This window comes from Zingiber officinale, chromosome 7A, assembly GCF_018446385.1.
Source record: "Zingiber officinale cultivar Zhangliang chromosome 7A, Zo_v1.1, whole genome shotgun sequence".
In the NCBI taxonomy this organism is placed as follows: domain Eukaryota; kingdom Viridiplantae; phylum Streptophyta; class Magnoliopsida; order Zingiberales; family Zingiberaceae; genus Zingiber; species Zingiber officinale.
In genome coordinates this window covers 127684899-127755138 of record NC_055998.1, presented here as the reverse complement: position 1 = coordinate 127755138, position 70240 = coordinate 127684899, and the positions used below count along the sequence as shown (strand labels likewise).

General features: G+C 43.7%; 5 protein-coding genes and 1 pseudogene across 8 annotated transcripts; 1 reads left to right on the top strand and 5 right to left on the bottom strand.

Annotated features, from left to right (window-relative positions):
- The first annotated feature begins 27965 nt into the window (after positions 1 to 27965).
- Positions 27966 to 29669, top strand: LOC122002473 (probable BOI-related E3 ubiquitin-protein ligase 3). 4 transcript variants are annotated; one of them, XM_042557654.1, is made up of 3 exons: positions 27966 to 28622; positions 28690 to 28966; positions 29050 to 29669. In XM_042557654.1, the coding sequence occupies exons 1-3, from the start codon at positions 28480 to 28482 to the stop codon at positions 29542 to 29544; spliced, it is 915 nt and encodes a 304-aa protein (XP_042413588.1). In that variant the 5' UTR covers positions 27966 to 28479; the 3' UTR covers positions 29545 to 29669. The 4 variants fall into 4 exon arrangements, with proteins under 4 accessions (XP_042413588.1, XP_042413587.1, XP_042413585.1 ...); XM_042557653.1 differs by having other exon boundaries at positions 29047 to 29669; XM_042557651.1 differs by having other exon boundaries at positions 27966 to 28625; positions 29047 to 29669.
- Positions 29670 to 30889: 1220 nt separating this feature from the next.
- LOC122000482 (deoxyuridine 5'-triphosphate nucleotidohydrolase-like) lies at positions 30890 to 31866 on the bottom strand. Its single transcript, XM_042554872.1, has 3 exons — positions 31575 to 31866; positions 31397 to 31488; positions 30890 to 31311 (listed from the first exon to the last, which is right to left on the bottom strand). Exons 1-3 carry the CDS (start codon positions 31817 to 31819, stop codon positions 31067 to 31069), a joined length of 582 nt encoding a protein of 193 aa, XP_042410806.1. The 5' UTR covers positions 31820 to 31866; the 3' UTR covers positions 30890 to 31066.
- Positions 31867 to 33745: 1879 nt separating this feature from the next.
- LOC122002472 (guanine nucleotide-binding protein subunit beta-like) lies at positions 33746 to 37350 on the bottom strand. The gene is made up of 6 exons (XM_042557650.1): positions 36954 to 37350; positions 36785 to 36879; positions 36069 to 36490; positions 34870 to 35233; positions 34662 to 34775; positions 33746 to 34143 (listed from the first exon to the last, which is right to left on the bottom strand). The coding sequence occupies exons 1-6, from the start codon at positions 37057 to 37059 to the stop codon at positions 34108 to 34110; spliced, it is 1137 nt and encodes a 378-aa protein (XP_042413584.1). The 5' UTR covers positions 37060 to 37350; the 3' UTR covers positions 33746 to 34107.
- Positions 37351 to 38687: 1337 nt separating this feature from the next.
- On the bottom strand, positions 38688 to 41210 carry LOC122002471 (glucan endo-1,3-beta-glucosidase 7-like). The gene is made up of 4 exons (XM_042557649.1): positions 40840 to 41210; positions 39635 to 40650; positions 39273 to 39549; positions 38688 to 38962 (listed from the first exon to the last, which is right to left on the bottom strand). Exons 1-4 carry the CDS (start codon positions 40904 to 40906, stop codon positions 38928 to 38930), a joined length of 1395 nt encoding a protein of 464 aa, XP_042413583.1. The 5' UTR covers positions 40907 to 41210; the 3' UTR covers positions 38688 to 38927.
- A 16709-nt stretch (positions 41211 to 57919) lies between these two features.
- On the bottom strand, positions 57920 to 60810 carry LOC122002470 (uncharacterized protein At1g01500-like). The gene is made up of 3 exons (XM_042557648.1): positions 60532 to 60810; positions 59257 to 60074; positions 57920 to 58589 (listed from the first exon to the last, which is right to left on the bottom strand). The coding sequence occupies exons 2-3, from the start codon at positions 59956 to 59958 to the stop codon at positions 58356 to 58358; spliced, it is 936 nt and encodes a 311-aa protein (XP_042413582.1). The 5' UTR covers positions 59959 to 60074; positions 60532 to 60810; the 3' UTR covers positions 57920 to 58355.
- A 5559-nt stretch (positions 60811 to 66369) lies between these two features.
- On the bottom strand, positions 66370 to 68956 carry LOC121999714 (annotated as a pseudogene).
- Positions 68957 to 70240: the final 1284 nt, after the last annotated feature.

Sequence of the window (70240 nt, the reverse complement as noted above, 5' to 3'; positions counted from 1 at the left end):
TGGCAAACCAAAGTTTCATCTGCTTAGCATTTTACCACTTTAAGAAGTCAACTGTATCGGAGCCTACAAATCAGCCAAGTAGGTCTAGGAGAAATTCCTGGAACTACACGAAGGGACCTCAGAGGCAAAACTAGTAAGATGGGACTTGCTCCGGAACTAGATCAACAACCTTCGGTTAGAAGAAGGCGAAGCTGTCGCACACCTCCACTCAAGAATCAATGAACTCATCACCGGACTCACGAATCTCAGAGAAAAGGTAAGCAACCAAGATTCATTAAGGTATGTGATTAATGCATTTCATAGAACTACTGAATGGGTGTCGTTAGTAGATGGTTATTATATATCTAAGGATCTAGAATCAAGTACTTTAGAAGAAATATTTTTAACTTTTGAAGTCCATGAAATGAGATGTGCAGATCTGAAGAAAGAGTCAAAACACAATATTGCCTTAAAGGCAAAGATGGACGAACGAGATTCAGAATATTCTCTCAAGGATGATGAAATGGCATTCATGGTAAGTAAATTTAAAAAATTATTTAAATTTAATCAAGTACAGGGTACAAAAAGGAAAAGAAAGGTAAAGTGCTACCACTGCAATGAAGAATAGCACGTGAAAGATAACTGCTCAAAATTGAAGAACAATGATAAGGACAAGGAAAAGAATAAGAAGGCAGCCCAGAACAAGTATAAAACTCTAAAGGCGGCATGGGATGAAACTTCATTCGAATCAGATACCGAAGCAATCGCCAGACTTGCACTAGCGGCAAGTCACCAAGAAGACGAATATGAAGCAAGCTTGTCCGAAATGAGCATCGATGAAGGGGAAGCGACATCGGAAGAAAGCAGCACTTCAGGGGGAGCTTCAGATTACGAGATCGACAAGGTAAGTCAGGTACGGTCTTGTCCTTCTGACAAGTCATTTCAATTTATAAAACTATTATCGAATAATTACTATAAGTTAGATAAAGAAAATAAAGAGTTAAAATCAACCTTAGCTATATTTTGTCGATTAGAAGATCTCGACAAGATTAAAACTAAAAATGAAAAATTTTAAATAGAAATAGAGGATCTTGAAAAATTAAAAATTGAGAATGTAAATTTAAAGGATCAAATAGAAAATTTAAAAAATTCTATATGTTTAAATTTGTCTGCTTCAAATTTCAAGAACTATAAAGGGTTAAATTGGTAATTTAAATATTACAAGGGGAAAATTAGAAAATTATCTAGAAAATATATTCTTAAAAAAAATTTAATTAACCTAGTAGGAAAGAACCTATATTGGGTTCCAAAAACATGCTTAAATTAATTATTTTTTTGGGGGCTTTCAGAGAGATAGTTAAATATTTAATTTTTTTAAAAGACTTTATCTAGAAAGTGATTGTTGTTCCAATATCCAAGAAGACCTAGTACCTTGCCAAAGCTTGAAAGTCAATTACTGAAATAAAATGTTTAATTGACTAATTATGAAGTATTTAATCAATTTAACTTATGCTTTAAATAGTTTGTCAAAATTTCTGTTAGAAAAATTCTGATCGTTAAAATTTATTTAACAAAAATTATATTTGTTAGAATTATTTTAGCAAATTTATTTTTTTTATGAGACTTTATCTAAACAATCTGTTAAAAAATTTTCTATAAATTAGTTATCCAAACATAAACTTTTAAAAATCTATTTAAATTTTAACTTTTTGTGAAAATTTTTCTGATTTTTCCTTAGACTTTAATTTTAGTTTTTCTAAAGTCATTTTAAAAGTACCCTATTTAATGTGATCAAAGGGGGATAAGGAAAGATTAAGTCTAGGGGGAGGGTAAATTTAATTTGTAAATTTATTACCTTGTTATTATTTCTTTATGTTTGTTTACCTTAACTTAACTTGGGTTGTTCACATCAAAAAGCGGGAGATTGTTAGTACCCCCAAGGTAGTTTTGATATGATCAACCAAATCATGTTAGGTTCTCTTGGTTTATTGTAACACCGCAAAAAAAAAAAAAAGTGGTCAAGGCTTGAACCTTGAACCTCTTAACAAATAGCAAGCTTTAAGTGGTATGGAATAACAATAGCCCAGGAGGAAGTGTTGTTAGAAAGGAAATGGAATTGGTGGTTAAAGGTAGGGAAGGTAACGAGACACCTTTTTTCTTTCACCAAGAATAAATGAGAGTGATGAAGAGGGAAAGCAAGAGAATGACAAGTTGTGTTCTCTCCCCCTCCCCTCTTCCTTTTATTTAGAATAAATAGGAATAAAAAGGTAAGGGAAAGAAAAGTTCATTCTTCCTTCTTCCTTTCATTTAGAATAAATAGGAATAAGAGGGTAAGGGAAATTGGTTTTCTCCTTCCTCCTTCTTCTCCCTCCACCGAAACCCTAAGCTCCTTCTCTCCCATTTCCGAATTCAAGCTAAAGGCTCCTTCCTAGGAAAACTTCACAAAGAGAAGTCCTTAAGACATACTTCTTCTTACAAGTAAAAATAAGCAAAAGGGAGTTCTAGAAGCGAAAGTCTTCTTCTTCTTCTCCAACAAGGGTACTTTTTTAAGTAAACCAAGCAAGAGGAGGTAAGTATCTCCCTCACCTGCAGTACAAGTAGTTTACGAGTGTTTTATCCATGTTTTAATGTTGCTTAAAATCTAAGATTTGGTTTTTTTGTAAGTTTCGGCCAAGACATGAAATAAGGTTTGAAGAGAGTTAAAAAAAAATTAACTATGCTTATTTATGATTTCTCATGATGTGTAAGCTATGTGATAAAGATTCATGCTTAAAGTTGCTTAAGAGAAACCTAAAATCATGCTTTATAAGTTTCGGCCAAGACTTGAAATTAGGGTTAGAAACTCATCTATGCTTGCTAAAAGTCTCACTTGCTATGCCATGTATTGTGTGATATTAGTCTAAAGTTTCATGCTTAAAGTTGCTTAAGAGAAACCTAAAATCATGTTTTATAAGTTTCAGCCAAGACTTGAAATTAGGGTTAGAAACTCATCTATGCTTGCTAAAAGTCTCACTTGTTATACCATGTATTGTGTGATATTAGTCTAAAGTTTCATGCTTAAAGTTGCTTAAGAGAAACCTAGAATCATGCTTTATAAGTTTCGGCCAAGACTTAAAATTAGGGTTAGAAACTCATATATGCTTGCTAAAAGTCTCACTTGCTATGTCATGTATTGTGTGATATTAGTTTAAAGTTTCATGCTTAAAGTTGCTTAAAAGAAACCTAGAATCATGCTTTATATGTTCGGCCAAGACTTGAATTTAGGGTTAGAAACTCATCTATGTTTACTAAAAGTCTCACATGTTATGCTATGTATTGTGTGATATTGGTTTAAAGTCTTCATGTTTAATGATGCTCAAAAACCTAGGATTTATCCCTTGGTATATTTCGGCCAAGACAAGAAGTTAGGGTTACGAAGCTCATCTATGGTTGCTAAGTGTCTCACATGTTATACTAAGAATTACGAGATTTTAGTTTAATATTTTCCATGCTTAAAATAGCTTAAAACCTAAGACTATGCCTTGTGTATGTTTCGGCCAAACCAAGAAACTAGGGTTAGAAGTCCTTTTATGTTTGCGAAAGGTCTCCCATGTTATGATAAGTACCATGTGATGCTTTCCTTGTTTTAAAGTGGCTTAAGACCTACGACCATGCCCCTTGGAAGTTTCGGCCAAGACATGAATTAGGGTTTGTAGAAAGTTCAAAACCCCAACTATGCATGATAATGACTCTCTATGATATGCTATGTGATATGTGAACTTTATGCCACCATGTTATGCTTATGCAAGGCTTATGTATGATGAAATGCCTAAAAGTTGCTTCCCTATAAGTTGGGATTAAGAGCACTCTTTATGATATGACAAATAACATGATATACTATTTTGCTTTTGTATGGCTTGTACCAGACCCTAAGCAAGGTCCAGGGGATGGGCTCCTACGTCGCCCCTAGGTTGAAGCACGGGCATAGTTCCCTAGTAGGTTCGAGATTAGCTACCTCGGATTTATTTAGGGATACGCGTAAATCATGTATGTGGTACAATGTCGGGCCCTCATATTGAGATTTATGTTTAAATATCTATATGATATATGTTTTCAAAAGAACATCTTGCATGTACTTATTTCATGCTATATGATTATTTTGCTTCAGGAAGATGCTTTCTTGTGATATGTCTATGATGCCTAGATGAACATGCTACTATCTTATGCTTATGCTCTCATATGCTAGCCTATATGATTTATGTTTTCAAAAGAACATCTTGTATATACTTATTTCATGCTATATGATTATTATGCTTCAGGAAAATGCTCTCTTGTGATATGTCTATGATGCCTAGATGAACATGCTACTACCTTATGCTTATGCTCTCGTATGCTAGGTTTATGATTTGCCCAAATGAGTATGACACTACTTTATGCTAGTATGCAAGGTTAAATCTATATGTTGGTTAGATGAACATGTCACTACTCTATATTAATTCATGATGTACGTTTTCTTTTGTGAGTAGGAAAGGATCTTACTAAGTTTATGTGCTTATAGTTTTACTTTTCCTTGTACTGCAGAAAAGGGTAAAGAATGGCTAAACTAAAGGGAGCAGCAGGAGGGGCAAAAGATATGTGTGGCAGTGACATGGTGGAAGAGATCTGTTTTATATTTTGAACTTATGCATGTCCCCAGTCTTGCATGATTACTTGCTTTTCTACTTGATGGTTTTGATGGTTTACACTGAATGTGAAACTATACTCTCTCTTTTTATTATTTCCATGAAATCTTGAACTAATAGGCACTTGGTTTAGTTAAAGAATTGCTAAGAACCTTCTTATCATACTTGAATATTAAGAAAAAGGTAACTAAACTATGCTTGAATTCTATGTTATGTTCCAGGGACTAAATATTAAATCAAGTTACACACATGAATGTTAAGCATGCTCACATGTTTAATATGTTTACATGATTATATTGTTTTCTATGTATGTTTTAAGTTTAAATTCTTCCGCTGCAACGATCGCACATGTATGTATGTTCGCGTAGCGCCGCCCTTGATATCAGTAGGGGAAGGGCGGGCGTTGCAGTTTGGTATCAGAGCAGGTTCTGCCTTTCCACTACACACACATCAAGCCTCCATCCTGCCGCTCCAAGTAAGAAATTCTATGGCTACTCTATTTCTTTTATGTATGATAAGGAATGCTTTTGTCTAAGTATGCATGAATATAAGTAGGAATGCTAATGATCTTATGTTAGCCTTGTTGTCATTTATGGAGATAAGCATGGCTAGAAGACGCAATAACAGAGTCGATGAGACTGTACCCCCACCTGAGCTGATGCATATAGTTACTAAACTCCAGCGTCAGGTTATAGAACAGCAGCAAGTGATTAATGCTCTAATGAATCAGCAAGGAAACCCTACCACCCCACCAGTGAACCAGAATACGATGCCAGTTGTGCCTACAGCTACACCAGTACCACCGATAGGCCCTACCCCAATAGTTCGACAAGAGGCTGAAGCCGAAAAATTTCTCTGGTACTTGTGAACCATGGGACGCCCAGGCCTGATTCAAGACGGTGGAAAGTATAGTAGAGCTACTGGACTGGCCCGAACATGAAAAGGTCAAGTGTGCATCGTTCTACCTTTCGGGAGATGCCAAAATGTGGTGGGATAGAGTTAAAGCAAAGAGGCAAGTGAACCAAATGAGATGGATGGACTTCGAATCTGAATTTTTCGAAGAATTCTTCCATATGCGGGTAACAAACAAGCCTTACGACGAATTCATCGAGTTCCGGCAAGGTGACCTATCAGTTAATGAAGCTGTAAAAAGATTCAACCGACTCGCGCGCCTAATCCCAGAGTTGGTCAGTACAGAAAGAGAAAGGGTCAGACTCATGCTGAAGATGCTCCGACCCGAAATAGCTCTGAATGTGACCGGCGGGGTTAATAGACCGTAGACCGCAGAAGAGCTGTTCAGTAGTGCCCTGATCATCGAGCACTACCTGAACCATATTAATCAACAAAAGAAGGCGTTGAGCAAGGGCAAGAGCCAAGCCCAGTCAGGAGGATAGAAACCTCAAAGTAGCAAAGCTAGCTGGAAATGAAACCACAATGGTAAGAGAAAGCAATAGAACAACTCTAAGGGTGGTCCAGCAAACAAACAACCCACGTACCCTCAATGTACTACATGTGGAAAGAAGCATCCCGGGATGTGCCACAAGGGCACAAATAGGTGCTTCAACTGTGGACTGGAAGGACATAGAGCCAGAGACTGCCCTACCCAGGTTCAGGCACCTCCTCAGCAGTATATTCAGAACAGGGGTGCTCCCTCACAGCTACACCAGATGCAAGCTGCGATAGAAGGTACTCATATAAGCCAAGGGAGATGGGAAGCCCCGCCAGTTATGACAAATGCCAAGATTTTCTCTCTCACCAGGGAAGATGTGGCCAATGCTTCTACGGTTGTCACAGGTCAGATATTTATTTTCAATCAGCATGCTACTGTATTATTTGATACTGGGGCAACACACTCATTCGTCTCTACGTCTTTCACAAAGAAGATAGACATGTCACCACAAGCTTTAGATTGCAAGTTCTCAACGACCCTGCCTTCGGGAGAAGTAATGTCATCTACTCATATGCTGCAAGCCGCACCTATCAAAATCACAGACAGAGAACTCTATTGTGATCTGATAGTGCTCGACATGCAGGATTATGACATTATATTGGGCATGAATTTCTTGAGCAAGTACGGTACTTCAATCGAGTGTCGTGAAAGAAGGGTGATCTTCCGGCCTGAAGCAGAACCGATGTTTGAATTTATTGAAAAGCCAAGAAAAGGAACCAAAAAAATTTTATCATCCCTCAGAGCACAAAAGATGTTAGACAGCGGATGCGCTGGATTTCTAGTACATGCGGTCAGTACAAATCAAGCCAAGAACCTGAAACTAGAAAATGTCAGAATCGTATGTGATCCGGTTGTAAGAACAGGGGCCCCCCGTCCGGTGGGGTCAACGCCACGTGGAAGTCAAAAGTGACAGGTGGCAGGCCGGAGAAGGGTGGGTTCGACCGTCCGGGCGGCCGGTCGGTGTCCAGTTGATGGTTAAAGGCGCCTTGTCGAAAGTCAGGGTTCCGGCGCTCAGCGGACAAGATCGCAGGGCCGATCGGGCCGCACGCTCGGCCAAAGCCATCAGGTGACATACTGCTAAACAGTCCCTACATAGCACCCTACCGAAAATATCCCCAGCATAGCGATGCCAACAGCAGGCCGGAAGTGATGTGAGTGTCGTCCGGCCGGCGCGTAAGATGAGGGTCGCCACCGGGAAGCTGAGGTCGGACATGTATCGCCGAGCGGGAGTCGGAGTGTACTCCCCATCCAGCCGGCCTGCCGGTCGCCCTAGCCTGTGGTCAGTAGAGAAGGACAAGAACATCTTATGACAACTGTCAAATCCTATGGCTAGGCCATACTCCGAGTCTGACAACGAGGTGTTCTGTTGTCCCATCGAAGACGTGCTTGGACTGTAGCAGTATGGCGTCAGGTAAGCTTTCTGACAGACACATACCGAGGTATGGGCTACGGACACGTATGCGCCTCGGTGAATGTGCAGGAGCTCTTTCACCGCTCTATATAAAGAGCCTCATACTTCGCCGGAGGTACGCGTAAGACACCTTTGGAGCCCCTTTTTTCATTATTTGCTTGCCTGACTTGAGCATCGGAGGGTCGCCGCCGGGAACCCCTTCCCGGCCCGACTTCTGTGCAGGTTCGTCGGAGGTTCGTGCAACCAGTCGAAGATCCACGTCACCAGCCGGGGAGCGCCACGTGTCCAGCGTCCGTTGATTCAACTTTCGGACAGGATCAAATTGGCGTCGTCTGTGGGAACGCTCCTGCATCCGAACGGAAACAATGGACGAGACTGGACGACAACACACGGTAACGCTCTCCACGGAGGAACTCGACGCTCTGATCGAGTTGAGGGCCGCCAAGCTTGTGGAGCAAAAACAGAAGGCAACAACCGAGCGGCCAGAGCAGCAAGCAACCTCAGCATCTGATGGCCGAGCGGAAGCACCTCAAGCCACCGTTGCATTCCACTGGGCCCTATTCCGCACTCCTGAGGCCGCAGCAACCAATCGGGATAGGGGATCTTCTTCTGATGAAAGGCCAAGACGAGACGACAAAAAAGGGAAAGCCCCCCGAGCGGACGCATCGCCCGAGCGGATTAATCGCCAATTCTCAGAAGCCATCTTGAAGGATCCTTTGCCCAAGCACTATGTTCCTCCGACGATCGGCGAATACAATGGGACCACCGATCCGGATGATCATCTGGGTAAATTCGACAACACTGCTACACTTCACCAATATACGGATGGGGTGAAGTGTCGAGTTTTTCTAACCACCCTCTCTGGATCGGCTCAACGATGGTTTCGGAGGCTGCCAGATGGGTCAATCACAAATTTCAAGGACTTCCGAACGACCTTCCTCCACCACTTCGCAAGCAGTCGGCGCTATCAAAAAACCAGCGTTAGTCTGTTCGTCATCAAACAAGAAGCCCGTGAGTCGCTCCGAGCTTACATCCAGCGGTTCAACAAAGTGGCCATGGATATTCCAACGGCCACCTCGGAGACCATGATGAATGTCTTCACACAAGGCCTAGTGGATGGGGATTTCTTCCGATCGCTCATCCGGAAGCCGCCCCGAGACTACGACCACATGCTGCACCGGGCCAACGAATACATCAACGTGGAGGAAGCTCAAGCAGCCCGGAAAAAAGAAACTCCAACTGAGCGGGCTCCTCCTGCCGAGCGGAAACAGCACGCTGCTCATCAGCCGCCCAGAGGACCGAGGGCCGAAGCAATCTGCTCCCCCCATGCCAAGTCTCACGTACAAGAGGTAGCTGCCGCCTGGCCCAAGCCAAAGAAGAAATGGACCCCGATGTTCTGCTCCTTCCACCGGACGGATACGCACAACACAAGAGATTGTCGAAGTCTTCCCTTAATTGCTCATCCCGTTCCCCGGAATGGCGGTCAAAGGTCTCCCTCAGTCTACAGGCGACAGAGAACTCATGAAGCCGATGTGACGCAAGCCGACAGGCGACAACAACATACTCCCGATCGGCATCGCTCTCAGAGGCCGGAGAATCGCCAAATGTCAAGAGAACGGTCCCGACCTTCCGCTCGGGAAGAAGAAAACAGAAGCAATACTTCCCGAGGCGAGATCAACATCATAGCTGGTGGACCGATCGGAGGAGACTCCAATCGAGCAAGAAAGGCGAGCGTCCGGCAGCTCCAGATCCATGCAGTCGGCTGCAGCCGGGAGAGGGCGAGTGGACCCGAAATCAGTTTCAGGCCCGGGGACTTAGAAGGAGTTGAAGTGCCCCACGACGACACTCTGCTCATCAAAGCGGTAATAGCCAACTATACTATTCACCGCGTTTTTATTGACACAGGAAGCTCGGTCAACATAATATTCAAAAAGGCGTTCGATCAACTACAAATTGACCGCGCCGAGCTGCTGCCCATGACAACCCCCCTCTACGGGTTTACGGGCAATGAAGTCCTACCGGTCGGACAAATCCAGCTGGCCATCTCACTGGGAGAAGAGCCGCTTAGGAGGACTCGGACAGCGAACTTCGTGGTGGTAGACTCTCCCTCCTCATACAACGTCATTCTGGGACGACCGATGCTCAGTGAGTTCCGAGCAGCCGTCTCTACCTTCCACCAGAAGATCAATTTCCCCGTCGAAGACAAAGTGGGAGAAGTAAGGGGAGATCAACTGGCAGCTCGGCGATGCTACATCGAAATGGTCCGAGCAGAATCCAATTCCGCTCGGAAGTCGCCACGGATCGAGGTGAATGCTATAACTGAAAAGCCTCTCTCTTTAGTTTATGAAGAAAAAGAGGAAGTGCAGATTCACCCAACCCGAGCGGATGCCACGACCTTTATTGCGTCCGATCTGGAGGCCAACCAGAAGGAGGAAGTGATCAAATGTCTCTAGAGAAATTGTGACGTCTTCGTCTGGTCGACGCATGAGCTGCCCGGAATTTCGCCGAGTATAGCGCAGCACAAGCTACATGTCCGACCGGACGCTCAGCCGGTGAAGCAGAGAAAAAGAGACTTCAGCACCGAGCAGAATACCATTATCCGGGAGGAGGTGGAGAAGCTTCTGGAAGCCGGCCATATACGCGAGGTGCAGTTCCCGAGCTGGCTGGCGAATGTAGTATTAGTCTCCAAGCCGGGCAACAAGTGGAGAGTATGCATAGATTTTCGGGACCTCAACAAAGCTTGCCCGAAAGACTTTTATCCTCTGCCCCGGATAGATCAGCTGGTGGACTCTACGACCGGCTGCGAATTAATATGTATGCTCGACGCTTACCTAGGCTATCATCAAGTACCGCTCGCCCGTGAAGATCAAGAAAAGTCAGCTTCGTGACGGCCGATGGCACCTATTGCTATAAAGTGATGTCGTTTGGATTGAAGAATGCGGGAGCCACATATCAGCGCTTGATGAATAAAGTATTGAGAGAGCAGATCGGACGAAATCTGGAAGTGTACGTGGACGACATTCTCATCAAGTCCGTCCGAGCGGCCGATCTCTTCAAAGACATGGAGGAAACCTTCCGAACACTACGCAAATATGGAGTCAAGCTAAATCCCCAGAAGTGCCTGTTCGGAGCAAAAGGAGGGTGTTTCTTGGGGTACATAGTGACCGAGCGGGGCATCGAAGCAAATCCCAACAAGGTGAAATCTCTATAAGACATGCCGCCTCCAAGAAATACAAGGGAAGTGCAGCGTTTGACCGGTCGGATAACTGCTCTGTCCAGATTCATCTCCAAGACAGCTGACCGGAGCCTTCCATTTTTCAAAATCTTGCAAAAGGCCAATAAGTTTCATTGGGACGAAGAATGCGATCGGGCGTTCGAAGATTTGAAGGCATATCTGAGCTCTCCCCCAGTATTAGCCAAACCGACTGCGGGTGAGCCACTTTATATGTATTTGTCTTCGACCGAGCAAGCAATTGGCTCGGCACTAGTGAGGGCGAGCGGAGAAGAGTCTGTGTATTTCCTTAGTCATATTTTAAAAGATGCTGAATCTCGCTACACTGGGCTCGAGAAGCTGGCTTTCGCTCTGGTCCTCGCCGCTCGGCGCCTTCGTCCATACTTCCTGGCGCATACCATCATTGTCAAAACCAATAGCCCGCTCGGGCGTGTATTACTAAATCCAGAAGCATCTGGGCGGCTCATCAAATGGACGACGGAGTTAAGTGAATTTGACATCCAATACCAGCCCCGCTCGACAATCAAAGCGCAGTCCTTGGCCGATTTTGTGACTGAAGTGCAGAATGCAGAGCCGGAAGCTATGTGGAAAATATTTGTGGACGGATCATCCACTCGGCTCGGAAGCGGGATTGGAATACTGTTGCTCTCCCTTCAAGAAGAAAAGATGCACTTATCCGTCCGGCTGGATTATAAATCTACAAACAATGAAGCAGAGTATGAGACCCTCATAGCCGGCTTGCAGGCAACACGGCATGTGGGAGCCGGTCGGGTAACGCTTCATTCGGATTCCTAGTTGGCTGCTCAGCAGCTCTCTGGTACCTTCGAAATCAACAGTGCTCGGCTCAAGCTCTACGCTGAAGCCTTTGAGAAGCTTAAAGCCAATTTTAGAGAAGTCATTGTCCAGAAGATACCCAGAGCAGAAAATCAAGCGGCCGATGAGTTAGTCAAACTCGCGAGCTCAATAGCGCCGATCGTCATTCAGCAGCCAATTGAACAAGTATTGTTGGTGGCGCACGTCGACCGTATGAAAGGCCTTACGTTTCCGAGCGACTGGAGGACACCCATCAAGGAGTTTCTGCGCTCGGGCGCCACACCGTCCGATCAGAATGAAGTCCAGTTGCTAAGGAGGAGAGCCGGTCGGTTCACACTCATCGGCGATCAGCTTTACAAGAAGGCTTTCTCACGCCCGCTGTTGAAATGCGTGAGCTCGGAGGACTCGGCTTATATCCTCCAGGAAGTACATCAAGGATCATGCGGAGGACATCCGGGCGGACGATCGCTGGCTAAGAAGATCCTATTGGCCGGGTACTTCTGGCCAACTTTACAAGCAGACGCCGCTCGGACCGTGTCGACGTGCCATTCGTGCCAGAAGTACCATAACTTCTACCACTGACCGGCAGAGGAAATGAAGGCATCAACAGTCTCATGTCCGTTCGATCAGTGGGGAATGGATATTGTTGGTCCATTTCCTTTGGCGACTGGGCAGCGGAAATTTCTGTTAGTGGCGGTCGATTATTTTTCCAAGTGGGTGGAGGCCGAGCCGCTAGCCAAGATCACCGAACAGATGGTCAAAAAGTTCATCTGGCAGAACATCATCTGTCGGTTCGGCATCCCCCGTCGACTTATTTCCGATAATGGGCGGCAATTCACAGGGAAGTTGCTCGAGGATTGGTGCAAAAGCTATGGCATCGAGCAACACTTCACATCCGTGACCTATCCCCACAGCAACGGTCAAGCTGAAGTAGCCAATCGGGAAATTCTTTGCATTCTGCGCGCTCGGCTCAATCATTTGGGAGGAAGTTGGGTGGATGAAGTGCCGGCGTCCTATGGGCCATCCGAACGAATCCAAAAGAAGGAACGGGCGTCACGCCTTTTCATCTGGTATACGGCGGCGAAGCGGTGATTCCCGTCGAAGTCGATGTCGAATCCGTCCGGATCCAGTGTTACGATGAGGGCAACGCCGAGCGGCGGAACATGGAGCTGGATTTGGTTGATGAGGAGCGAGCCAAGGCGTCCGTCCGGCTAATGGCATACCGGCAGCGAATGAAGCAAAACTACAACAGGCGCGTAATCCCTAGATCATTCCAGGTCGGCGATCTTGTCTGGAAGAAAGTTAAGTCGGTCGGCGACGTCGGCAAGCTGGAGGTTCCTTGGCGCGGGCCCCTTCAAGGTTATCAAAAAGCTCCGCTCGGGCGCTTACTACTTGGAGGATGAAGACGGGCGGCAGCTGGACCGACCTTGGAGCGCAAATCATCTCCAGCCTTATCGAGCTGGGTGAAAGGTGCACTGATGTAACTCGCTTTGGTGTCTATTCTAGTCGCCCATGTCCTTGTAATGCAGGAAGCAAAATTAATTCAAAGGATGGTCAATGGGTTTGCCGAGCAGCAGTATTAAAGTTAGCCTTAAAAAGGCCGTCGAGCTCCGACGTTAAATATCGAGAGACGAGCCGGCATCTATAAACTTCCGAGCGGAAGGCCGTCGAGCTCCGACGTTAAATATCGAGAGACGAGCCGGCGTCTATAAACTTCCGAGCGGAAGACCGTCGAGCTCCGACGTTAAATATCGAGAGACGAGCCGGCGTCTATAAACTTCCGAGCGGAAGACCGTCGAGCTCCGACGTTAAATATCGAGAGACGAGCCGGCGTCTATAAACTTCCGAGCGGAAGACCATCGAGCTCCGACGTTAAATATCGAGAGATGAGCCGGCGTCTATAAACTTTCGAGCGGAAGACCGTCGAGCTCCGACGTTAAATATCAAGAGACGAGTCGGCGTCTATAAACTTCCGAGCGGAAGACCGTCGAGCTCCGACGTTAAATATCGAGAGACGAGCCGGCGTCTATAAACTTCCGAGCGGAAGACCGTCGAGCTCCGACGTTAAATATCGAGAGACGAGCCGGCGTCTATAAACTTCCGAGCGGAAGACCGTCGAGCTCCGACGTTAAAAATCGAGAGACGAGTCGGCGTCTATAAACCCTCTGAGTGGAAGAGGTCAATAAAAAAGATGTAATTGTCCAACTCGCCGTCAATATCGTTCGATCGTCTCTACGTTCCGCTCGGCCCAGTACCCAAAGGTACTTCATCGGTGTCTAGCGAGCGATCTCTGCTATCAAAGCGGAATGTTGCATATTGGAAATATTACATATTTAGCCGAGCGGAAGGGCAACGCCAAATACTTGCATCTCATAATAGGCGAGCGGACAACACACATTAACTAGCAAAAGGACAAAGTACGCGAAAGGGAAATGTTGCATTAAAATTAAAACTTTAGGCCGAGCGGCTTAAGTACAAAAAAGGATCACTTTTTGGCCTAGCGGCCCAACTACATCTATCAACGTTTACTCAATGTAATCATAAAGGGTCTTGGGGATGTTATCCAGAAGCGCCACCTGATCACCGGCCGGAATAATAGTGGACTCCGGAAGAAGGCCCTGAGACTTCAGATATGTCGTGGTGGCGGTCATAGCCAAGTCGAAAGCTGTGTACATCCGCTCGCAGATTTTCTCTGAGAATTCGGGCGAGCGGATGTAGCCCTGTCTCAGAGCAGCAACCCGACTCGGCTCGGCCTCTTGGAACTCTTTGAAGGTCAATTGAGATGCAGCGAGGGATTCCTGCAAAGTGGTCAGCTTGTCCTTATGCTTGGTGGCGTCGGCCGAGCGGCTCACCTTCTCCCTGTCAAGCTGCTCCGTCAGCTCCTTTACCTTCAGCTCCAGGCCCCGAGCCTCCACGTTCTTCTTTTCTAAATCGGAAATGGCCGTGTTTTTCCGAGTGGTGGCCAAGGTTATTTTTGTGTCGAGCGACTTGACTTGTCGCTCGGACTCGGCCAAGGCGTGGGCCTGATCGGCCGTCTTTTTCTGCTCAGCCGCCAACAAATCTTGAGCTTTCTTCAGCTCCTTTTGCAGCTCGGAATATGAAGGGCCCTGAGGGCCGGACGGACCAACTGCTGCCTTCAGTTGTCGCAGCTCTTCATCCACCAAGGCCAAGCGGTTGGAAACCGCAATTTCTTCCACCCATCTCTGACGAGAGAAATTAGAGGCTGTTAGTGGGCGATTGGAAGAAATGAATACAAAACTCGGTAGATTACAAACTTACCCCCGTGACCTGTTGCATATGGCTGTTAGCCAAATTCCGGATGGGGATCATGGCGACGTGTGCCTGAGCGTCGGCCCACATTTCGGCGAGAGGTCCCTTCAGGGTGATAGTATGCTCGGGCGCAGTCGGCTGGTCGGCCTCCGGCAGCAGCTCTTCAGTCGGGAGATGAAGAGTGACCCGAATCGTGCGGCCATGACCGGGGGTCGTCCGACCGGCGGTCGGAAGGGGATCAGAAGCCGGCGCAGAAAACTGAGAATGAATGGTTGAGCGCTGGACTGAGTGACGAGCAGGCAGAAGGGTGCGGACCGGAGTAGCCTCAATAGGGGCCGCTGGCTCGTCCCATTCCGAGGGAGTCCGATCGGACGAAACGGTTTCGACCTCTGGCGCCTTGCCCCGAGCAGTCGCAGTAACCCGCTCGGATGGTTGGACCGCGGAGGTAGCTGACCGCAGGGGAGTCTCCACTCGGCGCCTCTTTTGTAAAGGTTGCTCCTCTTCCCGAGCGGAACCTTCCTCGGGGGCAATTGGTTCTCCAGTGGGGGTGGCTTCACTGGCCACGTTCTGTTGAGAAGCCGGAGCGGTTGATTCAGCCTGAGTCCCACTCTCTCCTTCATGGGATCCGACCGGCTGGATACCCAGCGCTTCCATTTCTTTGGCCGCTGCGGCTTTTAGCGTCGCCGCCTTTCTCTTCAGAAGGCCGGCCATCACCGACTCCATGACGATGTCCGCTGCAAAGGAAAGGAGAAAAATCAATTAGCAATCAAAGAAAACGCCGAAGTAAAGTTCTTACCGAAGCCGGTCGGAAGAGGAGTCCGTATGGGACTCAGGCCGAAGATATACATCACTCTTTCGTGAAGAAGCTTATTGATGTCAAGGCGTAGGCCGGCTAGCATATTGGCAGCATGGAGATAGTCCGGTCGGATCTTGAATTTCTTCAGCTCGGGAGTGGGGAGCAAGCTGACCTGCCACTTGGTCGGTAAGTTGGCCTGATCGGGCATACGAATGTAGAAAAAATAATCCTTCCAATGTTTATTGGAAGTAGGTAGCTTGTTGAAGAAGACTAAGCCGGGTCGAGCTTGGAACATGAAGGTGCCCGGCTCGGCTTGCTTGGGGTAATAAAAATAAAAAAAGACCTCCGGTCGGAGGGGGATGTTATGAATCTTGAACAAAACAACAACACCACAGAGGAGACGAAAGGTGTTGGGTACCAGACTGCCGAGCGCCACACCGAAAAAATAACAAACATCTATGATGAACGGATGTACAGGGAAACGCAGACCGGCGGTAAACTGGTCGCGGAAGACACAGAAAGCTCTGCGCGGCGGCTTGTGCGGCCGAGCGGAAGGACCGGCTAAACGAATTTCGAAATCATCTGGGATTTCAAAATTGTCTGTCAGAACATCGAAGTCCCGCTGTTCGAATCGGGACTGCATGGTAGTGTACCATGGACCGAGGGACTGGTCTTCAGGATGAGAAGAACCAGCCATGATCCGAGCGGGAGAAATCAAAAAGGCAGAAAGGTAGAAGAAAGACGGTATCAAGTGAAAAGAGCACCCTGGAAGCGAAAACTGGGGAAAGAAATGCGAAGAAAGTACAGGAGACGAGAAAGAAAAGGAGAGAATCTTACGGAAAAAAAAAGAGGATCGAGGGAAGAACACCGAGGATCAACGAAAGCAGGAGAACACGATCGCCGGAGCTCTAGAACGAGACGAATAACTGGGGGCACGCGCAAGGAGGAGTGAGGCAACAGTGGAGCAAACGAAGATTTTATAGGGTGGAGGCCGGGCGGCCTCCACCGTTGGATCCAGGTCACAGGAATCAAAGTGCACATCACGCCGTCCATTTCGAACCGCCTCGATCCCATCCAAGAACCACACCGCCGCCGCCGTACGATGACGACAGTTCGCCACGTGGCGTTAGGTCATTCGAGGCATTTAATGAGCGCATGCTCAGCCTTAATGTCAAAGATTGGCACGAGGTACGAGGAGATCCGATGAAGGTTGCTGTTGACTAACCTTAAAGGCCATCCCTGTGAAAAGCCGAGCGGATTAGGTGTGCCTGAAGGCGCCGCCCGGCTAAGCTAGCAGTCCAGTCAGTCGGACTAATCGCCTCATTCGACTAGACTTGAGAGGGAGGCAAGTGATCCGGTTGTAAGAACAGGGGCCCCCGTCCGGTGGGGTCAACGCCACGTGGAAGTCAAAGTGACAGATGGCAGGCCGGAGAAGGGTGGGTTCGACCGTCCGGGCGGCCGGTCGGTGTCCAGTTGATGGTTAAAGGCGCCCTGTCGAAAGTCAGGGTTCTGACGCTCAGCGGACAAGATCGCAGGGCCGATCGGGCCGCACGCTTGGCCAAAGCCATCAGGTGACATACTGCTAAACAGTCCCTACATAGCACCCTACCAAAAATATCCCCATCATAGCGATGCCAACGGCAGGCCGGACGTGATGTGAGTGTCGTCCGGCCGGCGCGTAAGATGAGGGTCGCCGCCGGGAAGCTGAGGTCGGACGTGTATCGCCGAGCGGGAGTCGGAGTGTACTCTCCATCCAGCCGGCCTGCCGGACGCCCTAGCCTGTGGTCAGTAGAGAAGGACAAGAACATCTTATGACAACTGTCAAGTCCTATGGCTAGGTCATACTCCGAGTCTGACAACAAGGTGTTCTGTTGTCCCATCGAAGACGTGCTTGGACTGTAGCAGTATGGCGTCAGGTAAGCTTTCTGACAGACACAAACCGAGGTATGGGCTACGGACACGTATGCGCCTCGGTGAATGTGCAGGAGCTCTTTCACCGCTCTATATAAAGAGCCTCATACTTCGCCGGAGGTACGCGTAAGACACCTTTGGAGCCCCTTTTTTCACTATTTGCTTGCCTGACTTGAGCATCGGAGGGTCGCCGTCGGGAACCCCTTCCCGGCCCGACTTCTGTGCAGGTTCGCCGGAGGTTCGTGCAACCAGTCGAAGATCCACGTCACCAGCCGGGGAGCGCCACGTGCCCAGCGTCCGTTGATTCAACTTTCGGACAAGATCAATATGCAACTACCCAGAGGTATTCCCCGATGAACTACCGGGGTTAGCCCCCGATAGAGAGATTGAATTTGAGATCGAATTGATTCCTGATACTGACCCGATCTCTAAAGCACCTTACCGGATAGCGCCGGCTGAATTGAAGGAACTTCAGGGACAGCTACGGGAGTTACTCGACAAGGGACTTATTCGCCCTAGTCACTCTCCATGGCGAGCTCCAGTACTGTTTGTGAAGAAGAATGATGGGTCTATGCGAATGTGCATAGATTACTGAGCGCTAAATAAGGTGACGATCAAGAACAAGTACCCTTTACCATGGATTGATGACTTGTTCGACCAGTTAAAAGGTGTCATCGTCTTCTCTAAGATTGGCCTGAGGTCTAGCTATCATCAAGTAAAAGTGAAACAGGAGAATATACCAAAGACGGCTTTCCGAACAAGATACAGACACTATGAGTTCGTAGTAATGTCTTTCGGATTGACGAATGCTCCTGCTATGTTTATGGACCTGATGAATCGGGTATTCTCGGCATTTCTTTACAAATTTGTGATCGTCTTCATCGACGATATCATCATCTATTCAAGAACCCAAGAAGAGCATGTCGAACACATGAATACTATATTACAGATCCTTCAGGAGAGGCAGCTGTATGCAAAGTTCTCCAAATGCGAGTTCTAGCTCGATCGAGTATCATTTTTGGGTCATGTTATCTCCAAGGACGGAGTAATGGTAGACCCAATAAAGATTGAAGCGATAAGCAACTGGAATAGACCAAAGAATGTCAGTGAAATCAGAAGTTTTCTCGGGCTAGCAGGCTATTACAGAAAGTTTGTAGAAGGCTTCTCTAGAATTGCAACCCCTATGACAGTTCTCACCAGGAAAAATAAGAAGTATGAATGGACAGATGACTGCGAGAAGAACTTTACTGAATTGAAAAAGAGACTGACCAGTGCTCCAATCCTTACTCTTCCAGAGAGTAATGAAAGTTTCGACATATATAGCGACGCTTCCATACTAGGACTCGGAGCTGTACTCATGCAGAACGGCAAGGTCATTGCCTACACCTCTAGATAACTCAAGGAACATGAAAGGAATTATCCCACTCACGACCTAGAGCTAGCAGCCGTGGTCTTTGCTCTCAAAACATGGAGGCATTACCTATATGGAACCCAGTGTAAGATTTATACAGATCACCAGAGTCTGAAATACTTCTTCACACAGAAAGACCTGAACATGAGACAACGCAGATGGCTCGAGCTAGTCAAGGACTATGACTGCAAGATCTTTTACCATCCGGGAAAAGCGAACAAAGTGGCCGATGCACTCAGCAGGAAGTCCCGTGCCACCTTAATGTCGCTATCAGCATTGTCCCAACCCTAGGAAGGGAAATTATGTGTTACAAGGAAATAAAAAATACACAGAGCTATTCTAAGTTCGAGAATGAACTTTTTAAAATGTATGGGGATTGTAATGCAAAAAAAAAAAAAGTGGTCAAGGCTTGAACCTTGAACCTCTTAACAAATGGCAAACTTTAAATGGTATGGAATAACCAATAGCCCAGGAAGAAATGTTATTAGAAAGGAAATGGAATTGGTGATTAAAGGTAGGAAAAGTAACGAGACACCTTTTTTCTTTCACCAATAATAAATGAGAGTGATGAAGAGGGAAAGCAAGAGAATGACAAGTTGTGTTCTTCCTACAAGAGAATGACGAAACACTAATAATTTGAAGTATTTCAAGAGAGATCTCAATTACATTGTAAATGTAAATATGTAAAAATTACCTACAACTACATATTTGAAGATTCATGTTTTCAATCGTCAGAGTAGCATTTTGGCGTCGTAGAATCGTTTCCGGAGCAGCGCATAAGAGAGAAATTCGTTCGAATTAATGTCTTGAAGTTGTTGCTTGAAGGCCTTTATATAAGACCTCTCTAGGAACCTGGTGTTGGTGCAATTTGCACTAACGATCTAACCCGGGTTTTGATGAATAACAAGTAAGTTAAGTTAGGTTCTATTGTGATCTAACCACATGATTAAGTGTGCAGTACAAAGTCCAGATAGGTCAACGGATCGATCGGATATCTGGCAAGAAATCTAGTTAGGTCAACAGGCCGACCGGATAGTTGGTACGAAGTCCAGATAGGTCGACGGACTGACCGGATATCTGGTGAGAAGACTAGCTAGGTCAACAGGCCGACTAGATAGCTGGCATGAAGTCCAGATAGATCGATGGGCTGACCGAATGTCTGGCAAGTTGGTAAGTTAAAGTAAGTCACTGGAGGATAGTGACCTTGTGATGACACGTCCCTGTTAAGGGAACAGTAGGTGTCAGTCCAGGTCCATTTCGGATCCCTAATCTGAGACTTAACTAGTTCCTGGTCCTGGGAGGACAGAAACTAATTAATACTGCTCATTATTGTACTAACATTTTGTTGGTTGCTACTCGGAAAACCTAAAGGTTCCACTGTACAAAAATTTTGTACAAAGGTCTGAACCTTTTCCTAGCTACCATGTGTTCTTTTAAATTAAATTTTGGATCGCCTACGGAACTTAACACGTTTGATTCAAAACTTAATCTATTCGTTCTTTTAGGTTTTGACTTGGGTCTCCTGCGGAACTTAACACGTTCGACTCAAATCACCTTAAGTTATTAATTCCATTAAATATTAATTTTCATAATTGGTTCCCAATACTGACGTGGCGAGGCACACGACCTTCTTGGATATGGGAGTAACCGCCACCGACTAGACAAAACCTTTTATGGAAAGCTAATATTTAATTTCCTAAAATAACTTTAGGTTAACCGAAAAGAACAATCAAATCACAAGGAAAAATAAAACAAAAGAACACAACATCGAAAAACATATTCGAAATACTAGAATCGTAAGCCTCTTGTATTTGGTATTATTTCCATAAATAACTAGTATGATGCGAAAAAGAAAAATTACTAGTTATACATTTTAGAAAGACCTCTTGATCTTCTACCGTATTCCTCTTCTAACCTCGGACGTTGTGTGGGCAACGATCTTCCGAGATGAGAAAACACCAACCACCTTCTTCTCCTCCTAGCTAGGTTTGGCCACAATAAGGAAGCTTTACCAAGGATGAAGAACAAAACACCAATCAAGCTCCAAGAGATACAAGCTTTCTCTCCTTCTTCTTCTTCTTCTCCAAGTAGTATCCAGCCACCACAAGAGCTCCAAGGAAGATGAAGGATTCGGCCACCACAAGAGGAAAAGAGGAAGAGGATGATGGCCGGCCACAACACCAAGGAAAAGAGGGAGAGAATTAATAGAGATTGTTTTACCATGAAGGCACCCTCACCCCTTCTTTTATATTCCTTAGCCTTGGTAAATTAGGAAATTTAATTATAATAAAATTTCCTTAATTTCCTTGACATGATTTAATTGAGAAAAATAAAATAAAATTTCCCAATTAAATTATAATGGTCGGCCACATCATGGAGGAATAAATTAGACAAGTTTTAATCAACAAATTAAAACTTCCTAATTTGTTTCCGGAAATTTTAAAAATAAAATTTCTCTTCAAAAATCTCTTCATGGTTGATAAAAAGAAATTTCCATAATTTTAATTTTTCAACATGTGAATAATTTTTAAAGAGAAAATAAAATATCTCACCAATCTACAAATAAGGAAAGAGATTTAATTTCTTTCTTTAATCTTTTGTAGATCCTTTACAAGAGAGATATTTTAATTTTAATTCTCTTTAATAAATTATATTTTCCACATAATAAAAATTAAAATTAAAATTCTTTCAAATTTAATATGGCCGGCCCCTTCTAGCTTGGGTTCAAGCTAGGGCCGGCCATCTTAAACCATGCTTAGGTCGGCCCTAGCTTGATTCCAAGCTAGCTTGGCCGGCCCCCTTTAAGTGGGTATAGAAGGTGGGTATAGGTGGGTATAATACTCTATAAATAAGAGGCTACGATAGGGACCGAGAGGAGGAATTGGTTTTGGTCTCCCGATAAAATTAAGTATCCCGTGTTCGCCCCGAACACACAACTTAATTTTATCAATAATAATTCATTCCACTAGAGAACTATTATTGAACTACCGCACCAATCCCAAATTACATTTTTTGGGCTCCTTATTATGAGTGTGTTAGTCTCTCTGTGTTTAAGATATCGAATGTCCACTAATTAAGTGAGTTACTGACAACTCATTTAATTAATATCTTAGTCCAAGAGTAGTACCACTCAACCTTATTGTCATGTCGGACTAAGTCCACCTGTAGGGTTTAACATGACAATCCTTATGAGCTCCTCTTGGGGACATTATCAGCCTAGTATCTCTAGGACACAGTTTCCTTCTATAATCAACAACACACACTATAAGTGATATCATTTCCCAACTTATCGGGTTTATTGATTCATCGAACTAAATCTCACCCGTTGATAAATTAAAGAAATAAATATCAAATATATGTGTTTGTTATTATATTAGGATTAAGAGCATACACTTCCATAATAACTGAGGTATTTGTTCATTTATAAAGTCAGTATAAAAGAAACAACCTCAAATGATCCTACTCAATACACTCTAAGTGTACTAGTGCAATTATATAGTCAAGATAAATTAATTCCTAATTACACTACGACCTTCCAATGGTTTGTTCCTTTTCATTTTGGTCGTGAGCTACTGTTTATAATTTATAAGGTACTGATAACATCATCTTCTATATGTGACACCACATAATATGTTATCTACAATATAAATTAATTGAACAACTACAAACAAATGTAGATAAATTGACCAAATGTGATTCTTTATTTAACATAAATGTTTACAAAGTTTAGGCTTTCAGTATACATTCCAACAATCTAGTTAGGTCAACAGGCCGACCGGATAGTTGGTACGAAGTCCAGATAAGTCGACGGACTGACCGGATATCTGGTGAGAAGACTAGCTAGGTCAACAGGCCGACCAGATAGCTGGCATGAAGTCCAGATAGATCGATGGGCTGACCGAATGTCTGGCAAGTTGGTAAGTTAAAGTAAGTCACTGGAGGATAGTGACCTTGTGATGACACGTCCCTGTTAAGGGAACAGTAGGTGTCAGTCCAAGTCCATTTCGGATCCCTAATCTGAGACTTAACTAGTTCCTGGTCCTGGGAGGACGGAAACTAATTAATACTGCTCATTATTGTACTAACATTTGTCTTGCAGATTATCATTTTTTGGTTATTTGAACTAACATTGTTTTGTAGGAAAAAGGAGAAAATTTACCTTCGGACACTGTTAATCCGAAGGCGCCTTCAAGCAATGAAGGCGCCTTCGTACTATTCATAGAAGACGTCTTCCATGGCTATAGAAGACGCCTTCCCCAGGGTAAAATGTGACCCGTTCGACGATAAGCTCCAACGAAGTTCGGGATAGATTTTGACTCATTAGAGATGTCTTCTACGCCTATGGAAGGCACCTTCCACAGCCTATATAAGGCAGGTTCGACCAAGCAACCTTCAACAACTTCCATACGAGCTACTACGCTCCTATTTGAGGTTTTGATTGCTCCGGGCCCCTACTACGACTCTGCTGCGAAGCTGCTGCACTCAACAACTGCTCCGAGGAGTTTCGATCGAGGTTGGCGGATCGACATCTACACAAGCACTCCCACTTTCAATTCCCAAAGTGTCAGTAAAATTTAATGTGTAATTAATTACTACAAAAGGACAAGTGCAAGCTATTGCACTTGTTCAAACTTTCCTTTGCATTTCAATCCCCTCTTCTGGAGAGACTGGAAAAGGTTTATAGTGAATTATCCATCAATAGGTCCACGAGACCTAAGTCTTAGAGTAGAAGTCGCCGAAAACTCTGAACCAAGTAAAACTTCCTATGTTTTTTTTTGTATTCTCATTCCGCTTTAATTTTCTGCTGCGTACTTAATTTTTGAAAAGTTTTTAAGACACGTGATTCACCCCCCTCTCACATGCATCTCGATCCAACACTTGGAACCACCCCAAGGCACCTGGAGAATACTGACGTGGCAGCATCTCGTTGAAAGTTTATCCCGCAAACTTTATGTTAGAGCAATTCCAATGGTCCGTGCGACCATGTATTTTAATATTTGGGCAAGGGGTTTAAGTTAGATTCACCCTTATATTTGATATATGTATTTGGGTTGTACAAGTTTGCAGGATACACATATGACTCAGGTTGATCGCTTCGGGTTCGGTGAAGGATGGAACATCCGAGGGACCGTGGACAAGGCAGCAAGAATAAGGGCTGAGGGAAGTGATTTTGAGGCATAAGCGAAGGATGGCATTGGGGACAAGTCGCGGGCTTGAATGCATCCAATGGATGAGAGCCAAAGGAAGTAGGCTTGAAGACAAGATGTCAAGGCTGCAACAAAGAGTCAAGTGAGTTGTAAAGGTGAGGGTCCAAGTGCTAAAAGGTTGTACTTGGGGTACTAGTCGGCTGATGGAAATGGTAGTCAACTGGTATAATCGACTGAGTAGTCGACTGGAAGCGAACAGAATGCTTCTGTTCGCTCGGCCAGTGTGGAACAATCAACTGGTACTTTCACCAGTCGACTGGTATCGAGCCGTTGGATTGTAACGGTCGAATTTCCATAGAGAGCAGTCGACTGACACTTTCACCAGTCGACTGATAGACGGGGTTTTCCAACTCGTGGCCTATATAACCAATGCTTGGAAGCTTGGTTAAGATTGATAAAATTAGTGGCAGTTAACCCTAATTAGTAGTCAACAAGTGCTCAAGAGTTTTTTGTAATCCAAGAGGTCTTGGTGAGTGTTATGATGAGGTTTCTCCACCCATAAGGAGGCTTGAGCTAGCCGGAATTTGTCGGGGACTAATCCACTGACGGATTGAGAGATCATCCACTTTACGGATAACCGTGGAGTAAGAGAAAGTTATCTTTGAACCACGTTACATCGGCATGTCAGTTTGTTTGCTTGTTCTTTCTTATTCTTTAGCTTTCGTATTCATATTAGTATTGTATTTCCGCTTGCACACTAACAAATATATAAGAAGCAATCAATTTGGGAGCGTCATTTATTCAACCTCCTTTTAGCTGGCCATGAAATTCCCTACAAGTGATATCAGAGCCAATGTCGCACTTCACCGGACTAACCGTAGAGAAGAGCAACGCTTAAAAAGATAACCGACTTGATAGAATTGTTGGATCGAGATCGCGCTAGAGGAGGGGTGAATAGCGCTCGTGGCTTTCACCCATTTCGGATTCGTAAAACTATCGAGTTAAAGCAACGAAAATAAAAGACAACAAAAATAAACACAAATATTTACTTGGTTCGAAGTCGTCCGATTGCAAAGGTGAAAGAGAAAGGATTAATCTAAATCGTTGAATTTGAACCAGCAAAGATTATATCAAAACTCAATAGTCAACTGTCATTTCAAATATTCCTTTTCACAAACGGATGACACATGGTGGAAAGATATAGACCACATTATTAGGGAAAGGAGACAGTAAGCATACTTATAATAAAAAGACATGTTCATTATGCTAAGCATTAATGTTAATTGTCATCCCAAATTTTCAAGGCATCAGTGTGACATCATCTTAATACCGAGTGGCAAAACCCAAACCAAGTGTCCAAGCAATAAAGCAAAGACACAAAAAACACAAGTATATAGTTAGTCGGACTTGCAACCTCCTTCAACTAGACTAAAAGAGGAGGCTTCTAATACGATGAATAAGGTAGGGCTTACGGGTTAGGATCAAAGTCAAGAAGATCAATTGATGTGACAATTAAAATTAAGAAAGAATCAACACTCGAGGTTAGCAGAGTCATTTGGCTTAGCTGATTAGTCTGGTCAATCAGACCATTGATCTAATCAGATCCCGAATCCCTCAAATCGATGAAATATCGAATTATATCAGCATCATTAAGAGATGAGTTAAGTGTCCCTACTGAGTGCTCTAACTGATCGAACCGAAGGTTCGACCAGACATGCTAGACACATCACATGATCAGACCAGACTCTTGATCCAAATGTAGAGATCGAGTGTAGGCTGAGTCCTTAAGCGTGACATCCATCTTTTATCCAACCCTCTTGTGCCTACAACAAAAGCCAATTAAGCTATCAAGGGGACTCAACCAGCCTGCCAACAAAGTATATTAAGGGATCATCAACACAACGACTTAATATTCCCTTTTAACATTTTATACGACAATTGTCAAAGAAATAAAAAAATATTCCCTATGCAATCTTTAAAAAAAACTTCTACTCTACAAATCACAAAAATGATAAATCCATTTTTAAAAAAATACCAAAATGTCACAAGGTCAATCCTTTTTTTGGTAATATTTCAAGATTCGTACAAAAAGTAAATTAACACTATAAAAGATGATTTTCATTTATTGGCACAGATACGCAAATGCTACGCTACATAACCTAAGTCACTTAGATTCCACTGTTCATTATATTTTCTCTCATCCATTTGTTTAACTTGAGCGTCAAAATACTTGTGCCAGAATTTCTCCCGGATTCAGTTGTTGACATTTTTTCCCTTTACTTTTTGTTTTTGACACACAAGATCACTTGGCATGCCTTCTACCTCCAACTCACAATTTCACATGGTCAATACCAAAGTCACCTACCCAATACACTCTTCTCCGATTTTAAACCGGATCATTTAATAAAAGCTCACATGAAGCATTCGGTGCTCGCACAGAATCAGTGTTCATGATTAGAAAAGGAGAGAGATCATGAACAATCTCGCATATTGATCATCGAATGGTGCTGCTCCTCCCACTGAATTTATGGCCTATCAAAGTGGCCAGATGTCTAGCGTTTCAGATTCTTCGAGTGACCTGCTGAGCTTAAACCCTATGAAATTCTCATGGTCGAGTTAAAAGTCATATGGTAGCTGAAGTTAAATGGCTAAATGATATTCTGATTTACTATCCAAGTTGGAACGCACTCTTGTTCTGCCATGTTCCAATATCTTCACAGGAAACAAACTTGCTTTCTTTCAATTTCTGCCCGTCACTGTCAACTGTTGTGAGTAATCTGCATTTTGATCCTTTAGTCATCTCATATGTCACCCTTCTGCTTCCAAAACATCAGCATAAGCATGCCGAGCTGTGTCTTAACTCTTAACAGCTCCCATTGCAGTTGGGGCGGCCACATCTAATTGCACAGTTTGCGAACCGAAGCTTGCCACTGTTGATGGAAGCTTGTGATGGATATTGGGGAACGATCGCCATTCTTTATCCTCTGGACTTTGCTTGTCGTTAGGCCATTGTGGGATAGTTGCCATGCATGACATGTGAACCCCACACAAGTTTCTTCTCGACAATGATGCATCTTTTTCTCTTCCTCTTTTCTTTCTTTATACAAGAGGGAATGGTTTCCAAGCAAAGCTCATGAACACAAGTGCGCAAGCAAAGCATGTTCCCATCTCACGAAATAATTATGGGGCTGGCTGGGAGACCAAGGCTTGCAGGTCAGTGGTGGCACGGCACCTGCCCTACCCTGGCCAACAACGAGCTTGCTTTGGCCTTTTGCATGTTGAGAACTTGACTCCCTCTTTTGATGCGCCTTTTGTTCAGAGCATGGTACCACCTTGGCTTTCAACATACGGAACCTGCCAAAAGCTAGCCAACGTGAAAGTAAGCACACATGAGAAAAGTGAAGCAAGGGAGAGAGGAGAGGATAGAAGGGTGGGACACATTTGCTTGGGCACTCATCTTTAAGTCGGATGGGTTGAGCTGAAGGAAAAGGGTCAGGCATCAGCTCACTTTCCACGAGGTTCTTTGGATGGTCAAGAGTTGGATGGATGTGGACAATAAAGTAGACCACCAAATCTTAGTTAAGCTTTATGAAGTCGGATGAGTAATCATTAACTAAAATTTCATCTCTAAGGTCGGTTTACTCGTGCTCCACCTCCCAGTTCCACTCCTTGCTTTCCCTCCCTTGTTAGTTGGGTCGATGGAGGCAATAATGGAGGCATGGAATGGTGCAACACAGGGATGGAATCACATCCATCCCTATCTATCCATTATTATGCTATCTATCTATCCTTGATGCCCATTTCTTTCTTTTCCCTTGGCTCGCTGACTTGCATGAATGCGAAAGCGATTCTATAGACGAGAGTGGAGGGCACTGTAGGTGGCCAAACTCCAAAATGCTTCTTAATGGCCTTTAATTGCTTTGAATCATGAGGCGGTGAGGGTGGCTGATCCATAGTGCATTTCTTAGTGTGAAAGGCTAAAAAAGTGCAGGATAATCTACATGCTAAGCATGACTGGTTGGCCCCAATTCCTGATGCCTTGTATTTAAATCTAAGGACCACTGAGTTGGAGTTTGACATTGATGTCCGACTCAGTTTGTATTCTCCCCATGATGCTGCTGTATAAGCTGCTCTGACACACATCAGTAGCTATTTCTTGAAGGGCAGGAAGCCTCTCTTAATCCATCGATAGCTATCTTATAGCTTTCCTAAAGGCCACCACTGGTAGGGCAATGACCACTGCAGCATCTGATTCTTGGGAAACCTTGGGGCACATCCAAGATGAAGCTCAAGTGATCAAGGATTATTTAGCCCTTGAGCTTTCTTAACCCTCCTTAACCCTAAACTAAACCCTGAATAAACCCCCCATGCCTTCCCCCACCCACCCATCTCAATTGCATGCACCACCTCATTCCTCGCCCTGCCTCTTTTCTCTCCTTTCTACCCTTCCAACAGACAGCGTCACAACTTATAACCCCGCCTCTCATGTCTGTCGAAGCGCATCGTCTTGATCTCTTCCCTTCCCAGCTCATCAGAAACGGGTGGTTAGATCTCCATACCTGATCTCTCTGTTGCCGTCTCTTCTCCAACTGATTCAAGCTTTTGCAGGGAGTTTGTCGGCGGCAGTCGTCAGGATCGATCCGCCGTCCACGACATGCAATTGGGATCCGCCGGTGGAACTTTGCTTCCCTTTGCTGCTCCAATGGCGAAGACGGCCGCCGCAGCCTCCACCTCCGAGAGCGGCCTCACTTTCAACAACCTCCCCGAGGCTTCCAGGAAGCGGCCGCGAGAGTTGTCCGATAACACGCTCTCCTTCCTCGGCGAGGACTTGTCCTCCCTCGTCCAGCAGCAGATGTTCCACGTCGATCGCCTCATCCTCCAACATGTAATTGCTTGTTGAAATTGGAAATTTAATGTTTTGGAATCAGGAAAGGGGGGGAAACGATATTTTTATTGGTTGTGTAGCAGGTGGAGAAGGTGAGGATGGAACTGGTCGAGAAGCTGAAGCGGTTCCTGCGGCGGATCCTGGCGGCGGTGGAGGAAGGCGTGTCGAAGCGGCTGAAGGCGAAGGAAGAGGAGATGGAGAGGGTGAGATACCTGAACTTGGCACTGGAGGAGCGCGTGCGGAGTCTCTGCGTGGAGAACCAGATGTGGCGGGAGCTGGCCCGGAGCAGCGAAGCAACAGCCCACGCGCTGCGGGCCAACCTCGAGCAGGCGCTGGCGGCGGCCGCGGAGGCCCAACCCGAGGCGGCCGCCGACGACGCCGAGTCCTGCTGCGAAGGCGGCAACCCAGCGGAGGGGAGGAGGCTAGTGTGCCGCTCGTGCGGCGAGAGGGAACCGGCTGTGCTGCTGCTGCCCTGCCGCCATCTCTGCGTCTGCGCCGCCTGCGGACCGGCGGCCGCGGCTTGCCCCGTCTGCCACTGCTGCAAAACTGGCAGCGTCCTCGTCAACATGTCGCCGTAATCGACTCGTCTTCCATTAAAAAAATTTACAAGAAAGAAAATAAAATCGAGACAGAAATTACCAGCCTCCTTCCCATTCAATCAAATCGGATGTCATGCAAAAGAATTAACAACTGTTTTAAGTAATCTCGTACGCACGCGCCGCTGTATCGACAGAAGTGACGTGGCAAGCTGTCCCTTGTATTGTTCTGGACATTCCACAAGCCTTCCCACTTCTTTTTTTTTCTTTTTTGCCCAATAAAATTACTAATTCGATCGTTTACGATTATAAATACAAAAAATATGATCTCTCTAAGTACATTTAGATAAATGAAGCATATTCATCAATATAATAATATTAGTAGGAGAAATTAAAATATAAATTTATATTTTATTTTAGAAAGAAATAATTCCAGAACTAGAATAATGTACACGAACTAAATTGCCATATCTATCAATCCCTCGAGCCTTGTGAAACTACTCTTTATTATATATCAAATCAAATAATAAAGTGTTTCTCCTTTGAACCCCAAGAAATATGGAGCTCCTTGAAATTCATCTTTCCTTCCGAATGGAGCAAATTAGATCCGTGTCAGAGTTAAATGATACATGGCCGGAAAAAAAATCAAATTTAGGTTAGAACCCTAGCTAGTAGCAAACCCCACCACTCTAGTGCCCCAACCAAATCCCTGCCAATGTCTGTGGACTTTCAATGAGCTTGGCATGTTCTCACTTCTGATGCATGCATGAAATCAGTGAGGACTGAAAGTTAGATGTTTACTTGGATTTGATGAAACATAAAAGTGGTCATTCATGTGCTAATTGGACAGAACAATTAAGTGACATCATAACCTCCACCAGTCACAAAGTGCTGCCATATTTCACTAACTGAATGCAGATAAAAAAAAATGGAATTAAACAAATCAATTCTTTACTGATGGAAGTCACTCACTTGCTGTTGCTAATGTGGGTCACAGGTTGGTTGCGTTCATGCCATTTTCTTCTTGCTATGGACTGCCCATAATAGTTGTTTGAATATTAAGTATACTAACCTAAACTTTGTGTTGTTTGGCAGCCACTTTGGCCAACATAATGCATAGGCTTCTCGATCAGATTAATAAAAAATGTTTAGCTCTAAGCCAACTGGTCTTATCCAACTTTAATTCAACAAATGAGATTTAACAATGATCGAAGTGATGATAAAGCACCAAGAGAGCTGTGTCAATATCAACTATGTACCTATTTACTATATTGTAAATTGACATCAACTGATTGCAACCCAAGTAGACATTTTTTTTAAACTAAGATTTGCATATTGTCATAGATATAAGTGTGTAATTGGTCGATAATTATATCTATCTAGGAACAACACATGAGAAAACATCAGTCATTAGACATGAACAGAATTCAACAACAATTGAAATGCTACATTTAATGGAATTAAAAGACCAAGGATTTCACAAACAAAGCAGACAAGAATTTAACTTGCAGAGACGATGTTCCTCAGCATGGTGAACAGATAAGGCGAGCCGAGTTTAATCACATCACGCACCTGTTGATCCGAATCCGCCGTCGCCCCTGGCAGTGGAGTCCAAGTCGACAGCCTCGATCACCTCTGGCGTCATGATCCTCTCGAGTATCAGCTGAGCAATCCGATCCCCGGGCTTCACCTCGAAGTCCGCGTCAGAGTGGTTGAACAGAATGACACCCACGGGTCCGCGGTAGTCCGCATCGACCACGCCGGCACCTACGTCAATCGAGTACTTCCACGCCAGGCCCGATCTCGGAGCTACAACATTAGCATTTCCAAATTGCTATTGGTAAGTAAACTTCCACATGGGCATTCCATCGAACAGGTGGGGCAGTGATGTTACCGATGCGGGCGTAGGCGCCATCGGGAATGGCGATGCTGAGATCGGTGGGGACTAGGGCTTTGCCACGGGCGGGCACGACCACTGCCGCAGCACTGTATCGAGAATGAAAAGTAATATGATGCTCGATCGGCTTCGCCCAAGAGGTGCGAACGAATCGGAGATGAAAACTTTTCGGTACCTGGAGAGGTCGTAGCCGGCGGAGAGCGGGGAAGCTCGCGAAGGCAAGACGGCATTTTGGGACAGCTTCTTGACGCGGAAGAGAGGGCGCTGGATCCCATCGGCACCCGAATTGCCACCGTCAATGGAGTCAGAGGAGACCATTGTCGAGAGAAAGAGCGGAGGAGGAAGTCTAGCATTGGGGCTGCGATTGGTGAGATGTAGACGCCGGAAACTAGGGCTGAGGATTGGCGGTAACGCTTCCATTCCCGCCAGGGCGTTTTTTTTTTTGGGTATGTGCGCGCGCGTGCGAAGTTCAGGAATATCTAAATCTTAAATTTAAAAAATGATAAAATGACGTGGGCATTTTACCTTCTACCCTTATTATTTCCATTCGAATTTGTGTGGCAATCGATTGATCATCGATCGGTAACAGTGGCTAATTAAAAAATTATTACACTTAAAGATAATATAAATTAATATTTAAGATCATAAATATTAAAGAGATTTAGGAGAATATAAAAGTTTTAGTTTGGAATAATTTGAAGTTTTCTAGGTCTATCCTGATTTCATTCAAAAATAATTGATAAACTTAAAGAACTTTGAATCACTTCAAATCTAGACTTTTATATTTATCTAAATCTCCTTAATATATTTATATCATCAAATATCAATTTAACATGTAATATTCATAGTAATAATTTTTTTAACTTATTTTCGATTAAGTTTGGTAAATCGACCAATTGATTCGGATTAATTCTATAGTCATGAATACATTCCGCCAATTAATTGTTATGTAATATTGTAGCAATCGATTGGTAATATTAACTCGATTAGAAACTAGTTAAAAAGAAAAAATTAATACCTTCAATATAATGTATCACATCCATACTAAAAGAAGAGACATAGGAAGTTATTTGTTAAATCAGTTAGTTAATATAATCAACATAATACTTATAATAAATAATGAACATTTGATATAATTTTTCATATCGAGAATGAGTTGAAAATAACAAATTTTTTTATAATTTATATATTCAACTCTTCGAACCGATTAAAGATGACCAGCTCAGCACTATAAAAATTTTCCATTACCCACTCCACTAGGGTAAATCGAAAAATAATTATAGAAACACATCCAAACGGCTAGTATTTTTAAAATTATCATCCCACTTAGAGAATTCTGAATCACTTCGAACCAAAAACTTTGAACTTGTCTAAATCTCCATAATAAATGTATACCCTTTAATATAAATTTAACACATTATATTTATATTTAGAACAATAATTTTTTCAACTTATTTCCGATCGAGTTATTATTACCCCTATAGTAATCAATTGGTAAAATATTTTATGATCATAAAATCATCTGCAATCATCGATTGATAAATTTATCAATTGATTGAGAACAACAATCACGATAAAATTAGAAAATGACCGTGATTTAAATATTTTAAAATTTTATGGACGTGATTTTGTAAATTATCATTCCTTCTTTTAAAAACTGAGATTGAGTTTTTTTATATATTAGTTATTTATTATTATTATCATCATTGTATAGATGTATCCTGTAGGCAGAGTCTATTAATTTAGATCGGCTCCGTTAGATTGACCTATTCTACCAACACTTTAAATTGATTGAGTTAGTCTTTTATTAACCTAAACACAACACAGGTTGACCTATCTAGGTCGGCGACCCATATGAATTGACCCACCATAGGCTTGAGTTGGTCCATAGATTAAGAAATACCTATTAATCAAGTTTTATGTAAATTTATTATCTTTTTTGTTAAAATTGAGTTGGTCCATAAATTGAGAAATACATATTAACCAAGTTTTATATAAATTTATTATTTTTTTGTTATAATTTTAATATAAAAACAGTATGAATACTTCTTTATGTCTATTTACATATTTTACTTATTTGTGAAACCTTTCCAAGTAAAAAGTTGAACATATAAAAAAAAAAATTATTTAAAAAAAATTGATGGTTCATGGATTGATCCGCCTAACTTACAACTACTTTGGATTGAATTAAAATTTTTTCAATCCACCAAGATAACTAAATTTGGATGGGAGATTGGAAATAACTCATTCTGCAATCTGCCCCACCAAATGATTAGTCTGTCAAAAATTGACCTGTCCCGCCACATATTAATCCGTATGATTGCTCTACTTTTAGGATAAATTGGGTGGAGTTTAAAATCATAGGCTTCGATTGAACCTTGAAAACCTTTGATTATGTATAACAAAATCCTTCTTTGAGTTAACACCCAAAAAAACTATATCAAGCTATTTCCTCAAATAACTTAAAACATAACCTATCGAATTTCAGCACGACATATCGCAACTCCAGTAGTTGGGATAAACCGGAGTTCAAGATACACAGGAAATGAATAATTACAGAAGGTCACACAAAGCCTAAGTGCCTGAGATGAGAAGAGGCAATATGTAATGGCTAAGGAGTCCTCTTCAATCAGGTTTGTAGCATCCATTTGATTTCTCTTCAATTAGGTTACACCAGATTGATTTCTCATCAACGTCAATGGTAAGGTTCAGCTAACCCTCCTGTCTCCACCAAATGCCCAAATCTGCAAGAACAAGAATCCTCATCAAACTTGATTCACCTTGGCATCGGAGACGATTATGAATTCATTGAAACCAAAAGTAGTAGGAAAAACAGAGTTGCAGCTTCTTGCATTCTGCATGAGTATTCAACGTGGTGGCTGTTGTGGTAAAATTACTATTAGATTGTATGAATCTACTAGTTATGGATATCTAGCTATGATGTCGGCGAAGAAGGACAAGGCTAGAGGAATTAAATTTGGATGAATTCAGCCAGTTGCAATCAGGTGAAACTAACTTCGTCCGAACTGGTTTCTGTGGGGCTGAGGTGAATGTGGCGAGACAAGGCATGCTTAACTCGTTCAAATTGCAGATAATTCAAGTGAAATCAGAATGGGCAAATGTTGTGAAAAAGGAAGAAGTTAGGTGAGAGGTCATCCAAATTGGAGAATACTTTGCCATCAGCAATCACTATATGTAATTGATTGTGTTCAAGTATTTTAAACATGCAAACTGTGAATAAAATCGGCTGCGGAAGATTCACCTTGAGGTTCTTGTCCCAACTCCCTGTGCATAAAGCACTACCATCAGAAGACAAGCCTAAGCAGCTTATGCGTGACTCGTGAGAATTTTGAAGCGTCCCCAAGTTCAAAACCACCTACGAGAAATGAACGTGCACAAACACAAATCATATTGCGGTTAATAAGTTACTGAAAACTATGCATTTTTGGATGGCAGGAAAGTGCATTTACCTCGCCCACTAGTGTATCCCATACATAACAATCACCGCTGGAATAACCAGCAAAGAGTAATCTTCCGGATAAAGAAAAGGCAATGGACGTGACAATTGGGACCTCATTATCGTCAGTATCATGCTGTTGACTGTAAACTTGAAGCTGATGTCCTGTTCGCATGTCATATAACCGGCATGTGCTATCATTGGAGCCAGTCCCAAATCTCTGCCCATCAGGGAAGAACTTGACAGTGTTGACATCTCCTTGGTGACCATGATAAGTCCGAACGGCACGGCTAGCAATTCGAGCATCCCATAACCGTGCAGTTGCATCGCAGGAGCCAGAGACAAACATGTTTGAATTTGAACTGTTGATTGAGACACTGCAGAAATAAACAAAGAAATTGCATGTCAAAGTATATTTTTAAACAAAGAAGTTGGTATGCTAAAAATTTAAACTTGATCTTTTAATCTTTACACTTATAGATCCTGTATGATAGTAATTCGTATAATGAATCCTAGTTTGATCAGTGCTTTTATACATAAAAATCCTTGGGAACAATGTTTTACAATTTATAGTTTGTCTAATGTCTCTGATGATTCATCGTTCCATATGCTAGCTTCAATTTTTTATAATAAGAATGAATCACATGATTTACCTTGATTTGACAAGGTATAGCAAAGTAGCTTGTTAATTGCCAGATGTTATATGTTTCTCACTAATTTCTTAAGATATGAAGCATTAAACTGCTAGAAAGAGTGTATGTTAAGCTTCTTATATCATGTTTAATCAATTCAAAAGTGCAGAGGAACTGATAATACTACATTTAGGTAATTCAACCCCTTATCTGTTATCTTGAAATTCAACCTCATATCTCCAGAAAATGTGGTTTTACTAGAATAGCCAATCTGGCGATAGCAAGTCTTGTATGGTGGGGGTATGTAATGGAACTTTCACATCTAGATTATTTTTTTTACTATGATAAGTATGAAATGAAAAGCAATAAGTTTATCATACATTTTCAATGATATGCTAGAGTAAAGAAAAGAACTATCTCAAGTACCAAAGAAGGCAGCAAAAAATTTAAACTGAGTAGCCCTTGGGATCTTAAAATCATCTTCAGGAAGAAAGGACTATGCCAAATGTCGTGGACTTGTGGTTACACTAAATAGTTCAATTGTAAGTTTTTAAAATGTACCTGAATAAAATAATATTACCTCAATACAGAAGCTGTATGTCCTGAAGGAAACTCTCCACCAAAAACAGAAATCCTTTGGCCAGTTGTGACATCCCATAGAACACATGTTTGATCACCAGAGCTAGTAATCAACCGAGTCTCTTGATCAGGAACATACTGACAAGAATACACATAACCTTTGTGCCCAGTAAGTACCCTGGAGACAGGAATGCTATCTCTTTCAACATGAGAATTGAGATTGAAAATAGAGCAAGCACTGTCAAAACCTCCACAGGCAACAGACAGTCCATTTGGTGCAAATGCACAGGTCACGACCCAGGGGCATTGAAGCTTTATAGCATGTGTTTTCTGACTCGTTAAAGCATTCCATACAATCAGTCGTCCATCCTGAGAAGCGCTGACAATCCGGTTCCTTTCAGGTGTCCAGTCCAACGAATAAACCTGGAACCTCAAAATAAAACTCATTGCTTTCCAATCTTGATAAAAAGCATGCTAAACAACTATGTATTGACAAATAAAGTTGTAGAATGAAAAGCAAACACTAGATGACTGGTTATGTTGAGCAACTCTCCACCTACCATACCTTTTCAATCTCCAGTAGTTCTTTACCTTATCATTACAACTTATACATAGTATAAAGAATTCCACAGATCTTAGATTATTATGCACGATAGCAAGGAAAGGTTCATGTAGGTAGAAGTGGCCAAAAATAGCCAGAAAAAAAAATCAACCAACCTTGCCGGTATGACCCTGCAAGGTCCTGCAGCAAACGAGATCTGTGGGGCTGAAACTAATTGCCGATCTCCCTTGGCTTCTACCGTACCCAGACACTGAAACATGAACACCAGCATAAGCCTAGAGCGTATGCAAGAAAACGAGAAACCCCAAAAAGTGCGAATCCCACCGTCAGTATCGAGAAACAACTGCCTCCTCTGCTTCAATCTCTCCCTCAGAGAGTTGACCGTAGACGTTGCGGCAGTGTGCCGCTCCTTCAACTCCGCGACCGACATCCACGGAACCCAACCCTAGTTCCAACTAAACCGAAGCGAAGAAACGGAAATCAAGGATCACCACTGATGATTACCCTCTCCTTGCGCCCGATCGGCGCCCTAATCGCCGTCTGCATGCGCCAAAATCGCGCCTTGGAGAAACAGGCGAGTGCGGAGGTGGCGGACGAAGCCGAGGAGACAAAGAAGGCGGACTCGAGTCGAAGGCGAACTGGAATTGAGCATCGCTGACGTCAGCAAAACTCAGGATGCCTGGAGTCAAAGTCGACGGGACTCGGTGCGGACGTTTTATGTGTCCCACGCGTCACGGGCCGCAGCTAATCATCATCCCATGCGAGATAAATAGACGATCAGATATGGAACGTCTGAACGAATCTTAACGCATTCGAACGATTCTGGAAGAAGCAAGGGTTTTTCTCGAACTCACGCGCCTAAATTTCGGAATATGTTCTGCTATGTAGGTTTGTTTTTACGGTGCACCTGACCTCCTTCGCCTCTTTCTCCTCCCTTCATCCGTTTACTTCGGCGGTTGCTGCTTCTCTTTGTTTCCTTTGTTTCACTCTCATCGGTGAATTGCTTGCTTCTCTATAAAATGTTTGGATGAGCCCTGCTACACAGAATCCATTAATCATGTATTCAGTCAAGTTTAATATAAAAAACTTTATTCTTTTAATATGTTCTCATTATATTTTTAAATCTTGGTTAATAATTGTATCCATTAATTTAAACCATTGTGTGTTGATTGTATTTGATAATTTCTTCAGAATTAGTTCTAACAGGAATTTTTTACTTGTTGTCGATAATAAATATATTAAGACAATAAATTATTATAAAATTTTCATATATATATATATATATATTGTCCCTTTTTGAAATTTGATCGTGCAAAAAGTGATAAATTCAGCTCTGAACAACTCTATTAGCAATCCTAATTGGATAATGAAGATATGACCATGCTTGAACATACGTGTTAAATTTGTCAAAGATATTAAATATCATTGTACTTTGGTGAGTCATCTCAATGGACCATTGAAGAAGGGATACATATCATCTCTTTACACTTTCTATTATGTAAAAAAATGAACATGTTAGGTGTATATTTAACAATATATTTAAAAAAAACAACAACAATAACAACGGACGTGTGGTACTAATTTATATTATTATAAGTGTGGAACTAATTTATATTATTATAATATAAGTGTTATTAAATTGATAGTCGTTGGATCACATATTAGTACATCGGTAAGTTGTGAATAAATTGATAGGTTTTCAATATTACTACATAAATCCAACTATAATTCATGCATGAGAGAAACATGAACTCTTTATATTGCCTCTTGAACCATCTAACTTGAAAATAAGTCTTACAAATTATTATTATTATTAACATTTTAAGCCACCTTAGACAATTCTCGTAATGCTATTTTAAGAAAGGAAAGAAATTATGAACTCAAATTCACTAAATTCTAGTTATATAAGCCTTAATTGCTTTACAAGCTCATAATTTTAGCATATAGTTAATTTCTTACAATAATTTAAATTGCTTCTAGGAACATCAAACAATAGCCAACCTAAACATCAAGATAAGACTATAATATATATATATATATAGATAATCACTTTAAATGTGATTTAGTCATGCCTATTCAATTATGAGGTATTTGAAATAACATTTTAGAATAACATCTAATAATAATTAATACACACCAATAATTAATTTCACACAATTCTAGTGGCACAATTAATTCCACTACCTTTAATTATTGGAACCAATCCATCATCATCTATCTTTATTCCTCACCTTCTCCTTTAATAAACATAAACCATCAAAAAGTTTATTCTTCTTTTTATCTTCCTCCATGTTCTTCTCATTGCCCTCCATTGTAAACGCACTTGGAGTAACCTATTCCATCAAACAATAGAAAATAAGAAAAAAAATCACAATATTCATTTTAATTAATTTTGTCAAATTTTATTTTTTTAAAAAATTTGCTTATTAATTCCATTGAATAAGATTAAATGATAGTAATTTTTTCTTTCTCTCTCTCTTTCCGTCTAAGAAAACTGGGCTTAGGGAGATTATGAGCATTTCAAATTTTGAAGGGACTTTGTTATATAAGTTTGATGGGGTGAATTACAAATTTCCTTAATTCAATTTAGTAAATTATGAGAAAAGCGGTAAAAAATATGAGCCGAGAGATGAGTCCACGCACTGGGGTTGTCGGTGGTGACGACGGCGGAGCCGGAGAAGTCGCAGTCATAGGCGTTGCGGCCGGAGACCTGGTAGAACTGGTTCATCGAGTACGCCGCGTGCGATCGTACGGTGTTCGGCTCGAAGCACGCCCCTCCTTGCTGGATCGGGCTGCAGTCCACCGCCGACTGCCCACAAGCATAGTCCAAGCTCGCCTGCAGCTCCGCCTCCGTCGCCCCCTGCTTCGGCACACACCAGCCTTTCCCCACAGCCCTCTGCGGCGTCGCCTCCGTCGAGTTCTGCGCCACTGTCATCGTTATTCGTCGCCAAAATCTAATATTGCGGTCGAAATTCGATTTTTACCGGAGCTCTCTGTTAGTTTACCTGGGAAACAGGGCCAGCGGCGTTGGAGGAAGACTTGGTGATGCCGGCGTCGTAGGTGGGCGTGAGGTCGAGGCGGAAGAGGCCGAAGGAGCGCTCGGAGGTCGGCCCGGGCTTCAGATCCTCGTCGTAGAGCGCGAAGATGTAGGTGTCCACCGACTTACCCGGCGCCATCGGCGTTCCAGTGAGGGAGCGCAGGTGCGCCACCAGGCCGCCGTTGTAGGCCTGGGCGTTCTCCACCGTCGCTCCCTCCTCCCCTGCGTCCCCTCTGTACGGCCACCCGGTCTCCGCAACAACAATCTCCACCTCCGGGAACCCCGCCGCCGCGATGGCCGCCCTCACCGCGTCCACCTGCGCGTCGAACATGTTCATGTAGGTCGACCCTGAGCCGGCGTCGTGCCGCCCGGCGTTGGGCTGGAAGAGGCAGAAGGCCAGCGTCTCCGGACTTGGGTCACTCTGGTACGCGAAGAAAGGGTAGGGATTGATCATGAAGGGGCTTCCGGTGTCCTTTAGGAAGGCGAGGACGCCCTTGAGCGCGGGGAGCACGTCGGCGTGGAAGGCGCCGGAGGAAGGCGGGTCGGAGCTGGAGAGCACAGACATGATGTTGACAGTAGAGACCTTGATGCCGGCGGCAGCGGAGGAAGCTGCGCCGAGGGCGGTGCGGAGGTTCTGCATCGCCGGGAGAAGCTGAGACGCGAGCGAAGCATCGCCGGAGCTGAAGGCCTCGTTGCCCAAAGCAACGACGGAGATGTCGGTGGCGGGGATGAAGGGAAGGACGTTGGCGGAGACCCAGTTGGCTGCGGCCATGGGGTCGGAGGCCAGGGCGGGGATGTCGCCGTTGGCGGCGCCGATGACGACGGAGATGCCGGTACCGGCGAGCGCGCGGAGGATGTTGGGATCGGCACCATAAAGGCGGACCTTGGAGATGGTGGTCGACTGGAGGAGCCGCGCCGTGTCCGCCGGCGGCGGGAGGTTGTCGGCAACCTCACCGTAGTTCACTCCGATAAACGACTGCGACTCTGCAATTCCACCAGTAATCCGTCAATTTCGCATCAAAAATTAATAACTTGAAGATTAAATAATTGATTTTGACGATTAAAAAATTGGAAACTTCATGACAGCGGTTCAAAGATCTCAACTTTCTCTACTAAAAAACACAGAATAATATATTTTTCTCAGATCCTCGATCGGAAAGGCAGGGAACTCACTTGCAGAAGGGAGGGCGAGAAAGAGAGCAGCGATGATCACGGCCCAGAAGGGATTCCTGGAAGCCATGGAGAAGAAAGAAGAATGTTCTTTCGCTGCTTTGGGGAAGAAAGCCGAGAGCTGTATTTAAATGGTAGCTATAAGGAACCAGATTCTCCGATCACGATTTCAAATATTACCGATCATATCAGATAGAAAATGATGCGCGGAAGAACAAAGAAGAAGAGGAAGAAGAAGTAGTAAATTCTTCTTCCTTGGAACAGGAGTCAGGAGCTTAGTTGTGAAGGAATCCTGCAGCCACGTGCTCGTAGAAAGTGAATGATTTGGAGGGCTTTGTTGGATCACGTTCTTTGTTGGATTGTTTATTCTTTGTTTGATCGATTGCTGCTCGATTAATCTGATGATCATCTGGTAATCTCTGCTTAAAGTTATGTAACGGAAGCGTGTTCTTCTCGGACAAGTCAACCGCTAAAAGACTTCTTTCTTTCTTCCTTTTTTCTTCTAAATTCCTACTTCTTTTGACTTCTAGTGCTATGGTTTGATCACTCTACTCTTCGGAAAGAAAACTGCCTGTTGGTAGTACGAACTCAGCAGCTTGTAGGGTTTGTTATATTAAAAATGCATTTGAATAAATTTATTTTTTATTATTAAAATATTAATATCTAAAATTAATTACTTTTTGATAAAAAAATAAAAGGCACCTAATAAATATTTTATTTTGAAATATTTTTACTTACACTAGTTTATTATAGGAAAAGTGATAACTTTGATCTCTTAAGGATTGCCTCATGCAATATAGAAGAAAAATAAATCATGAGAGATTTTGTGTCTGCTAGTAGTCTTTTGCATGAGTAAGATGACCCATGATATATTTTGCACACTAGGAGAATTGATCCTATAATCTATTACAGCAATAGCACATATAAGTATCAACTATGACAATCCATAAAGGTCTTTCATCATTATTGTAATAGCTATAACTAGCTGTTATAATATGTAAAAAATATTAAATAGATGTTACAACGCGTAACATTTAATGTAATAATATTAATTATATCATCTACTTAGTAGCTTCTATAAGTTGTAACAACTAACTAGTAGCCGCTATAACTATTTTAAAGTGGTTTTAACTAATTTAAAATGATTCTGATGAAATTGAAATAATTTTGATTAAGTTGGTAAAAAGTATTTTGATATAATTGTGTTTAGAGTTTTAAGGTTTAGGATTTAGAATTTAACTATAACTATTTTAAAATAATTTTGACTAATTTAAAATGATTTTGATGTAGTTTAAATAATTTTAATTAAGTTGATAAAATATTTTGATATAATAATGATTTATGTGTAGCAATTTTGATTAAAGTGAAATAGTTAATTTTAACATGGAACAGCTACCGAGCAATTTCTACACGTTGTAGTAATTACTTGTAACTATACATTATTGTACCTGAACCCTAAATCTTAAAATCTTAAACTCTAAATCATAAATTCTGAACACTATTATAGCAAAACTCTTTACAACTTGATCAAACTAACTTTAAATTAATAAAAAAAAATAATTGTTGCAACTACTTAGTAACTTCTTGACGCAGGACAGAATAAAAATTATCGTGTGGATTAATAAGAGACAAAATTGAAGAGAAAATAAGAACAAAAATCACAAAAAATAAAGACAACCATTGTTCTCTAGGTTTTACCCCAAAAAAGAAAATTTATTAGGAGTAAAGAATGATTCCTCAAATAGATATACATGTGTTCATAAAGATTTTAGACCTTAAGCCTCAAATAAAGGAAAAGAAATCCTAATTTATAAACTATAATTCCTATCTTGTAAAGAAAGAAAAAATTATTAACATACTCATTGATCCTGTCCGAACCAGTGGTCAACGAACGCTGGGGACGTGACGCTCCCTACTAGACCCTCAGATGCTCCGGCGAACCTGCAACAAAACCGAGCCGGGAGGGGTGTCCCGGCGACGGCCCTCCGACGCTCAAGTCAGGCGAGGAAATAGCAAAGAAGTGGCTTCAGAGATCCAGACGCGCGTACCTCCGGTGAAGAAATGGAGGCCTTATATAGAACTATCGAAAGAGCACAGGCACGTCAATCGAAGCAGTCATCTGCTTTAGACCATACCCAAATATGGGCCTGTCAGAAGAGCATATATGAGGCCATACTGCTACTGTACCCACCTCTCCCTGATGTGACGGCGAGATCTTCCATCGTGCAATCTTGTGTACGGCCTAATCATCAGACATGCCTTCTCTGACATCCCCTATCCCGAGACAAGCGCATAGGCCGCTCGGCTACCTCTGTACCCTCGCCCTTATCTTGGCCGAACGGACCACCCGCTCGGCCCTTCGATCCCAGCCGATCGGTCTCCCGCTCGGCCCTTCGATCCTCCTGCCTTGGCGTCGGAAACCCAAGCCCATGGATGGGTTATCCCTAGCTCCGCTCGGACCATTACCCGCTTGACCAGCCTTCCATCCGTCCTTAGGCTGGGACCCTTCAGAGGGTGGGCCCCCCATTCTTACCGCCGGATCACTTGCCTTCCCTTCAAGTCTAGTCGAAGGAGGCAGTGAGTCCGACTGACTGGACTATGTGTCCGAGCGGGGGGCCGTTCGACCCTTATACCACATTCAGCCGTTCGGCTCTTCATTTCGGTTGTCTTGTCGCTCAACATGGATGTTTGCTTGTCTAGATCTTCTCGAAAATCACACAAATCCTCTCCATTAAGTCGAAGCATGCGCGGTATGGGCGCATTAATTGTGCCTGGCGACAGAGCGCCACGTGGCCCTTCTCGCGTGGCGGTGATGATCCGTACGATGGGACGCCGGTCATTTTGAAACGGACGGCTAGACGATGACTTCGTCTTCCGTGACCTGCATCCGACGGACGAGGCCGACCAGCCTCGTTCGTGTAAATCCCTCGTCTTCGCCTTTCACGCCGCATTCTCTGTTTCATCGCGTATTCTCCGTCGAAGGTTCCCGCTGCTGCTGCATCATTCCGGCCGTCCCAGCTCTCGCCTCTTGGTGGTCTTCGGCTCTTTGGTGATCCTTTCTGTCTACCTTCCCTCAGTAAGATTCTCCCTTCCCTTACAAGGCCTTCCCAACTTGTTCTGCCTCCTTTGTTCCCATTCCTTCGATTTCTCGCTGTCTTTTTGCTCCCTCGAGATGGCAAGCTCCTCTGAACCCGCTGTTGGAGTTCATGGCCCTTGGTATCTGACCATGGAGAGTCGGTTTGATGAGGAGGGTGCTCGGCGCCTTGCTCGGACGTATGGGATTCCCGATAACTATGAAATAGTTGTAGCCGACCCGACTGACCGGCCCCATGACCCGCCGATCGGCACCGTTTGTTTCTTTTTAGACCAATTCCAGGGCGGCCTTAGATTTCCTACCCATCCATTCATTTTGGAGGTTTGTAATTATTTCCGCATCCCGCTTGGCCAACTTGTGCCGAATTCCTTTAGACTGCTGAGCGGGGTGGTCGTCCTCTTTAAGCTGCACAGTATCCCTCTTGACCCCAGAATATTCCACTTCTTTTTCTACCCTAAACAATCCGAGCTGGGGACTTTTATTTTCCAAAGTAGAATAGGCTTTAAATTTTTTGACAATATGCCGACCTCCAACAAGCACTGGAAGGAGTTTTTCTTCTACATCCGACTTCCCGAGCGGCCAGCCTTCCGAACCAAATGGCAGACCGCTGTGCCGACTCAGCCGGAGCTCGGCAAGTTCAGAAGCAACCCAGCCTATCTTCATGTGGCGAACTGGTTATCCGGTCAGCGATACAAGATCGAGCAGTTGCTTCTCAAGGGGGTGTTGTATATTTTCGGATTGTCTCCCGTTCGGGCAAATCTCCCCTACCGCATGAGTAAAGACTTTTTACTCTCTTCGCCTTTTTTGTCTAACTGATTTTAATTTCTTCCATTACAGCTGAAGTCATGTGGCGCTCCAAGGCCACCGATCATCTGAAGTTGAAGTCCGTGGAAATCGAAGCGGCGACTAAAAGAGAACTCGCCGAGCGGGGTCTTATCCCCAGCCGCCCGGCAGCTACAGGAGAGGGGGGGACGCAGTCTGCCCCTGAAACAGAAGTCACCTCAGCCGCTTTAACGGAGGTTGAGGCGGATCCTGTTTCCTCTGCTCCAGCAGAGCTGGGAGTCCCCCAGGTCGGGGATCCCCCACTGGAAGTTCAGCGGAAACGTCGAAGAGACCCCAGCCTTCCGACTCAAGGCGAACCACAAGCGCCGATCGGGGTAGATTCGCCGGACCGCACACCACCGCAGATCGGGACCCCTGTGGCTTCGCCTACTGCACGACCCTCTGGCTCTCCTCCCCAAACTCGTCGCCGCTTACATCGGTTGGGCGAAACTTCCACCATGGGGGAGTCCTCGCATCAGGCGGCCGCGACTGAAGAAGCACCGTCCGGCCATCCGACCATCAAGACTACCCTCCGATTCCCATCGGAGGAATATTTACTGTCTGCTGATCGGCCATCAAGCCCCGTCCATGAAATAACCCTGACGGGCCCGCTCGCCAAGCTCTTCGAGGACGCCCAGATTCAAGTGGCCCTCATGACGCCTAAGCAGCTCGGCGATAACAATATGCAGCAGGCGACTCAGGTAAATTCATTTCTCCTTGTGCCATGTTTCCATTGGGTCGCTGATCTTATTATTTCCCTTACAGCGTTGGGCTGAGCAAATCGCCACTAGCCATCGGCTAGCCGAGCTGGAGGATCTCCTGGAGAAACTCCAAGTGTCAGGGGGTCCATCGGCCGAGCGGGAGAAACAAACCCTCGAGGCCGAACAGAAGAAGTCCGCCGACTTGGCGACAGAGGTGACTCGACTTGAAGGCCTGGTCAAGACACGCGATGCAGACGTGAAGCGCGCCAGCAGCCGGAAGAGGCGGGCGATTGCTGATCTGGATAAAATGAAAGTTGAAGTCGGAGCCCTAGATCAGCAGTCTAAGAATCTGGAAGCCCAACTGGCTGCTGAACGGGATGGGCGCTCAGCTGAATGCACCAAAGCGGAGGTGGACCTGAAAGTTCTTCAAGATTCGCTGATTGCCTCCCGAGCGGCGCTCAGACAATATAAGGAGGGAGAGTCGAGTCGCCTAGCAGCAGCTCGCCAAGAATACCTCCGCTCGGAGCGATTCGGCGCAAAATTCGGTGGCAACGTCTCCTCAACTTTCCTCGAGGCGGTCAAGGTCACCATGGCGTACTTGAAGAAGGGTGGCCACCTTCCCGAGGAAATGCACATTCCAGCCTCCGACCTGATGGCCATGATTGATGATATCCCGGACGCCTTCTTTAATTTTGAAGACCCAGAGTGAGGCGAGTTGTTTCAAGTGCTTTCTGTATTTCATCCGCTCAGCGGATGCAAAAATTTTTGTACGTGCCGTTCGGCCTCCTTATGTTCCTTTGCTTGCATTTTTTGTTTGCCCTTCATTGTCTCGTTTTAGTGTGTTGCTGCTTATTCGTAGAATCAGTTGGACTCCCCTAGCTTCCTACTGAATGGCCGATCGGGTTAACCAATCTGGTACTTGCGAACGATCATGATCGGCGCGGCTCTCGATCTTTAACGACGGTGCTCGTCGGCCTTCCGCTCGGGGATTTATAGACGCCGGCTCGTCTCTCGATTTTTAACGTCGGTGCTCGACGGCGCGGTTATTTATAGCCGATCGGCGCGACTCTCGATGTTTAACGATGGTGCTCGTCGGCGCGGGTATTTATAGCCGATCGGCGCGGCTCTCGATGTTTAACGACGGTGCTCGTCGGTCTTCCGCTCGGGGATTTATAGACGCCGGCTCGTCTCTCGATTTTTAACGTCGGTGCTCGACGGCTCGAATATTTATAGCCGGTCGGCGCGACTCTCGATCTTTAACGACGGAGCTCGTCGGTCTTCCGCTCGGGGATTTATAGACGCCGGCTCGTCTCTCGATTTTTAACGTCGGTGCTCGATGGCGCGGTTATTTATAGTCGATCGGCGCGGCTCTCGATGTTTAACGACGGTGCTCGTCGGCGCGGGTATTTATAGCCGATCGGCGCGGCTCTCGATGTTTAACGACGGTGCTCGTCGGTCTTCCGCTCGGAGATTTATAGACGCCGGCTCGTCTCTCGATTTTTAACGTCGGTGCTCGACGGCTCGAATATTTATAGCCGGTCGGCGCGGCTCTCGATCTTTAACGACGGAGCTCGTCGGTCTTCCGCTCGGGGATTTATAGACGCCGGCTCGTCTCTCGATTTTTAACGTCGGTGCTCGACGGCGCGGTTATTTATAGCCGATCGGCGCGGCTCTCGATGTTTAACGATGGTGCTCGTCATCGCGATTATTTATAGCCGATCGGCACGGCTCTCGATCTTTAACGACGGTGCTCGTCGATCTTCCGCTCGGGGATTTATAGACGCCGGCTCGTCTCTCGATTTTTAACGTCGTTGCTCGACGGCTCGAATATTTATAGCCGGTCGGCGCGGCTCTCGATCTTTAACGACGGAGTTCGTCGGTCTTCCGCTCGGGGATTTATAGACGCCGGCTCGTCTCTCGATTTTTAACGTCGGTGCTCGACGGCTCGAATATTTATAGCCGGTCGGCGCGGCTCTCGATCTTTAACGACGGAGCTCGTCGGTCTTCCGCTCGGGGATTTATAGACGCCGGCTCGTCTCTCGATTTTTAACGTCGGTGCTCGACGGCTCGAATATTTATAGCCGGTCGGCGCGGCTCTCGATCTTTAACGACGGAGCTCGTCGGTCTTCCGCTCGGGGATTTATAGACGCCGGCTCGTCTCTCGATTTTTAACGTTGGTGCTCGACGGCTCGAATATTTATAGCCGGTCGGCGCCGCTTTCGATCTTTAACGACGGAGCTCGTTGGCGCGATTATTTATAGCCGATCGGCGCGGCTCTCGATCTTTACCGACGGTGCTCGTCGATCTTCCGCTCGGGGATTTATAGATGCCGGCTCGTCTCTCGATTTTTAACGTCGGTGCTCGACGGCTCGAATATTTATAGTCGGTCGGCGCGGCTCTCGATCTTTAACGACGGAGCTCGTCGGCGCGATTATTTATAGCCGATCGGCACGGCTCTGCGGTTTAACGTCTGGGCTAGACGGCCTTTAAGGCTAACTCCTTACCAGGTCGAGCGACCTTGGCCTTCCTTTCCGCAGAGAATACTCAATGTGCTTTCATCTCTCTACTTCCTGCATCGCCAGTATCTCCGACCGGACGATACGGGGCCTTCGTTCCTCGAGCGCTCGGCTCGACCAATTTACCTCCAGCCGAACGGCGCGGGGCCTTCGTTTTCGAACGCTGCTTATATTCTATACGCAGCCCGGCCGAGCGGCCTGGGGTCTTCGGGGTATCCTTCCCGACCGAACGGCTCGGGATCTTCTATTTCAAGCATCGCTCGTATCCCATACGCAGCCCGGCCAAACGGCTCGGGGTCTTCGGGGCTTCGTTCCTTGATGACGATGCCTTATATTTGTTCTTTTGATTTTTCATTTCTGCATTTCAAGTATTCAGTCGAAAAAAATACACAGGATGATTTACAGTGGTGCACCTTTCATCCTGCCCGGTAAGGCTGGAGGTGGTTCGCGCTCTACGGCCTATCTAGCTGCCGACCGTCCCCATCCTCCAAATAATACGCACCCGAGCGGAGCTTTTCGATGATTTTGAAGGGACCTGCCCACGGAGCTTCTTCCAGACCAGGTCGCCGACCTGGAATGCTCGGGGAATGACGCGCCGGTTGTAGTTTTGCTTCATCCGTTGACGGTACGCCATCAGCCGAATGGATGCCTTGGCACGCTCTTCGTCAACCAAATCCAGCTCCATATTCCTCCGCTCGGCGTTGCCTTTATCATAACACTGGACCCGAACGGACTCGACGCCGACTTCAACCGGAATGACCGCTTCACCGCCGTATACCAGATGAAAAGGTGTAACGCCCGTTCCTTCCTTAGGAGTTGTTCGGATGGCCCATAAAACGCCCGGCACTTCATCCGGCCAACTTCCTCCCACGCGGTCGAGCCGAGCACGCAGAATACGGAGAATTTCCCGGTTGGCTACTTCGGCTTGACCGTTGCTTTGGGGGTAAGCCACGGACGTGAAGTGTTGCTCGATGCCGTAGCTTTTACACCAATCTTCCAGCACTTTCCCTGTGAATTGCCGCCCGTTATCGGAAACCAATCGGCGAGGTATACCGAACCTACATATGATGTGTTGCCAGATGAATTTTTTGACCATCTGCTCGGTGATCCTGGCTAGTGGCTCGGCCTCCACCCACTTGGAGAAATAATCGACTGCCACCAGCAAAAATTTCCTCTGCCCGGTCGCCATCGGGAATGGACCCACAATATCCATTCCCCATTGATCGAACGGACATGAAACGGTTGATGCTTTCATCTCCTCTGCCGGTCGGTGCGAGAAGTTGTGATACTTCTGGCATGAAAGGCATGTAGGCACTGTCCGAGCGGCGTCTATTTGTAAGGTCGGCCAAAAGTATCCAGCTAGCAAAATCTTCTTGGCTAGTGATCGTCCGCCCGGATGTCCTCCGCACGATCCTTGATGTACCTCCTGGAGGATGTAAGCCGAATCTTCCGAGCTCACACACTTCAACAACGGGCGAGAGAAAGCCTTCTTGTAAAGCTGATCGCCGATAAGTGTGAACCGACCGGCCCTCCTCCTGAGCAGCTGGGCTTCATCCCGATCGGCCGGCGTGGCTCCCGAGCGGAGGAACTCTATGATGGGTGTCCTCTAGTCGCTTGGAAATGTGAGGCCTTCCATCCGGTCGACGTGCGCCACCAGCAGTACTTTTTCAATTGGTTGCTGAATGGCGACCGGCGTTATAGAACTTGCTAGTTTGGCCAACTCATCGGCTGCCTGGTTCTCCGTTTGGGGAATCTTTTGAATAAGGACCTCTCGGAAAGTAGCTTTGAGTTTTTCAAAGGCTTCAGCGTAGAGCTTAAGCCGAATGCTGTTGATTTCAAAGGTGCTAGAAAGTTGCTGAGTGGCCAACTGTGAATCCGAATAGAGTGTCACCCGACCGGCTCCTACATGCCGTGCTGCCTGCAGTCCGGCTATGAGGGCCTCATATTCTGCTTCATTGTTGGTGGCTTTGTAGTCCAGCCGGACAGATAAGTGCATCTTTTCTTCTTGAGGTGAGAGCAGCAATATTCCAATCCCACTTCCGAGCCGAGTGGAAGACCCATCCACATATATTCTCCACAGAGCTTCCGGCTCTGGCCTCTGCACTTCGGTCACAAAATCAGCCAAGGATTGCGCTTTGATCGCCAAGCGGGGTTGATATTGGATGTCAAATTCACTTAGTTCTGTCGTCCACTTGATGAGCCGTTCGGACGCTTCTGGATTCAACAACACTCTTCCTAGTGGACTGTTTGTCCGGACGATGATGGTGTGAGCCAAGAAATATGGTCGAAGGCGCCGAGCGGCTAGAACCAAAGCAAAGGCCAACTTCTCGAGCCCGGTGTAACGAGATTCAGCATCTTTTAAAATGTGGCTGCTCTTCGCCGCTCGCCCTCACAAGCGCCGAGCCTACAGCATGCTCAGTTGACGACAGATACATATAAAGTGACTCACCCCCGATCGGCTTGGCTAGTATAGACAAAGAATTAAGATACGTCTTCAATTCTTCAAATGCTCGGTCGCATTCCTCGTCCCAGTGAAATTTAGTGGCCTTGCGCAGGATCTTGAAGAATGGTAAGCTCCGGTCGGCGATTTTGGAGATGAATCTGGACAAAGCAGTTATCCGACCGGTCAACCGTTGCACTTCCCTTGTATTTCTGGGAGGTGGCATGTCTTGCAGAGCTTTCACCTTGCTGGGATTGGCTTCAATTCCCCGCTCGGTCACTATATATCCCAAGAAACGCCCCCCTTTAGCTCCGAACAAGCATTTCTGGGGATTTAACTTGACTCCATATTTGCGTAGCGTTCGGAAGGTTTCTTCCATGTCTTTGAAGAGATCGGCCGCTCGGACGGATTTGATGAGAATGTCGTCCACATAGACTTCCAGATTACGCCCGATCTGCTCCTTGAACACCTTGTTCATCAAGCATTGATAGGTGGCCCCGGCATTCTTCAATCCGAACGGCATCACATTATAGCAATATGTGCCGTCGGCCGTTACGAAGCTTACTTTTTCTTGATCTTTCCGGGCGAGCGGCACTTATTAATTTGCAGCCGGCCGTAGAGTCCACCAGCTGATCTATCCGGGGCAGAGGATAGAAGTCCTTGGGGCATGCTTTGTTTAAGTCCCGAAAGTCGATGCAGACTCTTCACTTGCCGCCCGGCTTGGAGACTAACACTACGTTAGCCAGCCAGCTCGGGAACTGCACTTCTTGTATGTGGCCGGCCTCCAGAAGTTGCTCGACCTCCGCTCGGATGATGGAGTTCTGCTCGGCGCTGAAATCTCTTTTTCTCTGCTTTATCGGCCGAGCGTCCGGTCGGACATGCAACTCATGCTGTGCTATGCTCGGCGAGATTCCAGGCAATTCATGTGTCGACCAGACGAATACATCATGATTTCGCCGGAGGCATTGGATCAGCTCCTCCTTCTGCCTCTCCTCCAGATCAGAGGCAACAAAAGTCGTGGCCTCCGATCTGGTCGGATGAATCTGCACCTCCTCTTTTTCCTCATAAATTAAGGCGGGTGGTTTTTCAGTGATAGCATTTACCTCGATCCGAGGCGCCTTCCGAGCGGAGTTGGATTCTGCTCGGACCATCTCTATGTAACACCGTCGAGCTGCTAACTGATCTCCCCGTACCTCTCCCACCTTGTCTTCGACGGGGAACTTCATCTTCTGGTGGAAGGTTGAGACGACTGCTCGGAATTCTCCGAGCGCCGGTCGGCCCAAAATGACATTGTAGGACGAGGGAGAATCAACCACCACAAAATTTATTGTCCTGGTCCTCCTGAGCGGCTCCTCTCCCAGCGAGGTAGCCAGCCGGATCTGTCCGACCTGCTGAACTTCGTTACCCGTAAACCCATAGAGCGGGGTTGTCATGGGAAGCAGCTCGGCTCGATCAATTTGCAGCTGGTCAAACGCCTTCTTGAATATGATGTTGACCGAGCTCCCTGTGTCAACAAATATGCGGTGAATAGTGTAATTTGCTATTACCGCTTTAATGAGCAGCGCGTCATCGTGGGACACTTCGACTCCTTCTAAGTCTCCGGGCCCGAAAGTGATTTCCGGTCCACTTGCCCGCTCTTGGCTACAGCCGACTGCGTGGATCTGCAGCTGCCGGACGCCCGCCTCCGGTCGGCCCACCAGCAATGACGTTGATCTCGCCTCTGGCAATATTGCTCCTATTCTCCTCTTCCCGAGCGGACGGTCGTGACCGTTCTCTGGACGCCCGGCGATTATCCTGTCTCGGAGACCGGTGCCGATCGGGTGTCTGTTGATGTCGCCTCTCGGGGCGGGTCCGGTCAGCTTCATGAGTCCTTTGTCTCCTGTCGGTGGGAGGTGACCGTCGTTCGGCCCTTCTAGGAACGGGATTGGCCACGAAGGGAAGACTTCGACAATCCTTCGTGTTGTGCGTATCCGTCTGGTGGAAGGAGCAGAACATAGGGGTCCACCTCTTCTTTGGCTTGGGCCGAGCGGCAGCCACTTCTTGTACGTGCGACCTGGCGTGGGGAGATCGGATTGCTTCGGCTCTCGGTCCTCTAGGTGGCTGCTGAGCGGCGTGCTATTTCCGCTCGGCATGAATAGGTGCCCGCTCGGTAGGAGTTTCCTTTTTCCGGGCGGCTTGTGCTTCTTCCACGTTTATGTATTCATTGGCCCGATGTAGCATATGATCATAATCTCGGGGCGGCTTTTGGATGAGCGACCGGAAGAAGTCCCCATCCACAAGGCCTTGCGTGAAGGCATTCATCATCGTCTCCGATGTGGCCGTTGGGATATCCATCGCCACTTGGTTGAATCGCTGGATGTAGGCTCGAAGCGATTCTCTTGACTCTTGCTTGATGGCAAACAAGCTGACACTGGTCTTCTGATAACGCCGACTGCTGGCGAAGTGGTGGAGGAAGGCAGTTCGGAAGTCCTTGAAGCTAGTGATGGATCCGTCCGGCAGCCTCCGAAACCACCGTTGAGCCGATCCCGAGAGAGTTGTAAAGAAGACGCGGCACTTTACTCCATCTGTATACTGATGGAGTGTAGCTGTGTTATCAAACTTACCTAGATGATCATCCGGGTCCGTTGTTCCATTGTACTCTCCGATCGTCGGAGGCACGTAGTGCTTGGGTAAAGGGTCTCGTAGAATAGCCTCCGAAAATTGGCGATTGATCCGCTCGGGAGATGAGTCCGCCCGGGGGGCTTTCCCTTTTCTGTCATCTCGCCTTGGCATTTCGTCTGAAGAAGAACCCCTATCTCTTCGAGTTGGTGCGGCTTCAAGGGTGCGAAATAAGGCCCGGTGGAATGCGACGGTGGCTTGAGGTGCGTCCGCTCGGCCACCCGATGCAGATGTTGCTTATTGCTCCGGCCGCTCGGCTGACGCTTTTTGTTTTTGCTCCACAAGTTTGGCGGCCCTCATCTCGACCAGAGCGTCCAACTCTTCTTGTGAGAGTGCCACATTGTGTATCCTTCCAGCCTCGTCCATTGTCTCTGTTCGGATGCAGGTGCGTTCCCACAGAGGGCGCCAATTTGATCCTATCCGAACCAGTGGTCAACGAACGCTGGGGACGTGGCGCTCCCTACTAGACCCTCAGATGCTCCGGCGAACCTGCAACAAAATCGAGCCGGGAGGGGTGTCCCGGCGACGGCCCTCCGACGCTCAAGTCAGGCGAGGAAATAGCAAAGAAGTGGCTTCAGAGATCCAGACGCGCGTACCTCCGGTGAAGAAATGGAGGCCTTATATAGAACTATCGAAAGAGCACAGGCACGTCAATCGAAGCAGTCATCTGCTTTAGACCATACCCAAATATGGGCCTGTCAGAAGAGCATATATGAGGCCATACTGCTACTGTACCCACCTCTCCCTGATGTGACGGTGAGATCTTCCATCGTGCAATCTTGTGTACGGCCTAATCATCAGACATGCCTTCTCTGACATCCCCTATCCCGAGACAAGCGCATAGGCCGCTCGGCTACTTCTGTACCCTCGCCCTTATCTTGGCCGAACGGACCACCCGCTCGGCCCTTCGATCCCAGCCGATCGGTCTCCCGCTCGGCCCTTCGATCCTCCTGCCTTGGCGTCGGAAACCCAAGCCCATGGATGGGTTATCCCTAGCTCCGCTCGGACCATTACCCGCTTGACCAGCCTTCCATCCGTCCTTAGGCTGGGACCCTTCAGAGGGTGGGCCCCCCATTCTTACCGCCGGATCACTCATAATCCTGAAAATCCTAAACTGACTCAAAAATACCAAAAATAACTTAAATACCACAAGAACAAAAATTACCAATAATAATAATAAATATAAAAATCTATGGATCATTCTATATCAATCATCCCGAGTTGAAAGAACTTATTCTCGAATTTAGAATAATGTCGATAGTAGTCTAAGAGAATAGTCATCTAGTACTAAATCAACAAAATCTACTACTAACTGTTGGACTTTATTTTCTGTAATGTAATCCTTTATGCTTCCTGGAGTTCCAACAGTAATATCAACCCTTGCTCTTATTGACATTACTTGAGCACGGAAGGGAGATCCACCACACAAACAGCATGAAGATAACCCCGTTGCTCGGCCATAGATCTCAAAGTCTGAGTGTACCTATTTTGCAGGCTCTTGAGTTGGAAGAAGTACCAAAACACTAGGAGACCTTCCATAACCAGTCTTTCTTGATGTCTTGAGCATTCCATTTGTCAAAGACTTCAACATAGGCAACACAAAAACCAAGGTCTTACCTTGACCAGTCCGTGCTTGACCGACCAAATCAAACTCATCGAGTATGAGATCCAAAGTCATGGTTTCGATGGCAAACAAAGTATTTATTCTGCTCAAGTTTAAGGTGTTGGTTAGGTGAACCGACTAGAGGGGGTGAATAAATGACTTGTTAAATAAATTAAAACCTTCTCTTGCTTTCTTGCTTAGCAAGGATACATAATTAATTAAAAGTAAATAAATAACATAAAAATATAGAAGGGACTCGAGGATTTACTTGGTTACAACCTAAGTGGTTGTTAATCCAAGGCAATTGAAAGCACTAAAAGAAAACTCCTTCTTTGACAATAGTCGAAGGTGAAGAAGTCTCTTACAACAATTAAAAGCTCAAAAATGAAATACAGAAGTTAATTCTAAGTTTGTTATTGAACTTCTAGCTCTAGAGCGCTATTTATAATATTCTGGTCACAAGTGACCGCTGGCTGACGTGGCATTCAAGACGCCTCAGATCACTTACAGGCGCCTACAACTAAATAAGATTTATCTCCATGCAATATTCAATTTCTGATTTAGCGACATCTGAGGTGCCTTAGTTTATTTGAGGCGCCTGGGTTAGGTTGACCTGGATTCTTGCTTCTATCTGTACCATAACAACTCCAAGCTCATCAGAAGTGCCTCAATTGATTGGAGACGTTTCGGTTTAAACAGTAGTCGAGGCACCTCCAAACAACTGAGATAAGCTATTATGGAAGAGACATATGGCATCTCAGTTGTTTGGAGATGCCTCAACTTCTGTTTATCCGAGGCCCCTTAGGTTTCTTCCAAGGCAGTTGATTTGCTAGACATCTGAGGTGTCTCAAGCCAACTGAGATGCTTTAGGTCTCCATAGTCAACTTCTGATTTGGCCATTTTTAGACCTTGCTCGTTTGGGTGATGTTCCGGTCATCTAGAGTTGAGCTCACCTGAACTCAACTCTAATCTTCTCCTCAAGAAGGCTTTCTCCCGTGCTTCATTTTTGCTCTATCGGTGTACTCTTTTGCAGCTCCTCGTCTTTCAGATATACCAAGCTCGTCGACTCCCTTCCCATGCTATCTTTCTCGCTCACTGTGTCTTCCATTCGATTTCTTATGTTCTTATGTCCCTGCACCGAGACATAAGACATCAAATACACAAAGTCTAACTTAACTCGGTTAATTACATCAAAACTAATCTAGAGTATCTACACAAGATTCATCTCAAGACGTTTGAGACCCAAAACTCGGATAAGGCATTCGGATCATCCACATTCACTTTCTCATCCTCATCATAAACTGGATCATTAGTCACATCAGTCTTATCTTCATTGTAAATTGGATCGCCAAATGTTTCAATCTTGTCATCATCTCCGCCACCTCTTGTAATTGGACAGTCAAGATAGTCAAATTGATTGTACTCGATGTTGTCGAGGTCTACGTCCTCATTCACTTTGTCATCTAATTGTTTAGCACCTCATAAGTCCTGACCACCACCAATAGATTTATTTATTTGATTCTACCAGTAATTTAAATCCTCGGGAATCAACAAACTCTCACGATGACTTAAAGGCTCAGGGTCATCACCATAAAGTACCTTGTCAACTTCTTCCTCCAAATCATCTTCAAATCCGTTAAGGTCATCTTGGGCGTTGAAGACATCTCAAAACCTAATCTTGGAATGAAGTTTGAGTGTACTCAAAAGGAAGGAAGTGATTTTTTTATCTTTTTCTTCATCTTCTCTCAATCCTTGATCTTGGTTTTACCCTATCTATCTCGTAAGCGCCGTAAGTGTTCTCATCACGCCAATGCTAAACCTCTAGGCTTTGAGACAACTAGCTTCACCTTGGTTCGATCTAGAGCTTGCTTATAGTTGAAGATCCGCTTCAATTTATTGATTCAATCAACAAAAGTCTTTGTTTTTGATGTACCAAAAAATTCGGATAGATCAACTCGAAGTCTGAGATCTCCATGTCGGTCATCTTAACCATATGACTCATGATTTTCACAAATTGACACCATTTCCGTTAGGCAGTGGGATAAATCTATTACTTACCTCTGTAAATCCTCATTTATCAACTCATGAATGCTATAATCACAGTGTCTGGCTTCCTCAATCGGAACTTGTATGTTGTTGCGATTGCGGCCATGACCACGACAATCTTCCATTGGATCTAACGACGACTTCCTCAATCAGACACTGTTGGCTCTAAAACCAACTGATGCCAAGTAAGATAGCGATTATCTTGTAGACTGATGAGAAGACAAAATTAAGGAAAAGACAATAAGAAAAATCATCCAAAACAAAAAAAAAAACACATTTCTCCATGTTTTATCAAAAAAAAGAAGAAAATTTATTAAGAGTAGAGGATGATTCCTCAAATAGGTATAGAAGTGTTTATATACCCTAGACCCTACACCTTAAATAAAGGAAAGAAATCTTAATTTATAGATAATAATTCAGATCTTGTAAAAAAAAAGAAAATTAAAAAAATTATTATCAGACACGTAATCTTAAAAATCCTTAAAAAATCTCAAAATATAAAAAGACAAAAAAAAATTATCAAAAATACTAAAAGAATAAAAATTATCAAAAATAATAATACAAATATTTAGATCCTTCTATATCATTTCTACACATTATATTAACTACAAAGTAACTTCTAATTATAGCTACTGTAATAATGTTGGAAGTCATAGTTATTACAACAACATAAGATAAGAAATAGTTTTAGAATAAAACATCTATTATTATTATTATTTATTTATTTATTTTTGAAAATAGTTTTAAATAAAACATCTATTATTATTATTTATTTTTGAAAATGAGCATCCTTTTAATGGTGCATAATTTGGGGAGGTCATTTTTAAAGGAGAAATCTTATTGATTTTATTATTATTTATTCACATTTTAAAGGTGTTTTAAAAACACTAAAAAAATTATTGTAAGTCTGATTAGCAAAAAAAAAGTTTGATAGGATTAGATTTTGGCTTAATTTAACAATAAAAAATAGGACAAAGGAAGAAAATGGTCTGATTAGCAAAAAAAAGTTTGATAGGATTAGATTTTGGCTTAATTTAACAATAAAAAATAGGACAATGGAAGAAAATGGTTGCCTTCCAATGAGTTTATAAAAAAGTTGAATCATTTATTAGTGATGTTGATAATTCACGGCACTGGTCACTCATTTTTTTAATTGATGATGGTTACTTTAACAAGCGATGCTTATTTTAATTCATTTAAGTATTTTTATCATAAAGAAAATACCTATATAATTATATCATCAAATGTATTTTACAGAACCATTTTCTGGAAATTGAATGAGAACAACATTATTGTTACAGCAGAACATTTTGTAGCTAAAATTCTGACAGATTTAATTCGAGGATAGAGCAAAAAAACCTGTCAAAAAGATTCACCATATTTTATTATTCAAGTTTCTGAAAATTAATCAGAAGCTAGAACTCCGCCCTAAGCAGAAACCCTCCATTCCCTGAAACTATCAGCAGAATCAAGATAGAAGAGATTTCAGTATCCAACAGAAGGACCATGAGGGCAGCAGCAAGCATTTTCTTCAGCATGATAATGCATTTTGGGGTTTCCTGCCCTAAATTTGTGCCATCTTGAATCACATCCAAAGGTTGAAGCATGGCACCGCGTAGGTAGGATCACTAATTCACGTTCAAAAATATTTCCTCTTTAAGTCTCGACTCGTGGCTCGGTATGTGCGGATCAGCAAACCAACACCAATTCCGATACCGATACAAACACTGATACTGATCCCGACTCCAACTTTGACACCTTCATTAAACCATGAGAGTTCGCCATCCTCGTCTACGTAATCTGCACTAGGTTGCAAGTTCTCATAGTCCATGTCTGTGCTATTTTCAGATTTGTCATCTCCGTATTGAGTTTCCTGTTATAGGTCAAAAGTGGAAGAGCGCGATGAGAAATAAGCACTCAGCACTCGAGCACAGTGGGAGGATAAAATGGACCAACAAGAATTAATGAATGATACATCATATTGTCAATAAGCTAAGAGAAAAGGCAAGAATATACTCCAGAAACACTTACATAGAGGAAAAGAAAAAGTTGAACATGAAAATCATACAATCAATATCAATAGCTTATTTGATATCCTCAGATTTGAGAATAAGTTTCCGACTCATAATCATCTGAGAACCGAGTAGTATGTGGATACAAATTGAAGTCCAGTATTCAGAATCTGTATTTAATGTTAGTCAACCCTCCATAACATGATTAACAAAGTGTTGAATCTAATCTAACAAAGAACATAGTGTTGTAGTGCAATTAACTAAAACTACAAAAGATTAGTAATTCTAATTTTCCAAAAGTAGTAATTTAGCATCTGTCAAACTGAAAAGTATTATTTATATTAATATTTATATTTGTCTCACTGAAGAGTCAACAAAAGACAGAAGAACACAACATGGAACAACCATAGTTAATCAAATGAAAGAACCCTGCCGCACAATGTATGGTAAATTAGATAGTAAGATACAGTTAATATCATGGAAAAGATGAAAAATTTGGGTAATATGTGTGGAATATGCTTGCATTACCTGTGAAACATCTTTGAGTGGTAAATCTTTCGTTGTATCCATGGAGTTGGTATCTAGGATTGAATCATGCATTAGCTTCTTCTGGCATTTCATTCGTCCAGGAAGTCTCATAGTCTTAGTGAAGATAATGGGAGATCCTGAGGAACACCCAGCAATATAAACTTCAATTAAAGGTGCAACTGCAGAAGATTCTGAACTCTTAATCTTGTCATCCAAAAAGCGAAAGGCCGCTGTAGAAACAATGCGGCACTTGATGCGCCATTTGCGTTTACTTATCTTTGTTTCAGCCTTCAAACCATTACTATCTCCCAGCTCCAGCACTCCACTAAGCAGCATATCGTCTCCATCCCAAACATCAAATCTCACACTTCCAGTCATCCTTATGCAATCTGTTCCAACAAAAGTAGCTTCTTCTGATTTCTTATCCATCCTATCTCTTCTAAGAAAGCAGGAAACACAGTCCGAGTAAATACCACTTCTTCTTCCATTGATTTCTAAAATGGTATCAGGAGTCAAGGAGGTGTGCTTGATAGTGAGATGCTCAGGCGTTGATTCGCCAACCTCATAATTGCTCAATCTCACATAGAAGACCTTCAAATCAAGCCATGGTGATGACTTGGGAAGGTACAGAGGGTGGATGATGATGTTCCTATTATCCTCGTTCCTAAGGAACTTGGGCAATTTGTGGGAGGCAGTACCCATGTCGAAGTGATCTCTCTCTCTCTCTTTTCTCTATATTATTCCTGTGTTGCTAATTAATACCACATTTGTGTCATTGATAGGGAAGAAGAACTCAATAGATATTGATGATCCTTCATCTGATTATTCAAACAGTATAAATAATTAGTAGAAAATGCATTTACTTGAACAATGAAGATCAAAAACTTTTTTTTTTCAAATGAATTCTTAATTAGATTCAACCACATATTAGAATAATCAAAACCAAATAGAGTTCGGGAAAAGGGATTTAGGCATCTTATGCTCATCAGTGAGAAGATGCGCTCATCTCATCTCAGAATTGTTAGTCACCGTATGAAGCACAATCAAAAGGCAAAACACCACCAATGGAATTGAAAATCTTCGTTCAATTACACGATATAGAAACCAAAACCCAAAATGAAATCGGAGGCACAAGCAGAACTTTTGGAGGCGGCGGCGGTTAAACAACGGCAATCGAGCACAAACAATTTGTGATTTTTACGCAATCAAAAAAACTTGGCTCAACAAATCAAGGGGGAAAAACCAAGGGGGGAAAGTAGACGAAACCGAAGTTACCGGCAAAGCGATCGATCTCGGTGCCCGAATCCCAATCTGCTCTCCCTATCAAGATCTCGTGAGTCATCCATGCGCGGATTCGAACGGACCGTGCGAGCAATCGACATAGCCGAAAAGGCCACAATTTTTTTCTCCAACGTGGATGGAGGAAGAGCAGGGAAAGCGACGGCCACAGACAGGCAAATCGAGGATGAGAGCGACGACGGATTCCTTGACGTCGGCTTCGCTCGCTTCCTCTCGAAATGGATAGGGATCGATGAAAAATATCGGTTTTTTTCGATTTATTTATTTTTCACGACGGGAAAGTAAAAAAAAAAAAACTAATATTAGTAGCGGTGAAATTCTAATCTAAGCTTTCGGTATAATAGTTTTAATATTGAAGTTTAATTAAAAATAATTAAATAAAAATAATAAGTAGATAAATTCAAATGGAATTCAATATTAACATTAAAAATTATATCACTAATCTAGAAATATAAGAGGGCGTATCTTAAATTTTATAGGTCTGTACATGTAAAATAGTAAATTTGAAAGGATTTACATACAATTTTGCAATCTAATGGGCTGGGCCTAGTTTCTCAAGTAGGGCCTCTTCCACATCAAAATAAGAATTTAAAATTCAAATAATAGAATTTTATTTCAGATTATTTTATAATTTTAAAATTCAAGTCGCGCTTAATTCAAAGTTTTATAATTTTAAGTTAAATAAATAGGATTTATTTAAAGTTCAGATAAATGAATGTATATTTCTAAGAATTTTAATGGATTTAGTAAAAAAAAAGTTATATAGGTGTACTATTAAAGAAGTACACTACAGCATAATAAACGAGAAGAATAGTCTAGAGCCCAAGATCCTATCTAAGATTCATCCTGCTCGATTCCAATTTAGGTAAACAAACTAATTAAGTTACCCATTAAAAAAAAATTCAATCGAGTTCGTTCAATTAAATTAACGAGTTGAGCTCTTCGAGTTTGAAAATATTATTGAACCAAATTCAAGTTTAATCGTATTTGATATTTGATTTTATGAACTCGTAAATATATCCATTTAGAGATTTGTAAAAGTATTCGTTAAGAAACTCATGAATATATTAGTTAAGTGATCCATTTATATATATATAAATATATCTATTTAGAGATTTGTAAATGTATTCGTTAAGAAACTCATGAATATATTAGTTAAGTGATCCATTTATATATATATATATATATATCACCCGAATTATAAATGATGTTGTCTGAAATTTGAGTTAGATGAATGCAGGTGAGGTGGATGGAATGTTGATCGAGTCGCGATATCTCGGAGGGGGGTGTGCTGAGATGACTTCTATGTTAATCAAGTCATCAAAAGTCCTCTGGTCAACGCTACCTACAGCCAGTCCTGAGGCTTGAGGCAGATCCGACAAATATATAAGTACCAGACTAATACTAAAATAATCGAATAGAGGGAGAGTGAGTACAGGAATGTACCCTGTCCCAGGGGGTACCCTCGGATGGGACGCTGCTCGAGTTGTCAATTGTCGTAACTCGGAAGCATAGATGGATAAGCCAGATGAAGAGTTGATGTAATACCCCGGTTCTAAGATTCTGGTTAAGTATGACTTAAAATGTTAGATGATCTATCCATATCACCAAGGTGCACCTTCCTTTTCGGAAGCCCAAACTTAAGAACTCTAAAGTTAAGCGTGCTTAGCTTGGAGAAATCTGAGGATGGTGACCTCCTGGGAAGTTTTCTAAGGTACATGCGAGTGAGGACAAAGCACGCTGAAAGGACCTCCAGTGGTCTATGGAGCTAGTCGTCAACCCGATGGGTAATTCTGACACCGTTCTCGGTTCGGTCTGGGTGGGGCCCGCCCGGGCCGGGGAGTTACAATTGAATCTGATGAAGCAGAGCCGGACGCGTCACAGAGCCGGAAGCGACGACACGAAACCAAATGCGACCCCAGCATGTAGGCTGAGATATGACATCGACACGCAGGTTAGGATAAAGCATTGACACGTAGGGCGGGATACAATGGTGGCACGAAGGCTGGAACATAGTATCGACACGTAGGCCGAGATATGACACACAAGAAGGCTAGACATACAAAGCACACAGTCTGAAATACAACCCTAGCTCGAATGCCGAAACACAACACATGAGCGGGATCAACGCATAGGTTGGAACACAGTGCACAAGCCAGAGCGCCACGAAAGTCGAACCGTAATAACGACATGGATTAGAGGGGCATGCGCCAACGAGAATAGTCCAGAGGACATCGAACCATCGGAGCCGATATCGTCTGGCTATGGATGGAGTCGACCACCTATGGGCAGCGTTGACCATCTGTGAGCAACACCAACCGCTGAAGGCCAGGTCGGGCGACAGTGGCGCGAGGAGGAAGGAGGCGTATGGGATGTCGGCGAGTGTGAGAGGGAGAGAGGCGACATTTGAGACAGGGGTCGTGTAGGTGAGGGGAAGAGACGACCGGAGGCGTCTGCCGGCGGGAGGAGAGGAAAAGAGAAGGAGGCTGACCCGTGCGTCCTTCCCCGGCGGCGGTGCAGAAAACCTGAAGCCGCGGCAACGACACGCGCTCATGCGGCAGCGACAACGCATGAGGTGGAGAGAAAGGAGGAGGTGGTGACCAGAGGAAGAAAAGGAGGGGAGCAGTTAGTGGTCGGCGTCGTCGTCGTCGGCGAGGAGCATGAGGACAAGGAAGAAGATCCTCTTCTGGGCAGCGACATCAAAATCCCATCTAGCCCCCCTATTCGTGTCGGTGGTGCGAGGAGGAGAAGAGGAGTGGCGGCTGGCGACCGATGCCGGCGAGGAGCATCGTGTCCTGGGGCTGGCGGCGGATCCAAACGAAGGAAAAAAACTCCCTTCTCCCAAACCCACGAAGCCTTCTTAAGCCCTAAATAGTGGAATGATCAAATTGCCCCTCCTCCCCCTCCTTATTACTACTTTGCCATCAAGACATATCCGTATCAATAAATATAATAATATTTTAATAATTATTATAAATAAATATCTTAAATGAATTGGAATTAAGTTAATTTAATTTTTAAATGTGCTATTTTCGAATGAGCTCAAGTTGAACTATTTAATTTAAAAATTAAAGTTCGAATCCAACTTTAGCTGAGTTGAAAAAACTATTCGAGCCTTGCTCGAATCTTTTACCGTTTGGTTTGGCACAATTCGATAGTGTTGTTGTTAGTAGGAACAAAGATTGACATAAAAAAAAAATGATGCGAGGAGGAGTTCTTGTAACAGAAGGGAGACAAAATGTAGGCAAGTGGGGAGGGAATTGGACGGCGCATAGATCCAACAAAGATCTTTGACCACGTCATCTCATGCTCCCCACAAATCAAGGAGTCGACGTGCGTGCATGTTCCGTTGATTATCATTATTATCTCTCTTTTGCTTTCCCAATTCTCCTCTTCCATTGGTGATTGGTCCTCGTAGGGTGGAGATGAAGCCAAAGGCCATACAAAAAAAAAGGAAAATTTGTTGGCTTTCGACGGAAGGAGATGCGAGAACTTATCCCGCAACTCGTTTCGAACGTTTCAATGGAGTCTAGTTAGTAGTAGTCATCCTCTAGTTAGTAGTAGTCATCCTCAGCGATCTTCTTGGTCGAGTCAAGTCGTGTCATTAATAGCATAATTACATCAACATTGAAAGGAGATAGCTAGTTCGAGAGGAGCTTTTCCCCTTGCTAAACAAGTTCTACATCTTCGTCTTTTTTGTTTGTGTTCCTGCATCATCGACTGCTGTGTTGCTAGCGGTCCATCCTATCTTCTAAAGGACGAGCCTATTCTTTTAGTAGGCATTAAAAACTTGCCCTTTTGTGTTCCCACCTTCGTCAACAACACACCGCCTTTGAACTGGCAACCTCTGCCATGCCACTTCACCCTGCGACCTCAGCAGGGTCGCACCACATTTGTATAACATATGTATATATAATACGCGGAGAGCCCCCACCGTACGGATGCTGCTCTGCTCTTTCTTTGCTTCCCTCATTATTTGACCACCACATTTGGCTCTCTTCATAGTCTCTCTTTTTTTTTATACGAATAGACGTTGTGAAGTTCTCGGCTGAAGGAAGAAGAAGAAGCACAAGAAGAAAGGAAGGTTTGAGGATCTCATAATTGCAGGTTTCTTTTCTTCTTTTTTTGTTGGGTTTCAGACACTTGGGTTTGGTTTTCAGATACCTGCCGCCGGGCAACGGATTAGATTTCGAATTTCTTGAATTGCCGGCATGGGCAAGAAGAAGAGCAGGCATGAAGTCGGAGGAGGGGAGGAGTCGTCTCCCCGGGGTGGAAGAAAGAGAGGCAGGCCTCGCAAGGCGGCAGCAGGGGAGGACGACGACGAAGAAGAGCTCAAGGAAGAGGAATTAGACCGCAAGGAGGAAGAGGAAGATGATGTTAGTGCTGAGGAGGAGGAATTCAAGAGGAGAAAAAAGAAGAAGATAAATAGAAAACAAAGCAGAAAAGAAGAAGAAGGAGAAGAGGAGGAGGAGGAAGGGAAGAAAACTGAGATCTCTTCCTCCTCGGCTGCTGACAAGAAGGACGAACCGAGAAGGAGGAGGAAGAGTAGACGGCCTCGCAAGAGTGTTTGATTCGACCGAATCAAGCTCTCGCTCCCTCTACCTCCATGGTTTTTATCTGCCTCAATTATGTTACGACAAATCTTAGTCACCTGTTTGTTCTTATCTTGTCTCTCTCTTTTGTTTCCTTCCATTTCCATTCTCATGGATTCAGTTCCTTATCTTACCTAAGACATTGTAGCAGTAACTATTTTTTTTTTCAACTTCCTTCCCCTGTAATTTATGGTCAAATGTTGGGTGCTTGGAAGTCTTTAAAAAAACGACTAGTCAACTACTCTATGCTTATTAGGATTGCACCTGAATTCTCAGTCTTGTTCATCTTTGATCTTCCTAGACGAGGTTGTTTTTTTGAAAGACGCCATTAGAATTGTAAATTCTCAAAATACGCATCAGAGTTGTCAAAGAACATATTTATTTTTCATTTTACATTTTCCATCCACCACTTTAGTACTACATTCAAAGAATAGTATTATGATGCTAAATTTTAAAAATCAATATCATTGTAATGTTGATTTTCAAAATTCAACAGTACTATAGTAGTTTTGATTTTAGAGTTTAAGTAACACTAAAGTTGTGCTACTTTTAAAAACCAACGCTGATATTGATTTTTAAAATGTAATACAACAATAATGATGTTCTTTTAAACTCCAACACTTCTGATGTTGTTTTTTAAATGTGAAAATAAAATGAAAAAAAATTAGCTCTTTCAGAAATTTCAAAGTTAGGTGTCTAAACTTTTACAATTTTAAATTCGCCTTTGGTCAATTAATTTTTTTTTTCTTCTAACTATTTTATTAACAACACAACAAGGGTGGGCTGACATGATACTACCATATGCTAAACTAGAGCATTAGTCTATGAATGAAATGGTACGCTACAAGGATTTGTAATTGAGAAAGTAGCACTATGTGCAGAGAGTGATTGGCATGACGCAGTTTGGGTTTATCTCGACTGAAACAAGATATTGTTTTAAATTGAGCTACTTTACTTTAGCTGTCATGCTAAAGTTGCATGAGATAACAGTTAGGCGACATCCAAATCCAACCAACTAATTAGATAGAAATTTGGACAAAATTAATGAAATAAAAGGTGGGAAAATAACCTCTCACTGACTTTTCTAGACTTGATCATAAACATATTAGAAAATAAATATTGTAAATCAGAATATAGTTATCCCTGATTATTATAAAAAAAATGCAACAATTACCAGAATATCAAACGACTAAATTAAAATTTATTTATAGATGTGTCAATCTTGAATTATTATTCTTCAAGTCATTTCCTTTTTGAGTTTTGTATTTTCTTTTTTTGCATTATTCTTCCAACTTGATCAAACCATATTAGAAATACAAGTATTCCATGATTATTATCAATAGAGAAAAATGTCGATTCCTAAATTACCAAATGCTAAAATTAAATTTAAAATTTATCGGCAAATGTGCCAGTCTCATAGCTAGAAAAATGTATTTAGCTAACAAGAAATGCAATCCTACTTGTTAGTTTAGGAAGTCGACCATGGCTACATGATGACTTCGAGTAGATATAATAGTTGAGCACTTAAATAAATAAAAGTTAGATCAATGTAATGCTATCGTCAAATTCAATAGGTAGCAGTGCTTAGTTTCCACAAACATCCTAAACCGAATCTTTCCTTCCTAATCTAAACAATTGGCCAACTACAATATTTTTCACCTTCTAATATAAATCAAATCAATGACGAAATTGAGGAAGGAAAGCAAAATCATTTATTTCTTCCTCTTTTGTTTTTTTCCTTCTACATCGAAAGTAAATGAGGATTTCTTGCTCTTTTCTCTCTCCTGTCTCGCTGCTTGGTTCTATTCTCTCAGCCAGATGTGTCCTATAATTGATAGTTTAAATCAACCTCAACAGCCTTCCTCACCAATGTCGTTATCTCTACTTCTGCCCATCATTTTAACTCATTAAAATATCTTCATATCATCCATACACAATTTGCCATGCAAGCCCACAGTATCGATCAGTTGTCATACACCCTATTTGCCCCATCATCAAACCAACAAACCTTATCCAGAATTCTTATTAATAACACAATCATACAGAGGCGTAGCTGTACCCAAATGGTTTGTATCAATGGGTCGAGGAGCACGGATCCTTGCGGATGGTCCATTGTATAGATTTGGTCTATTTTGATAGACCCTATTTGTTAAACAGACGAGGTCCATCATAATCCACTAATCAAAGGCAATAGACCAGAGGATCCATTCGACTGGGTCGAGTGCTGCAGCAAATAAGCCACCCAATTAGGGACTGTTCAGTAGCTGATTTATTGCATCAATCTTTTGCATCATCATAATCATTGCTTCATAAAGGACAAAGGAGTTACTGGATAGCCTCCACAAGAAACTAGAATTGCTGAGATTTTATCCCAATCTGCAAATATGAAGCAGTCTTCTACATTCTTATCATAAAAAATTGTAAGAATTTCTAGCTGAGAGATTCTCATGCCCATCCATCAACCGAATTCAATAATCTTTACCATCTGATTTTGAGCCATAGATAGATATAATGAACGCAACAGTATTCTCCACAAAAGTTGTCCTCGGCATATCTTCATTCCAATCCCCCTCGTTCAGCTAATATGAAACAAGAAAACACTCATCCCCGAATCCACATAAGAAATGCAGGCCTCAAGCTTAATGGGATGCTGTCGGATCATCCTAGATATATGTCCTAGCACCGTCACAAGCATATTTTATCAATCAAATTCTCACCTCCTTGATAATACACTGAAGATATGGAAGTAGTTTCCTACATTCTTCCAAGGGTGCTAAGAGAGGGTATTCATTCGAAGCCTGATTAATTCAAACTTACTCCTCTTTCTTGGGGAAAGGAAGCACATGCCCAAACTCCTGTACAACTTATTAAGCAATTATCTTGTTCTGGTGGTAGAGAAACCCTTTGTCAATCCTTTAAGCAGTCAAGAAATGAACAAGTATGGAATCAATAACAGAGTCTATTAAAACTGCTTTAGCAGCAGCCTGAAAGATGAAGCTGCGAGATCTTAAGTTGACTTGTGCAACGTTTAGTCCAACGTAAAGATTTGGCAGTTGAAGTTAGCTGGAGCGGACAATCAACTACTATGTTTGGTGGCAGATTCAAACGATCACCCATGAATTGGACAATCAGCTACTAACAGTGTTCCATACTAGAAACTAAGCATTAGCAACTAAATATTTGTTAGCCAATATCATACTGAAATGGACAATGATTCACAAAGAAGAGTGGGACAAAAACAAAAATCTTCCTTTTTTACTTCAGACTGCATTTTCCTTGTTTCTAGCATACTCCAACATACTGAAACAAATAAGTGAATTTTAAATCTGACCTTGTGATTTTGCTTACCAATGTTGACTGATTTGGCGATGTTATCTTTGATGCTTGTCTTCTCAGTGAAGCGGCATATGGCGACCCCGACTCGTTTTCCAGGCAGTGGCGGGTCGGTGCAGCAACGATTCGTCGAATACCTTTCTGGCCTTGCGGAAGAACACGGCGTCCCTGTTCTTCCACCTCTTCAGATGCACCATAACGAACACCACCTCGCCCTTCACCAACCCTCGCAGCGTCCGCAGTAGCGGATCGATGAGGTGGTCGTAGTAGACCACGTCCGACGCCAGGACGGCGTCGAACGCCGGCCTCCCGTCGACGAGGAACTTCGCCGCGTCCTCGTCCTCCCCCCACCGAAGCTGGCGCACGTCGACGGAACCTCCGCAGGCTGCAACGGAGTCTGAGTTGGCGTCCACGTTGAACCGAAGGTTGGGGAGGACATGGGGAAGGAGGGCGGAGGGGCAGCAGTCGAGGAGCGTAAACAGTTAAACTACACAGACTATGTAAACTAATTGAGCCGAGTCAGCGAACCGAATTTGGTGACGTTTAAACTTATTTATTTGATAAGATAATCGAATTAAATCAAACTGAATCTAAAATGGATCAAATTATTGAAATATTGTTCAAGTTTAACTTGATTTATTTTTACTATCTTGATTCCAAAGCTGATTTATTTAAATGTTATTAAATTATCAATTCAAGTTTAGTTGATTATTTGAAATTTTTATATTTTTAAATTTATTTAATTGGATATTGAATTTGATAATATTGATTGTATTATATTTATAAGAGTTTATTAACGATTCATAAAATGCATTAGTGAAACTTTATTAGTGAACAATGCTAATAGTTTACAATCATAAACATTATCGAACTGAACAACATTCATTCCTTTTACTTGTATCCACCTTATTACTCATAAAATATTTAAGTTGTAGTAAACTTGAATGATATAAAAAGGAGATAAATTATATCATCGATTTATAGCATATCATTAAATTGGCTAAGGGTATTCAAGTTCAACTTTTAACAAATGGCTTATGTCACTAAGTCATCTCATGGCTCTTCATTAGGATATTATTCAAGTTCTCATGCAATGATTCAGATTGATACCGTTTGATTGGATATATAATCGCGAGGTTGATGATAATTGCAAGTTGTTCGGCCATGGTAGGAGTGATACACCTCAGGGGCTATGGTGTGATGGTAAATGGTGGAACATTTTGTGCATGTTACATTTATATGTACATTTTGAATTATTTTGATCATCGGTAGAAAATTTTTATAGGATCGGATCGATCATCCTCAGGATTAGTCAAATCGTAAAAATTGAATACCTGGATTATATTAAAAAAATAATAAAGTCATATTAGTTTTGTTAAACATAAATATGATCAACTTAAATAAGGAACAACTAAGGGAAATATATAGCTCCTGAGACACCACACGTGAGGTAAAACACATGGTGACATCAATTTGAGAAAGAGAGCGGATTCTTTGGTCCATATTTTACGATTCAGAGGATGAACCACTATATTGATTGGTTGATTTGAATGAACCCCATCTGTTTAACAAACGGGGTTCATCCAAATGAATCAATCAACTTAGTGGTTCATCCTCTGGTCCATACAGTACGAGTCAAACATCTCGTTTGATTGGAGAATCATAGTTCAAAACTCCACTGAGAAAGTAATTTCTATCTACAATGGATTTTGGGCTGTGAAAGTTTGATGCCAGAACCTTATGCGAGTATTTTCCGAATT

What these genes read in the sequence shown, in the direction of transcription:
- LOC122002473 (XM_042557651.1), top strand. Translation starts at nt 28,480, where the DNA reads ATGCACCACCTCATTCCTCGCCCTGCCTCTTTTCTCTCCTTTCTACCC. An exon ending in CAGCTCATCAGAAACGGGTG is followed by an intron (nt 28,626 to 28,689) that starts GTTAGATCTCCA and finishes AAGCTTTTGCAG; the next exon opens with GGAGTTTGTCGGCGGCAGTC. An exon ending in ATCGCCTCATCCTCCAACAT is followed by an intron (nt 28,967 to 29,046) that starts GTAATTGCTTGT and finishes TTGGTTGTGTAG; the next exon opens with CAGGTGGAGAAGGTGAGGAT.
- LOC122000482 (XM_042554872.1), bottom strand. Translation starts at nt 31,819, where the DNA reads ATGGAAGCGTTACCGCCAATCCTCAGCCCTAGTTTCCGGCGTCTACAT. An exon ending in GCCGGCTACGACCTCTCCAG is followed by an intron (nt 31,489 to 31,574) that starts GTACCGAAAAGT and finishes TTCTCGATACAG; the next exon opens with TGCTGCGGCAGTGGTCGTGC. An exon ending in TGGCGCCTACGCCCGCATCG is followed by an intron (nt 31,312 to 31,396) that starts GTAACATCACTG and finishes CTAATGTTGTAG; the next exon opens with CTCCGAGATCGGGCCTGGCG.
- LOC122002472 (XM_042557650.1), bottom strand. Translation starts at nt 37,059, where the DNA reads ATGTCGGTCGCGGAGTTGAAGGAGCGGCACACTGCCGCAACGTCTACG. An exon ending in GGGATACACTAGTGGGCGAG is followed by an intron (nt 34,776 to 34,869) that starts GTAAATGCACTT and finishes CATTTCTCGTAG; the next exon opens with GTGGTTTTGAACTTGGGGAC. An exon ending in GTTGGGACAAGAACCTCAAG is followed by an intron (nt 34,144 to 34,661) that starts GTGAATCTTCCG and finishes TTGTTCTTGCAG; the next exon opens with ATTTGGGCATTTGGTGGAGA.
- LOC122002471 (XM_042557649.1), bottom strand. Translation starts at nt 40,906, where the DNA reads ATGGCTTCCAGGAATCCCTTCTGGGCCGTGATCATCGCTGCTCTCTTT. An exon ending in CCGCTGGCCCTGTTTCCCAG is followed by an intron (nt 39,550 to 39,634) that starts GTAAACTAACAG and finishes ACAGTGGCGCAG; the next exon opens with AACTCGACGGAGGCGACGCC. An exon ending in CGTCACCACCGACAACCCCA is followed by an intron (nt 38,963 to 39,272) that starts GTGCGTGGACTC and finishes TTGATGGAATAG; the next exon opens with GTTACTCCAAGTGCGTTTAC.
- LOC122002470 (XM_042557648.1), bottom strand. Translation starts at nt 59,958, where the DNA reads ATGGGTACTGCCTCCCACAAATTGCCCAAGTTCCTTAGGAACGAGGAT. An exon ending in CACTCAAAGATGTTTCACAG is followed by an intron (nt 58,590 to 59,256) that starts GTAATGCAAGCA and finishes GACCTATAACAG; the next exon opens with GAAACTCAATACGGAGATGA.